General features: G+C 40.2%; 1 protein-coding gene and 1 long non-coding RNA gene across 9 annotated transcripts; both read right to left on the bottom strand.

Moving 5' to 3' along the window:
• Nucleotides 1-7230: 7230 nt before the first annotated feature.
• LOC131275447 (uncharacterized) lies at nt 7231-10981 on the bottom strand. The gene is made up of 3 exons (XR_009182880.2): nt 10859-10981; nt 10598-10704; nt 7231-10272 (listed from the first exon to the last, which is right to left on the bottom strand). It is a non-coding gene; the product is annotated as an uncharacterized lncRNA (long non-coding RNA).
• Nucleotides 10982-35206: 24225 nt separating this feature from the next.
• LOC101416637 (zinc finger protein 596-like) lies at nt 35207-59881 on the bottom strand. Of its 8 annotated transcripts, none has more exons than XM_071211124.1 (8): nt 59748-59858; nt 57789-57860; nt 54974-55144; nt 47408-47493; nt 45219-45345; nt 44374-44466; nt 43759-43850; nt 35207-40927 (listed from the first exon to the last, which is right to left on the bottom strand). In XM_071211124.1, exons 4-8 carry the CDS (start codon nt 47438-47440, stop codon nt 40895-40897), a joined length of 378 nt encoding a protein of 125 aa, XP_071067225.1. In that variant the 5' UTR covers nt 47441-47493; nt 54974-55144; nt 57789-57860; nt 59748-59858; the 3' UTR covers nt 35207-40894. The 8 variants fall into 8 exon arrangements, with proteins under 8 accessions (XP_071067225.1, XP_071067226.1, XP_058141634.1 ...); XM_058285652.2 differs by having other exon boundaries at nt 37329-43262; nt 59748-59861; XM_058285654.2 differs by lacking the exon at nt 35207-40927 and adding an exon at nt 41446-42977.
• Between the last annotated feature and the right edge of the window lie 12208 nt (nt 59882-72089).

Raw genomic sequence — 72089 nt, forward strand, 5'->3', positions numbered from 1 at the left:
TTATTTTTATTCACAGGATAATATAAAGAATGTAAAACTTATATGAATATTAAAAAGGTTAAAAGTTTGTAAAAATGCTAACTGAAATGTAATAAGTTTTGCAAAAAGACGTATTTTGTCCTAAAGTAGGATGGCTAATTTTTCATAAACTCTTAAAACTTAATTTGCATGCGGCAAGTGTAAAAGGTATTGTGATAACTTTACGTAAGGGAATGTGTTCTGTAAAGATAAAATTTATCTTCAATAGTTTACATTAAGGTATTAAATGGCTAATTCCAAAAGGTCATTCTTAAATATACATATATAAAACTGAATTGATGATAATAATGATAAAAGGTAATTTTATAACAGGAAAGACTAACAGCAACCAAGCTCCCCTGCCAACTTGCTTCTAGGAAACGGTTTCTAATATTGCATGCTACTAAGTATTTAAAGAAAAGTTATTCTTAAGGAAACAGAAGATGATTTTGTCTTTGCAGCCATTGTCTATTTAGCAACACCCCTCGCTATCGGCCTAGCCACTGTTGCGCCAGACGATTGGAACCTTAAACAAAGACTCCTCCTCACTGTCATCTTCCTATCTATCGTTACTATATTTACTGCCCTCATTCTCTTTTTATATAAAGCAGTCTCCTACAAACCACAAAGCTTCTGTCTTAAACACACCATTCTCAACCCTATCCTCTAAATGATCTTCTCACTTCCCCCACAGCCTTTAATACTTTATTTCTTCCTCATAACCTTTGCTTTCTTGATAATATTTTCCGCCATCTGTCTAGCCGCTACCGCCCCAGAAGATTGGAACCTCGGCCAACGAATTCTACTCTCCATCGCCTTTCTGTTTATTATCCTCTTTTATGCTTTACTCCTTATCTTCCTCCCATGACTTCACCAAGCCTCCTCTTGTCCAAAACCATCACCCTTCTTTTCCTCACACTCCCCATTGCACTCACCAACCCCAGCCATCAGCCTTTTAATTGGACAGTAGGCCTCTGGCAGGAAAAAGTAATCCTCTCCTACAATGTCTTCGCTGCCAAGGAGAGATCAACTACCTGCAACGCGCTGTCATCCTGGACTTTTAACAACAGATGGATCTTATAGCCGCCGAAATCAACAAGAATTGGACATTGGCCACCCTTGCTTGCAACGGCAAGATACCACCCCCTAAATTGTACATTTATATCCCCGTCATACTCACCTCCCTCTTCAGCCCCGCTTCCCTCATTGCTTACTGCCTCTTGGGCCTCAGCTACTTGTTGCTGCTGCCATCCTGGTCCTTATTTGAAAAGAAGGGGGAAATGCGGTCACCCCTCGGGCTGAAGTGTGGTTTGCTGGCCTGGCGGGGGAGCAGCCGCGGCAGGCCAAGCCGCTGCCCCCATAATAGGGTGGCTGGTCGGACTCACCGCCACCCCTGAAGGGAGCTCGGCATGGGCGCAGAGTGCCCTCGGGTCTCCCCTTCTCGGCAGCCATGCTTCCGCGGCTGCCCCTCCTCCCGGGTGGCGCCACACGATGCCTGTGGGGCGGCACCCTTCTTCTTCTTTCTCCCAGCGCAGGCGCAGGGCGGAAAATTCCAGTCTGCCCTTTTCCCCTCCCCTGACAGCAGCAACAGCCAGGCATGGGCAGAAAATTCCAGTCTGCCCTTTTCCCCTCCCCCGACAGCAGCAACAGCCAGGCGTGGGCGGAGAAATCCAGTCTACCCTTTTCCCCTCCCCTGACAGCAGCAACAGCCAGGCGTGGGCGGGAAACTCCAGTCTGCCCTCCACCCCAGCAACAGCAGCCACCAATCCCTAAACCCTGCCCCTTCCCCCAGAAACAGCGGCAGCCAATCCCTAACCACCACCCCTCCCCCGTCCGGTACCGCCCACTGACCTTTCGCTGGCAACCAATCAGAACAGGGCGTGGCTTCAACCAATCAGCCTTCCCCAGCCCCTATAAAACTGTTGCCTCTCCCTCAATAAAGTGGACTTGCGTGTTTGCCTTGTCTCCGCGGTAGTTCTTCTGCCGTGCGCCCTCCAGTCCTGAGAGCCCCCGACAAGGGCCTGGCCTCCCTTGTCCCCAGTTCGTCGCCTGCTTCTCCGGGCGACCCCTTCGTCGCCTGCTTCTCCGGGCGACCCCTTCATCGCCGGCTTCGCCGGGCGACCCCGTCAGCTGAACCGCGCAACCCCTTGTGAGACCGATCCCTCGTCTGCTGCCGGACGACCCCTCGTCCCAAGTGGGACTGACCCCTCGTCCCAAGCGGGACCGACCCCTCGTCCAGAGCTGGACCGACCCCTCGTCCGCAGCCAGACCCCACCTCTACCGACCGAGGAAGCCGCCGCACTGTATATAAAAAGAACTCCTATATCTTGAAAATAAAAAGATAAACAACCCATTTAAAAAATGGGAAAAAGATTTAAACAGACACTTCTCCAAAGAAGAAATACAAATGGCTAAAAAGCACATGAAAAAATGCTCCAAATCTCTAGCTATCAGGGAAATGCAAATCAAAACTACAACGAGATACCATCTTACTCCCATGAGACTGGCAGCTATGAAAAAAACAGAAGAATACAAATGCGGGAGAGGATGTGGACGAATGGGAACACTCGTCCACTGCTGGTGGGAATGCAGAAGGATCCAACCATTCTGGAGGACAGTTTGGCGGTTTCTCAAAAAACTAGCCATAGATTTGCCATATGACCCAGCAATTCCACTGCTGGGTATATACCCATTAGTACTCAAAACAAGGACACAAAACGATATATGCACACCAGTGTTCATAGTAGCATTGTTTACTATTGCCAAAAGTTGGAATCAACACAAATGCCCATCAACAGATGAATGAATAAAATGTGATATATACATACAATGGAATACTACTCATCTTTCAGAACAAATACACTACAAACACATGTGATAACTTGGATGAATCTTGAGAACCTTATGTTGAGTGAAGCAACCCAGGCATTGAAGGACAAATACTACATGACATCAATGATATGAAATAAGTAAACCAAGCTGCCTCAGGGAGCTAGAGACTGGATGATAGGCTTACAGGAAATTGGGGGGTAGAGGAAGGATGTAAGCTGACACCTACATGGGTGAAATCTATGATAAGCTGGAGGTATTTGTACAAGGAAGGGATAAAATGGGGGCATAGGGTCACCTTTGGGTGGGGCTTTGCGGGCTTGAGGGGGGCTAGGGATGGGAGGATGGGTAATATTGCCCAAGAAATTGGGGGAGGGTGTGGCTATATACGAACATAGGAGATTGTCAGGTATTTGGTTGAGAGCATAATGCTGAGAAAACCTTTTCAAAAATATAATAAGGAAAGTTATCTGTTTAAGATGCTTAAAGGGGATAATCTCATGCAGGACAGGCTCCTAGGGAATACATGAATGTTCATTTTGCCATAGTGGGTTATATCGTTGGATAGAGAACCATATAATGAGAGTGAAGGTATACCCACATCCTGGGGAGGGCTGCTGCCATCAAATAGAGGGAACTGTATCTCCCAAGAGAAATGGGGACTCCCAGTGCATTAGGGCAGTTGAGCATGTCAAGACCTCAACACTGTTGCAAGCATCTCTGAACATGGCCCTTCAAGCAAAGAAGTTGACTGTCACTGTGGGCCCTAAGGGGAGGGGGAAAGAGGTATTGAATAGATGGAACCAATGTAACTATGTAGGCAATAGAAGTGTTTCACAAGAGTATGCAAGGATGGATATAAGACATGTAAAATTACACCAAAAATATATAGGGGCTGATAGGCTAAAATGTAAATCATAATGTGAAACATAAGATAACTAAAAATTTAGAAAATTGTATAGTCTAAAATATAAACCACAACGTAAACACAAATGTTACCTGGTTTGAAAGCTCTTGTCTCAATATCTGTACATCAGTTTCAGTAAATATAGTATGAATTTGTAAAAAGATTATTGCTGTGAAAGGGAAAAGGATTTATGTTGGATATGTGGGAGTACTATATATTGTATATATGAATTACTGTGATCTAAAACTCTTGTGAAGATAAGCTTAATAATTAGAAAAAAGAAAAGATAGGTCATAGACAATTTTTTGATACCCCAATTTATTTTTATCATAATTTTTCCAAATGAATATGTATTCTATATCTAACCTTTAAACACATCACTATATTCCATTTTACTATTAAGGGAACCTGGCAATATATTGGGCTTCACTTTTCAGGAAGTTTTGGATCACAGAGTGTTTCAACAATGGCAGTGGAGGAATACTGGTGTGGGATGTTAATGACAGGGGACACATGGTTGGCAGGGAGTTCTACAGAGCATATATCCAGGGTACATAAGAATGTTTGGATACTTTCATAGTGAATACAATTAAAAACAACAACTGAGGGAATGCTGAGTCCCTAGCCAGGGGAGCTCTATCACAGTCCCTAAAGGAACAGCAACAATCCCCCAAGTGCAATGGCAAAGATAAAAAAAAGAATGAAGGTCCACCAGTGAGCCCTTGAATCTAATGACTATGCATGTGAGCCTGTGCACCTGAAATAAGAACAAGGCCTAGAGCTTCAGGGTGCCTAACAGTTACCTCCTGAGAGACTCCGTGTTGTTCAAATGTGGCCAGTCTCGAAGCCAAACTCAGCATGTAAATGTGTTGCCTTCCCCCCTGGGTGGGACATGACTCCCAGGGATGAGCCTCCCAGGCGCCAAGGGATTACTACCAAGTACCAGCTGATGATGTAACTAGAGAATGACCTTGAATAAAAGGGGCAACTCAAACCAGCAGAATATCTCATTCTACATATAATAACAGGAGTTAAAAATGCTTTTTGACCTGAATAAAAGGGGGAAATGGAAAGGACAAATGAGTTTATATGGCCATGAGTCTCCAAAAAGAGCCGGGAGGTTATCAAAGGGGTTGCCCTTATGCACACCTGAGCAGAGTCTCAGAGACAGATGAAGTAGATACAACCCCAGGTATTGGTTCTTCTGAGGGCTACAGAGACCCACAGGTTCTATGGTCATGGCAGATGGAGTTCCATGCCATGTCAGTTGGCCCTACTTTGGAGTTTGTGTTTCTGTGTGATGGAGCTGGACTCAAATGTGATCTTTTTTCATAAGCCTCTCCTGTTACTTTTATCAGAACTGTAGTTGGTGCTGGGGTTTAATATATACCCAGGGGATCTGAATCTCTGGACTGACCATATGATAGCCAGGCCCTGAGCCTCAACAGGCTTCAGCTCTTACACTCTGGTTTATTGGACTTACCCCACTCAGCTAACATGGAGGTGAAGAAGGTCAACCACCACACAAGGGAGCCAAGAGTGCCTACAACTGAAAGCAGGAGGATTGCATCCAGCATCCATGTGGTATCTAAGCCCCCTCTTGATATAGATGTGAAGTGGACACAACCATTCCAAGGTCCACAGAATGGAGGAATAGAATATGGATTAGAGTGGACTTAGTAATATTCTATTCATAAACTATTGTGATTAGTAATCGAAGAAAATGTGGCATTGGTGTGGAGAAAGTGGCCATGGTGGCTGCTGGGGGTGGGGAATGGGAGGAAGAGATGAGATGTGGAGGTGTTTTCAGGACTTGGAGTTGTCCTGGGTATTGCTGCAGGGACAGTTACCAGACATTGTATGTCCTCCCATGCCCACTGGATGGAATGTGGGAGAGTGTGGGCTATGATGTGGACCATTGACCATGAGGTGCAGCGGTGCTCAGAGATGTATTCACCAAATGCAATGAATGTCTCATGATAATGGAGAAGATTGTTGCTATGGGGGGAAGAGTGGGGTAAGGGGGGTGGGAGGTATATAGGGACCTCATATTTTTTTAATGTAATACTAAAAAATAAAGCCAAAAATAAAGATAAGAGGTTCCCATATATCCCACACCCCCACCGCATCATTTTTAATTGTATTTTTTGAAGATGCATAGATCCCAAAATATGTTACATTAAAAAATATAAGAGGTTCTCATATATCTGCCCCCCCACCCTACTCCTCCCACATCAACAACCTCTTTCATCATTGTGGCATATTAATTTCATCTGGTCAATATATTTTGGAGCACTGCTGTACCACATGGATAATAGTTAACATTGTAGTTTACCTCTCCCCCAATACATTCAGTGGGTTATGGCAGGTTATATAATGTCCAGCATCTATCCCTGCAATATCATTTAGGACAATGCCAAGTCCTGAAAATGCCCACACATCACACCTCTTTTTCCTTCTCCCTCCTCTCAGCAACTACTGTGGCCACTTTCTCCACATCAATTCCTTCCATTACTAGTCTCTTTAGTCATATCTTCTTTAAATTATTTGAATTGACTTAGGAGAGCTGTGAGATTATCACTGGTGAATTGTCCTAAATCCTGTATCTCTTCAGAATATTTAGTTTCATCCTTCATGGGGCCATCTCTTTCGGTTTCCTGATATGACTTGTAAATTTTTGCTGATATCGAGGCATCTGAATATGTCCGTTAATTTCTCTGTTGGTGAATTTCTCTCTCTTGCCTATTTTGTTTCACAGCACTCCTTTAATATATCATTCAATTTATTCTAAATCTTTATTGCCCAGTTTAAATTACGAAAATCAGTCCAGGGACTCACTAATAGGGCACAGATTTTTCCTCATGTGTTAGGATAGAGAGAAAACCAAAAACAGTTTTTGTCTATGCATTTTCCAGACTAGTGAGCAAGTGTTGCTCATCAGTGCACATTTCCACAGAGCTGTTTCAGTCTGAGCTTTCCTGTGTTCCTTTGTTAAATCTCCAGAGCAGAGATTTAAAGCAGGCTCTGCTGGTCAAATTCACCGAAGGAAATCTTTCCAACTCTTCCTCCAGTTTCCCTTGAAAGAGCAGACATGGAGGAAGATTTCTGTCCCCCTCTCTGTCAGCTTCAGTGAGCCAAGGGTTTTATCCAACTTAATATCTTGGGGGTGGCAGACAAACCCTCCCCAGCCACTTCAGGGAGTTGGTAACTCATGTCTGTTGCTTTGAGGTTTTTTCCTCTGTCCATCTCCCTCCTGGGAGTTCTGTAGCACTGTCCTCTCTGCTGACCCCAAAAGGTGTTCCCGCAGGCATCTTCTGGCTATTTCTCCATTGTTTTTGTGAGAATTTAGCCCTGCCTGCTAGTACACTCTCATCTTCCCACAAACCCTAAAACTGCTTTTTAAAAATATATGTGCTACAGCATGGATGACCTTGAAGACACCATGCTAAGTGAAATAAGCCAGATACAAAAAGAAAAACATTGCATGATTTTTTATATGAAATACACAGAATAAGCAAATTTAAATAAAGATTGCAGGCAGATGAGTGGTGACCAGTGGGTGGTGGGTGGGGAGGATTTTCCTTAATGTGTGTTTCTGTTTGGGATATTGAGTTTCTGGAAAAAAAAGTGGCAAATATTATACAAAATTGTCAGTGTACTTAATGTCACATAATTATGAACTTATACATGGTTAAAATAATTTTGTTATGTTTATTTTACCACAATTAAAACATTTCTAGAGAGAGAAATGTGAAGGCATCAGAACCCAGAAATTAGGGAGAACTGGAAGAGAAAAAAGGACATAGTCATGAGAAGGGAAAGCTTTGCTGACTTCAGTGATACCACATGGCAGATTGACAGTAGGTGGGAGAGGAGGAGAGTGACACATGAGAACCAGAAGAAGTCAAGTCGGCATGCCAGGCAGAACCTGTGCCCTGATTCCTCTGAAGGGGTGGCATCCCCGCCACCATGGATCAGCAACTAGGGTGTGTATTGACCATATCATGGCCTCTCAGGTCTGAGGACACTGTGGCACACTGCAAAGAGTGGGACCCAGGCAAAGTGACAGGATAAAGACCTCAAATACAAATCTGAGTGTGGGGCAGGACAGAATCTAAAAACATTCTTTACCATGACTCACAGTTCACCAGGAGACAGGTATGTGCTAAAAATTGTGGCTATAAAAAAAAAGCACAATTTAAAATAAATTACCTATTTCTTTCTTAAATAACAGGAATTTATGCCAGACATCCAAGCTGCTGTGGTAGACTTCCAGTCTTGCTAGTGCTGATACACCAAGTGCAAGTGCAGTGGCCACAAGGCTCAAGGTGAGCAGGCCCAGCAGTGTCCATCTCCCTCTCAGGTAGACCAGAGGCTTAGGCCCCTACCCTGAGTCCCACACAATCACCATAAGGGTTCCAAGGAGGCATGGCTCCCCTTAACTTCCAACACACCACCAGGTCAGGTATTCAGGGTCTTGTGAGTTCAGTCCTGCAGCACTACCCGACCCTGCCTAGCCCTGCTCAGTCTCTGGAAGGTGCCCTAATTCCATCAAAATACCATGTACAACCCCATCACCAGCCTATGCTGGTCCCTGCCTGGACCCAGATTTCTTAAACTTCTCAAGTAGAGCTGCCTTCACCCTTGCCATCTCACCCAGCAGTGAGGTGTCCGGCCTTCCTTTGGATACTGTCTACCACCAAGTCTGGTCAGGGCCCCATCTACTCAGCATGCTTGAACCAGCAGACAAGGGAGGAACCTAGAGGCTTTATTTTCCATCCATACACAGGAACTTCTGTTCTCTAGTGAGCCTGATCTGGACATCTAGGGAGCCCCAACTAGGCTTCCCCCTACTCTCCCCTCCCATCATGTCCACCCATCCCACCCATCATCCTCCCACCAGTGTGGCTGCAGCATTCCTGCTATTGGCCACCCTTGATTGAGCACAGCACCTGTCACTTGCCAGGCTCCATCCTAGGCCCTCAGAGCCCAATTGGGAACCACCCAAGGCAGAAAGCTGATATTTGCCCTGAGAACTGGGCCTGCAAGAGCTGTGGGCACCAAGGTCCCACCTGGCCCAACTTTCTGCCTTCATGCAGGACACACTCACTGTCACTGGGAATCCCTCTCAACTCAGCAGTCAGAACCAAACTGGGGCTCAGATCAGATATGCTATCATAGGAAACCCCAGCCATACCCCAATGTAGACTGGGAGACCATGGGCTTGGAGATAGGCATCTTCACCTGGGAGAAGATTCCCTCTGAGATGGGAACTGTGAGTGTCCTTGTTCCTAGAGATCACAGGGACTCAAGGATGAGAGGTGGGGCTCTGGAGACTCCCTGCAATTCCCCAAGTGGCTGAGGCCACCTGGGCAGTGGAAAAATCTTCCAATCCCTCCTCCTGTTTCTTTGCCATCTGAGGGCAGTCTTCTTCTGTGGGCCCCTGGGGCTTAGAGCTAAGGCCTTAATCAAAAAGTCCTACTTGCCTACCATGGCAATTTCTCTAAATAAGGGAGGAAATCATTGCCAGAAAAAGCACACCTGTCACAAATTACTGCAATACAATAATAGCACCTTTTATACCCCTGTTAATTGGAGATGCTCAAACCTAATATCAACCTTGCCAAAAAGCAAACTTTTCACTGACCTTTTCTATCTGACTATTTGAGAGTCAGACAAGAAAACACCATACATGGATGACAAGACACACGAGTATTCCAAGTCTTTCCTTTGGGGAAACCAGCATGGCTATGTGAGATTTGGTGGTCTGAGTAACCAATCTCAGAACCCCCAACCTGTCTGTGATGTTGCGCATATGGGCTTTACTGTTTCAAATTTCTTGCAATCTGTGAGATGCACCCTAAACACAGGACATCTGGGTCACTAGGAAGAGGCACCCCTCACGGTAAGTACAAATATCCCCACTTATACTATAACGTGCATTGAACTGTGTGTGTGACATGTAATGGGGCACCAGAACAAAAGAATTTTTAGTTGGGAATACTAGTCAAACACCATCCCTTGCAGACAGTGATCTCTTCCAGAGATCATGACAGAAACTTCATCAAGAATATTCAACTTTGTTTGCTCCAAATGCATGCTTAGAGTAAGTTCAGAGCTGTCTTTTGGGCCTTTAAGTGGACTTGATACCAGGTAGTAATGACCTGAACGTAAGCGAGACCTCCCTTCTTCACAAATGGAATTATCTGCACTTTAGTTTACAGGTCTATCTCTTAGGAGGTTGATTGAGCTGGGAACACTCTTCTAAATCTGCTCTATTTGAGATAGTAAAGACAGATATATACAAACTTTTAGATAAGTGATTGGCTTTTTTTTCTGTAAAGGTCAGATAGAAAATAGTCTAGACTTTTTTGGTGTGGTTAGTCTCTGTGCCATTCTTTCTTTTTATAGCAAGTCTTTAAAAATACATAAATAATTCTTAGCTTGTGGCTTGTTAAAAAGAAAATCAAAAAGTATGATGCAGGAAACTGTGATGCAGGGTGACACTTGGTGAGGCCCTGAAAGAGAAAATAAAATGCCCATTGTCTTCCTTTCTGTACTTCTCCCTAAAAGCAAAAGTGTGCTCTATCAAATCTTATATTTAAAAGACAAGATATGATAATCTAGAAATGTCTGAATGAAATCCTGAAGCTGACCTGGTTGAGGTTGGCTCCCTCTGACAGCCCTCTGTCTTCTTCTCAGGATCAAAGTCCATGGTGTCTTTATCTGAGTTAGGGCTCCTGTTTCTATTTTCCTATGAGGCAGCCTCTAGGTAATGAGGGCCATGGAGCTGCTGGATTCTCACCCCAGAATGGTAAAAGCTAGGAATTTAAATACACCTACCTCAGTTTCTAAGTGGCAAAATGAAGTTATGAGACAAAAATCCTCTTCCAGAGAATTTTCTTACTCCAGGTTTCTGAAACTTACAAGTTACCTCATAAGGGGCTGGCCTAGAAAAGAAAATTAATAAACTCAGACTGGAAACAATTAACATGCTTGTTTACTTTTTGCTACATTCCAGGTTTTCCTATGGAAAAAGCAGACCCATACTTGGGGTTCTCCCCAGTGGTGGCGGGGCCAAGAAACCAGACCCCTGCTCTTTACCTTTCACTTCTTCCTTTCATCAAGATCCTTTCTCTTCTCTTGAATTTTTCTTTTTTTTCTTTTCTTTAGGCCTCTCTTACTCATGGTCTGACCTGTCATTGTAGTACCAGGAGTCATGGGCAGAGCCAGAGAGTTTAGTCACTTCACTCCCTCCAACACTGAGGACTTAATTCTAGGGCTTCTCCAAGGGCAGCTCTGCATAATCTGTATCAAATTCCAAGACACTGAATGTCACTGCTCTATTCCCAGGGTGGAGCCTGGGAAGATGGAGCTGACACCCAAGGCCTTGGTGTCCCTGTCCTGGATTGCCAAGGACCTGCCAAGTGGTGCAGACCCCCAGGCTTCCTTGTCCCTAGTGCTTCCCATTCCCATACTGCCATCTCCCCAGGCCCAGACACCTACCTGCAAGGCCTGAGTCACCCTCAGGCATTCTGTAACCCCACCAAGGGAGGGGTTACTTGTATTGACCCAAACCTCAACACCCAGATAGCCTCAAGTAACCTGATGAGAGCACATGAAGAACCTGACCCTGTGCACTGACCTAGGTACCATTTACACTGGGTCATGTGAGTTTGAATCCATGTAGCACCTAGTGTGAACCTCTGACTTAAGCCAAAAGGGGAACAGCCTCATTGGACAAGAGGACCAGAAGTGCTGGTTCCATGATTGGGGCTCAACCTAGAGTGGGGGCAAAAGGAAGGGGCTGGAGACTTGGGTAGGGAGGCCAGGGTGTGCCCAACTGTGGCCAGGTCATCAGTCACAGGTCCAGGCCTGAGATCTGAGATCTGTGGCCATGGGGTCCACAAAAGCCACAAAGGGAGCAGGACAAGCAGAGGCAGGGGTTTGACTCTTGCAAAGGGATTCAGGCCAAGGTAAAGGATGGAGCCACCTGAACAGTCCACAAATGTTCCAGTATCTACCAGTGACAGCAAGAGCACGTGGGAAGTGCCAGGAGATGGGGACATCATGCATGGGCCCAAACAGAAGGCAGATCTGGCCTGGGCAATTTGCCTAGTGCTCCCACAGCTTGACCAGACCCAGGGAGGCTGTGCCTTGCCCACCACACCACAGAAGCTGAAAGATCCCTGCCTCACTTCAGACAAACAGTGACCACCCCCCTCCAGTACCAGCAGGACCCCTTCCTGACTTCCACCCTGGCTGAGGTCCTTTATTCTTCCAGCCCATTGTCACTTGCATGGAAAGCCATAGTCCTGATGTTTCTTCAGATTGTCACTTTCCTTCTTTCTCAGGACACCTGCTCACCTCCAGACTCTCCTGATCTGAGATGGGCATGGGGACGGGTCATGTTCAGAGGGAGTGGGTGGATCTCAGCCTTCAGCCTCAGCAAAAGTTGGAGAGGTGGCTGGAGATAGTAGTATGCCAACCCACTGAGCTGTGCTGGGGATGGGACTGCAGGGGTCTCCTGAGGGACAATAAATCAAACAAATCTAGCCCCTTCATCCAGACACCCTTCTCCTAGGAGGTTTCCTGGGACTTCTGAGAGGCACAGCCCCTAAGAGGAAGGGTGGGCCTTTAGGATGCTTCCAGGCCCCCTTCTGTGGTTCAGTGGAGCTCATCCATGACCCCTCCACACACACACATCTCCAAACCACACACATAACTCCAGGCTTTACTCTTAACCTGAGGCTGCATCTCATCTTAGAGATGTAGGCAGGACTCCCAGCCTGTGAGGGTGACCTCAGCTGAAAATGGCACACCAGCTGTGAACAGGAGCCCTTCAAGACTGCCTGGAAGATGGAAGCTGAGCCAGAGGAGCAATGAGTGATGGATGGGAAAAACCACCAGCCGATGTGGGCCACTGGGCCCCTTGGAGTATCTTAAATCCTACCTCATATCCATGCAGGTCTGTGCCTGCCCACCTTCAGTGCCCACCAAATATCCATGTTGTCCTAGATCTGCCCTCCTTCTCAGCACTTTGCTTTCTACTTCCTCTCAAATTCAGGGAATATTTTACTTTTTTCAATATTTCTTTCACTAAAAAGTCTCCTACTCCAAACACTAACAACTGTGAAAATTTTGAGTCAAGGAGATGAATGGGGGAAATAAGCAGGGATTTTGATCCGTGAGGTCAAATTCTTCCAAGGTTCACATTTATGTTTCATTTAGTTTGAAGCTTGGACTGTGCTTGCTTTATGTTGTATCTAGTAATAAGAACTGTCATGTGGGAATTATTAATGATAAAATAATAGAATAATGAAAAACATTACTCATTATTGGGCCCTTATTATATTATTAGCTAAATGTAGACTGTTTAGGCCATTTTTCAAAACACATATAAAACTTTTGGCATAAATGCAATGAGTTAAGCAATTGAAAAATTGCAGTGGGGGAATGAGCATCATCTTCCAATGCATAAATATGTCAGAAATATAGAGTCACTGGGATTCAGAGGCTGAGGAGTCGAATGGGAAGATTGGAATAACACTCACGAGGCCATGTGAAAATCCTGTGCACATATTCCCTGAAGACCCGAGAACTAGAGTGGAATGGTCAGGTCATCCCATGTGAGCAGAAAGAGCCATGGGGTAAAGGGAGACCATGCCTATACTCAGGGCAGCTGGGTGCTCTGCTGGACACACCAGTTAGGGAATACCCTGTCCTAGCATCAGGAATCACTCCATTCATAGAGAATAGTACTAGGTGTCTATGAACAAATTTTGGTTTTTATTTCTCAGTTGTGCTATTGCACAACAGGGAGTCAGTTCAGGAACCACTTAATTATAAAACTCCCTGCAACTCGGGCAGAGAATTTAGTCACTACACTTGTACTTAAGCTGGCAAAGTTTATACATCATGGTGGAATTACATGCTAGCTTTTGGTGTAGGAATCAGTGGGTCCTTCATTCACAGACAACAGGTCAATGAGCCCTGTGTTAGGGTGACCCTGATCCTCAGCTCTTGGTGCATTTAAGAGACCTGGGGGAAGCAGATTTGTCTCAACCAATAGAGCATCTACCTACCATATAGGAGGTCCAGGTTTTGAAGGCAGGGCCTCCTGGCCCATGTGGTGAGCTGGCCCATGCTCTGTGCTGAAGTGCGCAGGGGGAGCTGTGCCACACAGGGGTGACCCCATGTAAGGGAGCTCCACACTCTGGGGGTGTACCACACAAGAAGAGCTACCCTGAATGAGAAGGGCACAGCATGCCCAGGAGTGGTGCCATGCACACAGACCTGACGCAGCGAGATGATGCAACAAAAAGAGACAAAGATTCCCAGTGCCACTGACAAGAATGCAAGAGGACACAGAAGAACACACAGTGAATGGACACAGAGAGCAGACATTGGTGGGGGGGGGGGCAGAAGGGGAGAAAAGGAAATAAAAATAGATTAGATAGATAGATAGATAGATAGATAGATAGATAGATAGATAGATAGATAGATAGATAGATAGATAGATAGATTGACAGATCTTAAAAAAGTTCTGGCTATTGACAACCTACTTAATAGAATAAGGACTACACAAAGCTTTGCCCTGTGAAATGTACCCATTTACTTTCTGGAGGATGACTTTCCCAACTGACACATCAGTATTTCCATCTGTCCCAGACGCCTTCCTGCTCCTTCTGCCTCCACTTCTCAGAGGGTCCTCTGCCTGGCTATATATATATATATATATTAGCAATTTATTTTATTTCTTAAAGATAGAATTGATCACACAAAATGTTACATTAAAAAATATAAGAGGTTTCCATATATCCACTCCCCACCCCACCCCAATTTCTCCCACATCAACAACCTCTTTCATCAGTGTGGCACATTCATTCCATTTGGTGAATACGTTTTGGAGTAGTGCTACACTGCATAGATTATAGTTTAAATTTTAGTTTACATTCTCCCACGTTCCATTCAGTGGCTTATGGCAGGATATATAATGTTCTGCATCTGTCCCTGTGATATCATTCAGGACAACTCCACATCCCAAAAATGCCCCCATATCACACCTCTTCTTCCCTCTCCCTGACCTCAGCAACTCCTGTGGCTCTTTGAACACACTTTGTGCATCAGAAGGATAAAGCACATGGCACACATCATACAGAGGAAGGTGCAGCTTGCTCAGAGGCTGCGTCCACAGACTGCTGAGGACCCCTCTGCTGACACCCTTCCCTGTACATGGCTGGCATCATTGTTTCCCTCCCACCTTGACACTGCCTGGTTATTTGAGACTACCAACTCTTATTATAATGAGTCCAGCCTTGCCCTCCTGATTTTGACCCAATTCTGCCCTTTTTCACTCCAAGGACAACATGACCAAGAGGCAGAGGGAAGCTGTGGGTAGGAAGGATGGAGTCACATTACAGGACCAGATGCTACTGAAACAGGGAAAGGAGACAGTGGGAGACATGGGGAAGGCATTGGTGGCCCAGCACCCCTGAAAAAGCAGAGATGTCCTTGAACTTCTTCCAGAGTCTTGGGAGGAGAAGCAGGTTTGGAGAGCCTGGTTTGGAGTTAAGGTTCTGTGAGGAGGGGCTGCTGTTGAAATAGAAGCCTTAGCAGCCACTTCCCCAGAGCGGATCCTAGACCCAACCCTCTCAACCCCTCGGAGCCTGCCTTGCAGCTGTACTTCCGCTTCTGTTTTCTGATATTCTTTTTTTTTAAGATTTATTTTTTATTTATTTCTCTCCCCTCCCCCCATTGTCTGCTTTCTGTGTCCATTTGTTGTGTGTATTCTTCTTTGTCTACTTGCATTCCTGTCAGCAGCACCAGGAATCTGTGTCTTTTTGTTGCATCATCTTGCTGTGTCAGCTCTCTGTGTATATGGCACCACTCCTGGGCAGGCTGTGCTTTTTTCACATGGGTTGGCTCTCCTTGAGGGGTGCACTCCTTGTGCATGGGGTTCCCCTATGTGGGGGCCACCCCTGCATGGCATGGCACTCCTTGTGTACATCAGCACTGCATGAGGGCCAGCTCACCACACAGATCAGGAGGCCCTAGGATTGAACCCTGGACCTCTTATGTGGTAGGTGGACACTTTTTTGGTTGAGCCAAATCCACTTCCCTTCTGATATTCTTATTTCCTGGCACTTTTCCTTCCTGTGAATGTCCTTGGAAAACCCATCAAAGTTCTTACTCTGGTGCTTAAGATCCATGGGAGCCATGAAAAGTATAGCCATGGTTCCAGGGAGTGGGTGGGGACTGGAACCTAAAGGTGTTAGCTAACCAGGACAATCACATGTGGTGGGTGCACTGTGGGCCGCTTTGATATCTTGTGAAGGGTGCACTGCTGATTCACGGCTCACCTTGCCCTTGGAAATTCACACTTTGACCACATCAGAGCCTCCTTTTTGAGTTTCCAACCCTGCTCCTGAGAGCAGGAAACTGTGCTTACTGAAAATTTCTTCACTTGAGCAACTCTGAAAATTCTAATACACTAATTAAGCCAGTTCTTTTTTTATTTTATTTATTCATTTTTTTTAAAAAATATTACATTAAAAAAATATGAGGTCCCCATTCACCCCCACCGCCCCCACCCCACCACTCCCCCCACAGTAACACTCTCCCCCATCATCATGACATATCCATTGCATCTGGTGAGTACATTTCTGGGCATCGCTGCACCCCATGGCCTGTGGTCCACACCATAGCCCACACTCTCCCACGTTCCATCCAGTGGGCCATGGGAGGACATACAATGTCCAGCAATTGTCCCTGCAGCACCACTCAGGACATCTCCAAGTCCCAAAAATGCCTCCACATCTCATCTCTTCCTCCCATTCCCCGCACCCAGCAGCCACCATGGCCACTTTTTCCACACCAATGCCACATTTTCTCGATTATTAACCACAATAGTTCATGAATAGAATATCATTAAGTCCACTCTAATCCTTACTGTATTCCTCCTTCCTGTGGACCTTGGCTTGGTTGTGTCCATTCCACATCTATATCAAGAGGGGTTTTAGATTCCACATGGATACTGGATGCAATCTTCCTGCTTTCAGTTGTAGGCACTCTAGGCTCCATGGTGTGGTGGTTGACAGTCTTCAACTCCATGTTAGCTGAGTGGGGTAAGTCCAATAAATCAGAGTGTAGGAGCTGAAGTCTGTTGAAGCTCAGGGCCTGGCTATCATATTGTCAGTCCAGAGATTCAAATCCCCTAGATATATCTTAAGCCCCAGCACCAATTACAATTTCAGTAAAGTAGCATGAAAGGCTTGTGAAAAGAGATCACATCTGAGTCCAGCTCCATCATGCAGAAACACCAACTCCAAAGAAGGGCCAACTGACATGGCAGTGAACTCCATCTGCCATGACCATAGAACCTGTGGGTCTCTTTAGCCCTCAAAAGAACCAGTACCTGGGGTTGTATCTACTTTATCTGTCTCTGAGACCCTGCTCAGGTGTGCATAAGGGCAATCCTTCTGACAACCTCGACTCTTTTTTAGAGACTCATAGCCATAAACTCATTTGTCCTTTGCATTTCCCCCTTACTTCAGGTCAAACAGCATTTTTAACTCCTCTTATTATATGTAGACGGGGATATTCTGCTGGTCCGCGTTGAACCTTTAATTCAGGGTCATTTTCTAGTTATGTCATCAGCTGGTACTTGGTAGTGATCCCTCGGTGCCAGGGAGGCTCATCCCCGGGTGTCATGTCCCACGCTGGGGGGAAGGCATTGCATTTACATGCTGAGCTTGGCTTTGAGACTGGCCACATTTGAGTAACACGGAGGCTGTCAGGAGGGAACTCTTAGGCACAGTGCTGCTCTAGGGTTCTTATTTCAGGCTTATAGGCTCACAAGCATAGTCATTAGTATCAGGGGCTCACTGTTGGACCCTCATTCCTTCCTGGTCCTTGCTGTTGCCCATGGGGGGACTGCTGCTGCTCCCCTAGGGACCACGACAGAGCCCCCCTCCCCAAGTTAGTTTTTTATTCATCTATTTTTAGAAATTTTCTCTTTGTTCTTCATTCTCTGAAAGATATAAACCAAACCTTCTCAGTTTTGCTACAGGAATAAGATAATGTCTCAAAGCAAAGTCAGGCAGACTGATGTCAGGAGCATCTTAAGACCCAGTGAATCTCTTAACTTTTCTCAGAGACAAAAAGCTTGATATCCTTGAGAGGTTTGGCACAATATCTAAACTGTAGTTTATTAGCTACTTAAACCAAGGACAAGTTGTGCATGCTTGACACAATGCAGGACTGACAAATTGCATGTACTCTCCTCACAAAACCCCTGGTATCAATTTTTTTTTAACTTGTACTTCTTCTGCCCTACTCCTTTTCTCCTTTTTCCCTATAAATATGCTAGCTTCCATTTTCACTTTGACCTGGTTTGGGGAAGATTCTTCCAATTCCTTACTTGTGCACTCACAATCAATCACCGTTTCGCTGAGAGACATGTTTCTTCTTTGTGCTGCTGGATCAGGTTGGCCCTTTATTATAAATGAGTGATGCTTATGAGAACAATTTGGTGAGCCAGCCAGGAGCCACACTAGTCTGTGGTGCAGGCCCTGGAGTAGGCTGATGCATGTGTCATCAATCATGGGGCTTCCCTGAATCCTTCATGTCTGTGCCTAAGAGCTGCCTGGGGATTTCCTGGGAGGACTGAGGCTGGAGATTCTGGGTGAAGTTTCTGCCTGGGCACTCACTGGGTGCTTTTTGTGAAGGTGATTCTAAAGCTGGATTTTCCCCTGTGCTAGGTAAGTGTGTAAAATTCTCTCATCCTGATCTGCATTTACTTTCACTTTTTCAGTCTGCTCATACCTAGGACCTCATTAATCAGATTTAGGATTTGCCTGTTGATTTTGTACTGTGAAGTTGGGAAACTTGTTGACTTTGAGGAGCTCCTGTTCTTCATGTTCTATCATGTTCATTTCTGTTGGTGTTGCCTAGACATGGGAATCTTAACAGAATGTGCCAGCTACATCTCCTGTGCATTGTAAGTTGGAAAGTTGGTCTAAATCTACAGGAGACAATCTTAGGAAAAGGAAAATGATTTTTTTTCAATGTTGTCTGGACACAGTATAAATTAGATGACAGTGAAAAGTAACCTAAAAATGAGTCTTGGCAATATGATCTTGCAATTAGATTTGTTTTGTAAAAGAAACCACAAATGGAATGCGTTTACTTACTGCAGAAGTGGAAAAACTTAGTAACATTAATGTTCTCTGTCCTGTTTCCATGTTAATTCTAATGAGATCTGTAAGGTCACATTAAGGAAACTGGTGCAGGACAGTGGGTGTAGCTCAGTGATTGAGTCCTGCTTCACATATGAGGTACTTTTAAAATAAAATAAAACAAAATAAAATAAATTGGTGTTGTTAAAGTTGTATAACTCTTGAACTGGGTGGCACTGTAAAAGAAAAAGAGAAAAAAATAGAAAAATGCTACCTGCTTTTTAAGCCTGCAGATCAATCATGGTTTAGCCATGAAATCCTCCAGAGAACTGTTTCAGAAATGTGTTCTTATAAATGTTTCGTAATATAGCTCTCTGAAATAGTGATAAAATAATAAACTAAAGAAAGTGTATATTTCTGAAAACTATCCCTTGTGGACTACCAATGTTCCAGTATTGCTTACTATTGTGTATTTGAAATGAAGAGAAATTATGTTTGCATACAACCAAATTAAATCATTATTCTGACACATTTGTTTAATTTCAGTGGTAATGAAAGTTGTAAGAGATTTCTTTGGAGACAGTTTCCAAAATCACTTGGGTAACTTAAGCATATTGGGTATATAAAATGAGCTTTGTTTCATTTTTTTTACTGTGGAAAAATAAAGTAATTTTGTCCTATGAAAATGGTTATTAAGAAAGAGGAAAATGTGGGACAAAACCTGAATGAAGAGAAAGGAGGCAGGGCAAGATAGCATCTGAGTGAGTGCACTTTATTGTCTCTCCTGCAAAGAGGCAGGGAAGTAGGGTTGGAGTCTTGCCAGAGTGGGCTGTCTTGGGGTCTTGCAGGGTGGAGGGTGTATGGACGTTGATTTGGAGAGACATTGATGGAGGTGGTGCTTGCTAAAGGTAGAATTGTGGGTTATAAGTACAGCGGTCGGAAGCTGTGGGATGGCGGGACCCTTCCCCCTGGGGCTGGCAGCCACGGTGTTCCTTGAGAACTGTCTGGTGTGTGGCGGTGTTCCTGTGCCCCAAGGTCCACAGACGTGTGGTCTCCAGGTCCGTGTCCCCTGAGCCCCCATAGCCCTTGTTCCATGGACATAGTTCCTTGTTCCATGTACCCTGGATCTGCAGTGTCCTGGACTTCCCTTTCCTGAGTCCAGCACTCCCAGAGGACTGGGATTGCCCTAGCCCTCCAGTTTTGTACTGATTACATGGGTGAGAGGGATTTGGCAGGTGATACAGCAGGGGGGCCTGGATAATACAGGTTCGATTTTATGGTGCCCCCCTTTTTCTTTTTTCTTTTCTTTTTCTTTTTCTTTTTTTTTTTTTTTTTTTTTGCTTGGAGGAGCATACGGGCTGGCCTGGGAAGAAAGGAGTGGCGAATCTGCTGAGAAAGCCCAATTAACCTAAATACCCTGGGATAGGAAACTTGGTCTGGGAGAAAGTGGAGTCAGAAAATCAACTAGCCCTCTCATAGCACACCTAAAGGAGAGGGACTATAGGAAGTGCTTTCCAAGCTTCCAATACCATACTTGGGGTTCCCAGTGAAGTGTGGGTGCTCTCTCTCTGGAAATTAATAAGAGTCACTGTTTTCTGTGCAGAGTTGGTTCAACAAGTACCCACTTGAATCTCCTACCAGACCTCTCACACAGCTTTCCTGCTGACCTGGGAAAGAAAGAAGTGAGGAAGGAAGAAAGGGGGAATGTCAGATCCCTAAGCATTTTATTTAACTGCAAAGAGGATGCCTTGCTTGAAACTTTGTCTGGTATTTTGCTGGTTTGTGTTCTTGTTTTTCCTTCCTCTTTATTAGCCCAAAGCCCTTTTTCTTTTTTTTTCTCTTTTTCTTGCTTCCTTCCCACTACCTTTTCTTCCTTTTTTCTTTTCTTTTCTTTTCTTTCTTTCTCCTCTTTTTTATTCTTTTTATATTAGGTGCTGCAGGGAGTGCTTCACATTTGCTGTATTTCCTCATCTTCCATTTGTTCTTTTCTGTGTGTATTGATTTTGGGCACCAACAGTATCCCCTGTCCTCTACATCTTTCTATCCTCCATCATTTATTGTTTCTCTTACATTACACCTTTCTTTGTTTGCTCCCTTATTTTTCTGACTTTTTATTTCTAATACCTTTGTTCTGTTTTCTGTCTTATATTCACTCTTTATATTATTGTTCTTTCTTTTCTCTTTCCCTCTCTCCTGAACATACTGGCCTTTTAATTCATACTATATTCATCCCCATATGCAGTTGACTGTCTCATTATACATACTCTACTTTTTTTGCTTTTTATCACTATACATACCTTACATGAGTCTAATATCCATTCTCCTAGATCTCACATGGTCCCTCTGTTAATATTTACTATCAATACTACTATTATTCATTTTCTTTTCTTACTCCTTTTGCTTTCTCTGGCCCTAATATTTTCCTTCAAGTGAAACTAGACAACAACAAAGAAATAGAATAAGAAGAATGAAGTGACAAAGAAAACACTTAAAACACACACAAAGTAAACAACTAATTAAACCCCAAATTAGACAAAGAAGCTAAGCAACTGATTAAAACTGTCAAGATAAAATGATGACCACACAGCAACAAAAACACTACAAACCAATAATCAGGAAAACATGCCCCATTCCAATGAACAAACTAAAAACCAGGAAGAGGAGCAGAACATCGGACAATTAAAGTTCTCAAAACATATATTACTGACCAGTTTAATGAAGTAAAGGAAGAGATTAACAATATGAAGAGAACACTTGGAGAGAATACAGAAGAAATTGCAGTCATACACAAAAAATTAATGAATATGATGATTATGAACACAACAATTCAAGAAATCAAAAATACATTCTCAGGAAATAACAGCAGATTAGAAGAGGCAGAGGAGAATTAGTGATGTGGAAGACAGTACATCTGAAATCAAACAGATAGTAGAATTGATTGATAAAAAGATAGGAAAAAACCAGCAGGGACTTAGGGACCTGAATGACAATGCGAAATGAGCAAACATGCATTATAGGCATCCCAGAAGGAGAAGAGAAGGGAAAGGGAACAAAATGGGTGTTGGAGGAAATAATGGCTGAAAACTTCAAATCTACTGAGGGAGATGGATGTACATGTCCAGGAAACACAACACACCCTAAACGGCATAAATCCGAACAGGCCTACCACAAGACATATATTTCTTAAATTATCCAATGCTCAAGACAAAGAGAAAATACTAAAAGCAGCAAGAGACTAGAGAACCATCATACACAAAGGAGGCTCCATAAGATTAAGTGCTGATTTCTCAGCTGAAATCATGGAGACAAGAAAGCAGTGGTTATTACATAGTCAAGGTACTAAAAGAAAAAAAATTTCAACCAAGAACACTCTATCCAACTAAGCGAGCATTCAAAAATGATGGAGAGTTCAAAATATTCACAGATAAACAGAAACTAAGAGAGTATGCCCACAAGAATCCTGCTCTTCAAAAAATAATACAGGGAGTTCTGCAGGAAGAAAGAAAAAAACAAGAGAGACAGAGTTGGAGTAGAGTGTAAGAGCAACTCAAAAGACAAAAAAAAAAAAGAGAAAATCAAAATATGACAAACAAAAATTTAAAAAAATATGGCTCATAAAAGTAATTCTTTTCTTTTAAACTAATAACACTGAATGTCAATGGATTAAACTCACCTATCAACAGACCCAGACTAAAGATTGGATAAGGAATTATGACCCATCTATATGCTGTTTAAAAGAAACACATCTTAGACCCTGGAATACAAGAAAGTTGAAAGTGAATGGCTACAAAACAATCTTACAAGCAAACATAACCAAAAAATGGTAGGAGTAGCTATATTAGTATCAGACAAAATAGACTTTAAATGCAAAACAATTGTGAGAAACAAAGATGGACACTACATATTAGTGAAAGGGATAATCTTTCAAGAAGAAAGAATAATCATAAACATTTATGTTCCTAACAAGGATGCCTCCAAATACATGAGGCAAACACTGGAAAAACTAACTGAAAGAAAAGATGCCTCTACAATTATAGTGGGGGACTTTAATACACCACTATCAACTTTGGACAGAACATCTCAAAAGAGAATCAATAAAGAAACAAAGACTTCGAACAATATATTAGAGGAGCTGGACCTAATGGACATATACAGAACATCACACCCAAATACAGCAGGATATACATTCTTCTCAAGTGTACATTGATCATTCTCCAAGACAGACCACATGCTAGGCCACACAAAAAGGCTCAATGAAATCAGAAAAGTTGAAATCATAAAAAATAACTTCTCTGACCACAGTGGAATGAAGCTGGAAATTTGCAAGGGCCAGAGACCCAGATTTGGCAACTAGATTTGGAAGGTAAACAACACACTCTTGGAAAAACAATGGGTCAAGGAGGAAATCTCAAAAGAAATTAATAACTACCTTGAAACTAATGAAAATGATAACACAACATATCCAAACTTATGGGATGCTGCAAAAGCCATACAGAAAGGGAAATTTATAGCCATAAATACATACATCAGAAAAGAAAGAGTTAAAACTGAAGAACTAATTGCACTCTTGGAGGAATTAGTAAAAAAAAATAACAAACTAACCCAAAGAAAGAAGAAAGAAAGAAATAACAAAGATCAGAGCAGAACTAAATGAAATAGAAAATAAGAAAGCACTTGAAAAATAAACAAAACCAAGAGCTGGTTCTTTGAGAAGATCAAGAAAATTGACAAACCCTTAGCTGGAATAAAAAAGAAAAAAAGAGAGAAGATGCAAATACACAAAATAAGAAATGAGAAAGGAGATATCAACACTAATCCCATAGAAATAAAGATTATAATAAGAGGATACTTGGAAAAACTATATTCCAACAAAAATGCAAATTTAGAGGAAATGGACAAATTTCTAGAAACACATAAGCAACCTACATTGAGAAAAGAAGAAGTTGATGATCTCAACAACCCAAACACAAGAAAAGAGATAAAATCAGTCATTAAAAAGGTCCCAACTAAAAGTGCCCTGGGCCAGACATTTTCACAGTTAAATGCTACCAAGCATTCCAGAAAGAACACCAGTCTTGCTTGAACCCTTCCAAAAACTCAAAACAGAAGGAACACTGCCTAACTCATTCTACTAAGCCAACATTACTCTAGTACCAAAGCCAAAGAAAGACACCACAAGAAAGGAAAATTGCAGACCAATCTCTCCAATGAACCTTGATGTGAAAATCCTCAACAAAATACTTGCTAATCATATTCAACAACACATTAAACAAATTATACACCACGACCAATTGGGATTCATTCCGGATATGCAAGGATGGTTCAACATAAGAGAATCAATTAATGTAATACACCACATAAACAGATTGAAGAAAAAGAAATCACATGATCCTATCTATAGATGCAGAAAAAGCATTTGACAAAATACAGCACCCTTTCTTAACAAAAACACTACAAAAGATCAGAATAGAAAGAAACTTTCTGAACATGATAAAGAGTGTATGTGAAAAACCCACAGCTAACATCATTCACAATGGTGAAATCCTAAAATCTTTCCTTCTAAGATCAGGAACAAGACAAGGATGACCACTATCACCCCTTCTATTTAGCATACTCTTAGAAGTACTTGCTCGAGCACTGAGGCAAAAACCAGACATAAAAGGTATCCAAATTGGAAAGGAAGAAGTCAAAATTTCACTACTTGCAGATGATATGATTTATATATAGAAAACCCTGAGAAGTCTACAACAAAGCTTCTCTAACTTATGAGTTCAGTAAAGTCACAGGATATAAGATCAATGCGCAAAAGTCAGTAGCATTTCTGTACACCAATAATGAGCAATCTGAGGAGGAAATCAGGAAAGAAATACCATTCACAATAGTAAATAAGAAAATCAGATACCTAAGAATAAATTTAACTAAAGATGTAAAAGACTTATACACAGAAGAGTACATAACACTTTTCAAGGAAATCAAAGAAAATCTAAATAAATGGAAGAATAGTTCCTGTTCATGGATAGGAAAACTAAATATTATTAAGATATCATACCAAAACTGATCTACACGTTCAATGCAATCCCAATAAAATCAACACAACATTCTTTAAGGAACTAGAAAAACTAACTATGAAATTTACTTGGAAAGGAAAGAGGCCCCAAATAGCCAAAGACATAATTGAAAAAGAAAAATGAAATTGGAGATATCACACTACCTGACTTCAAAACATACTACAAAGCTACATTAATGAAAACAGCATGGTATTGGCACAAGAATAAACACACTGACAAATGGAACTGAATTGAGAGTTCTAATATAGAGCCTCATATATACAGCCATATGGTATGTGACAAGGCCACCAAACCTTCTCAACTGGGAAAGAATGGCTTCTTCAACAAATGATGCCTAGATAACTGGATATCCATATGTAAAAGAACGAAAAGGGATTACCAACTCACACCTTATACAAAAATTAACTCAAGATGGATCAAAGACCTAAATATAAGAGCCAAAACCATAAAGACCTTGGAAAATAATGTAGGGAAGCATTTACAGGATCTTGTAATAGGAAACAGCTTCATGAATTTCACACCAAAAGCATGAGCAGCAAAAGAACAAATAGACAAATGGGACTTCCTCAAAATTAAAGTCTTCTGCACCTCAAAGGAGTTTGTCAAGAAAGTAAAAAAGAGAGGTTACACAATGGGAAAAAGTATTTAGTAAATATATATCTGATAGGAGACTTATATCTTTCACATGTAAAGAAATCCTATATCTTGAAAATAAAAAGACAAACAGCCCATTTAAAAAATGGAAAAAAGATTTGAACAGACACTTCTCCAAAGAAGATATACAAATGGCTAAAAAACACATGAAAAAAAAAATGCTCAAAATCACTAGCTATTAGGGAAATGCAAATCAAAACAATGAGATATAATCTTACTCCCATAAGACTGGCAGCTATCAAAAAATCAGAAGTCTACAATTGTTGGAGAGGATGTGAAGGAATGGAAACACTCATCCACTGCTGGTGGGAATATAGAAGGATCTGGCCATTCTGCAGGACAGTTTGGCAGTTTTGCAAAAAACTAGCCATAGATTTGCCATATGTATATACCCAGAAGAACTGAAAACAAGGACACAAACCGACATATGCACACCAATGTTCATAGTGGTATTATTCACTTTTGCCAAAAGTGGGAATCAACCCAAATGCCCATCTACAGCTGAATGGATAAATAAAATGTGGTATATACATACAATGGAATACTACTCAGCTATAAGAACAAATACAGTACAAATACATGTGAAAACATGGATGAATCTTGAGAACCTTATGTTGAGTGAAGCAACACAGGCATTGTAGGAAAAATACACTACATGACTTCTCCTATATGAAATAAGTAAACCAATCTGTCTCAGAGAGCTAGAGACTGGATGATAAACTTAAAGGAAGTTGGGGGGTAGAGGAAGGTTGCAAGCTGACACCTACTTGGGTGAAATCTATGATAAACCGGAGGTAAGTATTTGTAAAGGGAAGGCATAAAATGAGAGCATAGGGATAACTTTGGGTGGGGCTGTGTGGGCTTGATGGGGCTAGGGATGGGAGGATGGGTCAGATGGCCCAAGATATTGAGGGGAGGTTGGCGGGAACATTTGAACATAGGAGAATGTCACGTATGTCACTGAAATTATAATTCAGAGAAAACTCTTTTAAAAATATAATACAGAAGGTTACATGTTTAAGATGCTTAAGGGGGGCATCTGAAACAGGTCAAGTTTCTAGGGAATGTGTGAGTGCTCATTTTGTGATAGTGTACGGGTGGAGACCCACACAACAAGAGTGAATAACCACATCCTGGGGAGGACTGATGTTCTCAAACAGAGGGAATTGTATCTCTCCAGAGAATTTGTGGCTCCTAAGGGGTTAGGACAGTCAGGTATGTCAAGCCCTTAACATTTTTGCAAGTATCTCTGAATATGGTCCTTCAAGTAATGAAGATTGATTGTCATGGTGGGCCCTGAGAGGAGGAGGAAAGAGGTGTTGAATACATGGAATCAGTGTAACTGTGGGGCAATGGAAATGTTCCACAAGATCATGCAATGATGGATATAGGACATGTTAAATTACACCAAAAATGTATAAAAGTCTATAGGCTAAAATGTAAACCATAATGTAAAACATAAGTAAAAATTTAGAAAATTGTTTATTCTAAAATATAAACCATAATGTAAACACAAATGGAACCATGTTTGAAATCTATTGTTTCAATATCTGTACATCAGCTGCAGCAAATGTAATATGAACATGGAAAAAGGTCATTGTTGGGGAAGGGACAAAGTGTTGAATGCTGGATATGTGGGAGTACCAAATATTGTATATGTGAACTGCTTTGATCTAAAACTTATGTGAAGACAAACTTAATGATTAGGAAAAAAAGAAAAACAAAGAAGGTAGACACTGAGGAAGAAATGGAAGAAATTGCCTTGCCACTCTACATGTAGGACAATACCTATAGAAGTGATGAAAGGGAAAATGTAAAAAAAAAAAAGCTTTTTCATTTTTTTGATACCCAATTTATTTTTTCTTTAATTTTTCTAAATTACTATGTATTCTACATCTAACCTTTAAACCCATCACTATATTCCATTTTACTATTAATGGAACCTGACTATATATTGGGCTTCCTTTTTGAAGGTTTGGACTACAGAGAGGTTCAACTATGGTGGGGGAGGAGCACTTGTGTAGGGTGTTATTGGTGGGGGCACACGGTTGGGAAGGAGTTCTCCAGGGCATGTATACAGGGTACATAAAAATGTTTGGATATTTTCATAGTGGTTTCAGTTGGAAACGACAGATGAGACAGTGCTGAGTTCCTGGCCAGGGGAATTCTATCACAATCCCCAAGGAAAAAGCAACAATCCCCGAAGTGCAATGGCAAAGACCAACAAAACAAATGGTCCAATGATGAACGCTTGATACTGATGGCTCCGATTATGAGCCTGTGTGCCTGAAATATGAACTAGGCCTAGAGGTGTGGGGTGCCTAAGTGTTACCTCCTGAGAGCCTCCATGGTCATCAGAAGTGGCTACTCTCTAAGCCCAACTCAGCATGTAGATGCACTGACTTCCCACCAGCATGAGACATGACTCCCAGGGATGAGCCTCCCTGGCACTGAGGGATTACTACCAAGTACCAGCTGATGATGTAACTAGAAAAAGACCTTGAATAAAAAGGTCAACTCAGACTGGCAGAATATATCAGGCTACATGTAATATCAGGTGTTAAAAAATGTTTTTTGACTTTGGATAAAAGGGGGAAATGGAAAGGACAAGTGAGTTCATATATCTTTGAGTCTCCGAAAAGTTGGGAGGTCATTAGACGGGTGATGCTTATGCACGCCTCAGCAGGGTACCAGACAGTCAAGGTAGACGGAAATCTAGATGCTGGTTCTCCTGAGGGCTGCAGAGACCCAAAGGTTCTATGGTCATGGCAGATGGCTCTGGAGCTCAGGGCTATGTCAGTTGGCCGTACTTTAGAGTTTGTGTTCCTGAGTAATAGAGTTGGACTCAGATATAACCTTTCTACACATAGCTCTTCTGTTACTATTACCAGACCTGTGGCTGGCATTTGGGTTGGTGTATACTCAGGAGACCTGAATATCTGAACTGTCCATGTGACAGCCAGGCCCTGGGCCTCAGCAGACTTGCAGCTCCTACTCTCTGATTTCTTGGTCTTACCCTGGCCAGCTGACAGGGCGGTGAAGAGGGTCAACCACCACACCAGGGAGCCAAGAGTGCCGATAGCTGCAAGCAGGAGAATTGCAACCATCATCCATGTGGAATCTAAGCCCCCTCTTGATGTAGAGGGGGACTGGACATTGCCAGCCCAGGGTCCACGGGATGGAGGAACAGAGTATGGATAAGAGTGGACTTACTTGTGTTCTGCTGGGGAACTACTGTGATTAGTATGGGAAAAAATTGTAGTAGTGATGTGGAGACAGTGGCCACGGTGGCTGCTGATGGTAGGGAGATGGAAGAAGAGATATGGTGTGGGGGCATTTTCAGAATTTGGAGTTGTCCTAGGTAGTGCTGCAGGGATGGATGCTGGATGTTATGTGTCCTGTCATGGCCCACTGTGTGGACTGGGGGAGAGTGTGGACTACCATGTGGACCACTGTCCATGTGGTACAGCATTGGTCCAGAATGTATTCACCAGGTGCAGTGGATGTGCCGCAACGATGGAAGAGGTTGTTGCTGTGGGAGGGGTGGGTTGGGTGTGGTGGGGGGTATATTGCGACCTCATATTTTTTTAATGTAACATTTAAAACAAAATAAAGAAGAAAAAAAAATTAAATCCTTACCAAAAACAAAAAAAAGAAGGAACACACATTTCTGTTTAGTGACGAAAAGTCAGTTTGTGTATTTTTAAACAAATAAAGAGTAATATGAACTCAGCATATATTTAAATGACAGTGGACTCATTTAAAAGAATGATACAGAAGTTTTATTTTAAAAATTGCAGTAAATGTCGTGTTATTAGATTTATCATTTGGAGCTACGTAAATTTATGAAAAAAATGTTAGGAAGTCAAGGTAAAAATGTGCCAGAGTTATATAACTTTTAAAATGTCTTTTGTAAGTACAGAAGCAAAATTTTTGGAAATCATTTATATAGGTTATGAAGGATTATTGCCTCCAATTGTCTCCAAGATAAACTTTCTGAAACTATTCTAAACTTTTTATTCTTTGTTTCATTAAATTTCATCTCTGTATTCATACTTGCCTGAGTCATTGGGGGATGTTGAATGACATATTTCATTCTAGACTCATCAATACTATATTAGTTTTCAAGGGATGCTTTAAGAGTACCATATGCTGGATGGCTTAAGCAATAAGAATATGCTATCTCAGTTTTGGAGGCTAGAGTATTAAACCAAGTTACCAGTAAGCCATCCTTTTTCCAAAATCTGCAGTGTTCTTGTGGTGGTTTGCTGGTAATAAATCTTTGCCTCAATTACATGGTGATCTGCTTACTTATGTCTCCTCCTATTCTAATACTACTGTGTGATAGTATTAAGATCAAGATGAAGATGCTCACTTGCAATATCTGTTATAACTAATTCTAATAACACAGAACTCACCCTTTCCTTTATAACCTTTTCATTCTTAGATACCTCAGATTTATTTTTTTAACTTTTTTTATTAAAGTTAATCAACCACAAAGAAAGTTACATTAAAAAACATTAAAAAAACCATGAGGTTCCCATATACCCCACTCCTCACCCCCACTCCATCATTTTTGCAAATTGCATTTTTTGAAGATATATGCATCACACAAAAAAATGTTACATTAAAAAATATGAGTTTCCCATATATATACTCCCACACCACTCCTCCCATACCAACAACCTCCACCATCACTGTGGCACACTCATCACACTTGGTGAACACATTTTGGAGCGCTGCTGGACTGCATGGATAATAGTCTACCCTGTAGTTCACACTCTCCCCCAGTACATTCAGTGGGTTATGGAAGGATATGTAAAGTCCAGCATCTGATCCCGAAATACTATTTAGGACAACTCAAGGTCCCCAAAATGCCCCCACATAACATCTCTTCTTCCCTCTTCCTGCCCTCAGCAACTACTGTGGCCACTTTATCCACATCAATGCTACAATTTCTTCTATTACTAGTCACAATAGTTTTACAGTAGAATATCAGTAAGTCCACTCTAATCCATATTTTATTCCTCCATTCTGTGAACCCTGGGATGGTGATGTCCACTCCACCTCTAGATCAAGAGGGGGCTTAGATTCCATATGGATGATGGACGTAATTCCTTTGCTTGCAGTTGTTAGAACTCTTGATTCCTTGGTTGACCTGGTTCACCTCCCTGTTTGCTGACCTGGGTAAGTCCAATGAACCAGAGAGTAGGAGTCACAACTATGATGAGGCTCAGGGCCCAGCTGGCACATGGGCAGTCCAGAGATTCAAGTCTCCTGAGTATGCACCATCCCTAGTGCCAACCACAGGTTCAGTAGAAGTGACAGAAGAGGCATGCGTAGGAAGGTCACATCTGAGTCCAGCTCCATCACACTCAAGAGCACAAATTCGAAAGTAGGGCCCTCTGACATGGCTCAGAACTCCAAATCCATTTGCCATGACAAGATGCTCTGGATCTCTGTAGCCTTCAGGGGAACTAGCACCTAGCGTTGTATCTCCTTTGGCTCTCTCTAGGGTCCTACTGAGGTGTGCACAAGTGTGACCCCTCTGATGACCTCCTGACTCTTTTTGGAAGACTCTTAGCCATATAAACTCATTTGTCTTTGCCATTTCCCCCTTTTATTCAAGATCAAAAAGCAGTTTTTAATACTTGATCCAACATGTACACTGAGATATTCTGCTGGTATGAGTTGACCCTTTTATTCAAGGTCTCTTTCTAGGTGCATCACCAGTTAGTGACTGGTAGTAATCTCAGGGAACTTTCAATAATCTTCTTCCCATATAGACTGATGAGCAAAGGCTTGAATCCTTAGTGGTCCAATGTGGTTAACACAACCTCTGCCCATTTATTAGCTGACAGTTAATCTGCACAGAAACAGCTGCAACCCACAGGAAGGCAGCAAGAATTATGTAATATATGTTATATAAAATATATTACATATTTGTGTTTATGCATATATATGAACACACATTTATCAAGAAGAGACATATATTGCTGTATAGTACAGAAAAGAGAGAAGCCATAGATTTAGTCCAAGCAAGACCAAAATAAAAATATGAATTAAAAAATTAGCAACAGCAGCAACAGAAAGCACCATAACAATTAAAAACATGGTAAAATATTTTAAGTCATCCAGAGTGATCAGTTTTCAGAAAATGAAAGTGTTTCATGCACAGTGGGAAATGCAGTGAAGAGGATTGGTCCATAACTATCCCCGGAAGTCTTTTAAATGAAGATATCAAACAGCTATTATAAATATGTTCCAAAAACTAAAGAAGATCATATTAATGAATGAAAAGACAGTATGGCTACAATGAAGCAAGAAAAGGAATTTCTAAGAGGGAGATAAAAATTATTTTAAAAAAGAAAATTTTAGTGTTGGTGAAACAATAACTCATGAAAAATTCTGTAGAGAAATGCCAACAGATAATTCCAGATGGCAAAAGAATGGATCTTGAACTAATAAATATAACCCATTCTTTAGAATCCAACTAAAAATTACTGAGGGAAAATTAAGAGAATGCCAGTCATCTGTGAGAAACAGCAAATATACCAACTTCCATGTAATAGGACTCCTAGAAGGAGAGAATAGAAAGGGGAAGAAAAGTATTTGAAGTAATAAAGACCAAAAATGACCTAGATTTAATGATAAACAATATATCTAGGCAGTTAAAAACAAACCCTGCTAGGATGTATGCAAAGAGATCCACACATCACAGAGAAACTATGAAAAACAAATACCAGAACCCATACAAGGAACTAATGTCTAGAAGAGTCTAAGTTTCAGTGTCCTCAGCTCAGCCTATATTGAACCAACAATGGCTCATTTGAAAAGCAGGAATTACAAGTATTCTGTAAGGCATTTCACTTGTGGCTTCAGCCAGATAATCACAGCAAGGAAGAAATTATTTCTCAATTGCTCCTGGAACAGTTTATGATGAATGGATACTGCAAAAACTGGTCGACTTTGAGAGGGAACTGGGATTCAAGTGGAAGAATCCTGGAGAAAATCATGGAAGATCTGACCATTGACTGCATGAAGTCACCTGATTTTGTTCATGTCTACATGCAGGGACAAGAAATCCACTTCTCAGAGAATATGACCTTAAGGGAAGTATTGACCTCATGGAAAAAAATGTCAGCAGGAACCCCAAGAGGAGGCAGCAGGAGGACACCCTTCCATGGCCCCTAAAATATTCCCCTTCAAACAGGACAAGCAGAGGAATATCAACAGTTCTGTGATATTCCAATCAAGTAAATGACGGTATTACTAATTGAGTCAATCAATTACCTACCCTGGTTATTATTCAGGAATATAATAGCCCTAAGCCTGAAGAAGGATGTGGAACCTGGTAGAACCTGCATAACTCCAGAAGAGCAGAGCTTGGCTCCTCCATATCCCAGAAAGGATCCCTAGGAGGACCATCTTCTCAAGATGTCCCTATGTAGGTGGAACCACAGTTTCTCCCCAGGATAGATCTAGCCAATTCTAAGCCTGTCCCTACCAACCAAAGCAATGATGGAATATACAGATGTGGAATAAACCAAGAAAGTGTCCATAGTTCCCCAAAATCACACAAGTGTGAGAACTGTCCCAGGATCTTTAGGTACCAGCTCAGCTAGATACCTACCAGAGAAAACACAGGAATGTAAGATTATTTGTTAGTGCCATGTGTCAGAAAGGTTTCTTCCAGACATAAGACCTCAATGTGTACCAGAAGATTCACAAAGTGGAGGAACCCTTCAAGTGCAGCATATGTGAAAAGTCCTTCAGCCAATAAACAAATTTATGAGCTCCTGAGAGTATCAGAGAAACTACTGCCAGTCTTCTACATATCACTGCCATGTGAGGATCCATGAGAAGATTCATCCCAAACCAGATTCTGCCACATCAAAAGCCTTCCCTGCTACTGTCCCCATATAAGATATATTTTTTTAATTATCCAGTATGCCTAATCATTCCTACAAAATGTTAACTATTTTAGTAGGTAGATCATTTAAATATTGGTTACTTGGGTAGAATTATTGTCTTCTCCCTTCCTTTATTATGTGACACACTTACTCAAAATCTAATTCAGAAGAAAAAGAAAATTAAACAAAATCAAATACAATGAGAAAATCATGAAAGCAACGAGAAAAATGATGCATTACATAAAGTGAAATATCAGTAAAATTAATGGACAGTGGCCACAAAGCAGTGGAATGACATTGTCGAAGCATTGCAAGAAAAACACTGTCAAGCATGAATTCTCTAGCAAAATGAAAGTCAAAAAAAACATGATCCAAGATAAACAAATAACAAATATATAAGTTGTTGGCTTAAATAACAATAATTATTGACTCACAATTTCAGAAACTAGCTATCAAAAATGAAGATGTCAGCAAGGCTATGTTTTCTCAAGTCAGTCATTCTGGTCTAGCAGAGCTCTATCACATGATGATGTCTTATATCTATGCCTCTGACTTTCGCCTGCTGGTGTTTGCCAAATTAACTCTGCTTATAAAGGATCCAGTAGTAAGATTCTATTTACTGACAGGTTCATACACAAATTAATTGAGATTAAGAGTAAGAACTTGGCAATTCTGGGGACAAATCATTTCATCTACCATACATGCCTTACAAAAAAATTGAAAGAAAATACTCCAGACTGAAAAGAACTTACTCCATTTGGGAAGCAATGAAGAGCACAAGAAATGATAAAAATGTGGGTTCATATAAAAGCTTCTATAGGTATAAATTTTCTTATTTTTTAATTTATGAAATGGGAAATGGTATAAATCAGTAATTATTACAAGGAGCACTTATAACATATAAAAAATGTATCTCATAACAACCTAAAGTGGAAAGAAATGGAGATACATTGGAGAAAAGTGTCTGTATTTCTGGATTGACCTGAAGTAGATTGTATAAAATAAGCTGTACTCCAATCTTTCAATTAGAATCTGAAAGGAATAACTAAAGGAAATGTTAAAAGTAAACAAATCAATTTAAATGGCACAAAAAATAATAACTTACACAAAACAGAAGAACAAACAAGAGAGGGGACATAGAAAATAAATAACTACTAATATAGATTTATAATTCCAGAAATGCCAACAACCCATTAAATGTGAATTGCCTAAACAGCCCAATCAAAGTTAGAGATCATCAGACTGGATGAATTTTAAGATCTAACTATGTACTGCTTACAAGAGACCCACCTTAAAAACACAAATAGAGTGAAAATAAAATGGTGAGAAAAGACATCATTCAAGCAGAAACCAATAGAGACCTAGAGTAATTATATTAATATCAGACAAAATAGACTTTACAGGAAATATTACTAGAGACAATGATGATATTTCATAACTTTAAATACATGCATACTTAATATGTATGCCTCAAAATACCTAAAATAAAGCCCTGACACCTACCTCAGAGATAGTAGCCTTGTGAAAGATGGGGCAAGGTTACTGTCTCATGATCTTCCCCAATTCATTTCCTCATACTTTATACTGCTAAGTTCATAACATAAAGCCTGTTTTTTTTTTTAATCAAATGTTTTCTAATTTGGCTTACATAGACCATTTTCTCCCTCTGAATGTCCAACCTATACTAGTTGTAGTATATACAGTTGATGCACAATGAATGTTTTTGCACTAAAAAACAAAGGAGTAAATGAATGAATGGATGGTATCCCACACAAAGATGGAGAAGCAAGGGAGCATAGCATATTCTAGGAACTGTTATAAGTTGTTCCAAATGCCTTCAGTAGCATTTTCTAAACTGAACTCCTAAGGATGTTAATGAGCTTTCAATGAAAAGCAGGAGTTCAGTACTCAAAATTTACATTCTGTTCTTTTCATGGATATTCGTAATGCCCATTACTGTGTTGAAATCAATTTCCCCACTTTCACAAATTAAAATTATTTGTTCAAAATTTTATTAATTACTTGTGAATTTCTCCTCAGAACCCTTTTTAGAATATCCTGACCTCTAGTATAATGTAACTCTGATGAGATGGTAGGGGTGAGCCTGAAGAGATGAACTGTGGCCAGATCAAGAGATTTTTGGTATAAAGTGTTGAGTAATTTGGACTTTACTGTGGAGACTACATAAAGAAGTGAAAGATTTTTGATAAGGTTGTTATATTTTTACTAGCATCAATATAGAGGATGAATTGGAGGCAGTCCCACCAAGAGGCAGAGGAACTAGTAGAAATCTTGTGATAGAAAGGCAGTCTACAAGTAATGAACACTTGGGCTAAGTCTATGGCAGGAAAGACAGGGAAGAGGAAGGAAATTAAGAAAATGTATTTAGGGAGCAGAGTTGACATATCATCACTAAGTGCAGTAATGAATAAGAGAGCAGGACATGTCAAGGAAATCTTCCATATTCTGGCTTAGAGCATTGGTGGCAACTGTACCCTGACAGGGAAGAGGGGGGAGAACATTGTATGAAGAGCTTTAGTTTGAGGTGTCCATGAGAGTTCAAATGGAAATTCAAATGTGGGGCTTAGGAGACAGTTCATTAGATGTGAAGAGTTGGGTTCACTTGTATTTTGATTCGGTTGAATCCATAATTTGGAAATGGTCACCCAAATTGTATTAGAGTGAGGGGTATATAGGCAGGAGTTACTGTAGGCATCAACAGGAAAGGGATAAATGGTAGAAGACTATACTGAGAAGGAAGAAACCAAAGGGTAGGAAGGAAATTGAAAAGGATGATATGGGTAAGCCAAGGTGGGGGTAGGGAAAAATATAATCAAACCTATAAACAATGAGGAGAAATCAGGAAGAAATGATCAAGAAGATAAAGAAAGGAATGTGTCCATTACAGTTGAGAACTTGAATGTAAATGGTCCTTAGAAGAGCAGTTTCAGTGGAGGAGTTGGCTGAAGAGTGACAAGATCAAAGCTAGTTGAATTGGAAATGTGTAAGTAGTGTCAAGTAATTACCTAAGACTCACCTAGGAACCTTAGCTCTGAGAGGAGACTGAGGGAGCAGGGCTTACAGTGGTGACGGCCTTCAGAAAAGCTGATATTTCAGTTTTGGATGAAACATAAAGAGAGGGGAGAGAATGCTTATGTGCCAAGGGAAAGCCAGAGGGAGGGAGGGGAGACATCTGAAGGAACTGAGCAAGGTTGTTGGGGCAAGATGAGAAGCAATATAGTCAAGGCCAACTGAAATAGGCCTATTAATATTTGCCCATTCAAGTATATTGTTCATCAATTGGCATATTTTCCTAAAGCCCAATATTTAGGATAGATTCACTAAGTTAGGCAGAAACATCTTCTTACCCATTTGACTATTCCTTACCATAGTAGGTTAGAATAAATAAGGGTTAACTTGCCCAGAAACATGCCATTTTCCTCCTGTTATTTCTACCTGCTCCCACCACTCTCCATACAGATTCCAAAGTCCCATATTATCTGCTTTCTTCCCAGCTCTCCAATTGCATTCCCAACCAATTTCCCCCACTCTCTATTCTGTTCCTTGAACTGGGGAACTTCTTTCCCCATTTAAAGCATTTGCCCTTCCTGTGACTGCTGCCATGAAAGCTCTTGCCTTAGCACTTTGAATGGCTGCCTTCCTTCAAATTCTTCATAACTAAGCCTGAAGCTCACTTCATCTCCTCACATGAAAGGATATGTCTGTAACCACCAATACTTTATTAGTGATCATAGTATTCTTTCTTTTTTCCTTAGTGTAATTATGTTTTAACTTTATATTTAGAGATGTTTAGATTCATATTTACAGAAAAAATTACAATAAAAATATAGGGAAGTCCCACACAATATCCTGGCACCCACACACGGTTACAACTACTGACATTGCAGATTAGTGTGGCACATTTGTTAAAACAGATGAACCAATATGGAAGCATTGCTATTAATCAAAGTCTATAGATGATAATTCTCTAATTCCTTCAAATCATTGCATGAAACAATGGCTATCTTTTCTGGAATTTAATTAGGCCTGCTGTGAATAAAGCACCATCAAGGTGACAGTGATTTACCTAATGCCATTTTTTCAGTGTATGTAAGTACACAACATGCCAAATTGTGAAATGAGTAAGATCAAATGTGTTAAGATTTATTGTCATCTCCCCTCTGAGTATATAAATACTCAACACTGAAACAGTACAGAGTCACTCTCTCCTAGTGGAGCATGTAGACCAGGCATCTACCAACTCTGGCCTGAGTAGCAGGCCTGCCTGGGAGACTGGCCATGATTGAATCTTTTCCCCTCCTTTTGGCCATGTGTCCAAACTAATAAACTGTTCATTTACTACAAGATTTATTGTGCCTGAGCCTATGTTCCCAAGATGCACTACAAAGCAACTTGTTCCACTGATTTAGGGGGCTGCAAACAGAGTACCTTGCAAATTATGGAATGGAATTCGTTGACTTTTTGGCAATTATTTTAAGCTTTCTTTCATATCTTTTGTATGGTGGTGTCTTGAGCAACACAGGACTGAAGCATTCGTGTAGTAAACTGTCTACAGCTGATCACTGATCACAGTTTTTGATTACTGAATTCAGATCACTGGGTAATGGCTCTGGGGGAAGTTATTATTTCAAACTGCTCTGCACAAAGGTGGTGGCAGCCCATGTTTCAAGCTTGTCTACAATCCTAGGGAAAGCCCCACATTTCAGGTACCTATGGCATGATGTCTACCTCATCTTGAGGAAGGGTATCAATAAATGGGACTTTAAGAACCCCCCATGAATACCAGGGAGCTGTCAAACTGGTTTAATCCTAAGATCAATGAGGTTGGGGCTACAAGTGCCTGGCCCATTGTTTCCTATATATCTTTTCATTCTGGAACCAAGATTACAATTGGGCTTCCAAGAATAATATTGTGGTATGTGTGAGGCCATTCATTGTTTAGGAGATTATGAGAATTGAAGATGGAGACCTGCAGGTGAAATCAAAATTATGAGACATATGGAAGATAACAGAATAGAGAGTTCCAGTACTCAATCCTGCCACAACTATAAAACAGGCAGACTACACCTGAAACAGCTATTTCAAATGTCCAGGTCCAGTGTACTGTACAACATCCATGGAGGAGCAGGAGGAAGAGGCCAATAAACTATCAAGAAAAACTGTAATTACAGTCTCTGAGTGGCAGCTACTGGTGCCCATCATACAATCTCACAAAAGGCCACCTCCATGGGGTACAGACCCTGGCTAGCTGCTACCAACAGAAAGGTATTTAAAAATCCTATTCCCCAAGAACAGGAGAGTAACAGCTGATCACTGACCACAGCTTTTGATTATTGAGTTCAGATCACTGGGTTATGGCTCTGGAGGAAGTTATTATTTCAACCTGCTCTGCACAAAGGTGGTGGCATCTACCAACCTTTCCTGGACAGAGGCAGAGGCAGTGGTGATTTAAAGATGCAGTAGTTCCCCAGAGTTGTGGGGGAGAGCAAGTTGAAGTGCTGCATTTACTTTCCATGCTAGAAAAGCTAGCTTTAGGAAGACATTCAAGTTTTGCTGTCCTTACTGTCCTCCTCCACAGGACACAATGGAGCAAGTCTGCAACCCTTCATTACTCCCTGGCTCTGTTATAGCTAGGAAAGAAGAACTTGGGAACTTCATCCCTGTGGTGACCTTCTACCAGAATTTGCACTCTACACAAAAGCAGAATAAGACAATGAAATGAGTGTAAAAAACTGCAGAAGTGGACAGTCTGAGACAAAGTCCTACAGCTTCAAATACTCAGGAAAGGGTAGTCTATATACTAGGAAAAGAGCAGAAAGCCAAACTCCTGTAAACAGTGAAACTCCAAAACAACTAACAAACAAAGCCACAGGACAAGAAGGAGGCCCAGAAAGACAAGGAAAACCCTGCACAGTACATTTGCCTTGACAAACCTTTTTGATAAGAGGGCTGAAGCCCAAGAAAATGTTTGTCTTTTCACCAGCAGATTACAAAATGAAAAGAATCCATCCCAGGCATAAACACAAGAATTGACACTTAAAATATTAACACACAGAACGTGCAAGAAAAAAAACAAAATACAAACTGAGAAACAGGAAATGTTGGTCCATCCAAAGGAAGCAGATAAAAATACAGATAATTCCAATGAAGATGAGAATGTGGACGTAACGAACAAAGCATTTTAAAGAAAGGTCTTAAAAACTCTAAAGAGGGTGAATGAAAGTTCAGGTAAAGAACTAAAGTATATTAGAAAAACAATAAATGAGCAATATAAAAGTTTAAGTAAAGAGAAAAATGTAAACAACTTAAATAAAAGTAACAAAACAATAGTACTGAAGTTGAAGCCCACAATAACTGGTATGAGAAATTTTCAGGAGGGATTCAAGAGTACATTGGAGCTGGCAGTAATCTTGAATAAAAACATTAGAAGTGAGTTAGGCTGAGGAGTACAAAGAGAAAAGAAATATTGAAAGTAAAAATAGCCTAAAACATCTATTGCAAACCAATTTATCTGGCTCTGCCAGATGGAGAAGAAAGATAAAAAAGGGCCAGAAGGATATTTACGAAATAATAGAAACATTCACAAACTTTTAAGAAGGTGTGAATATACAAATCCAAGAAGCTCGGTGATCACCAAATGGGATAACCATGAAAAAATACACTCTACCATATGTTGATTATACTACCAAATGCAAAGGACAATGAGAGTTCTGAAAGCTGCAAGAGAAAAGCAACATTTTACATACAAGGAATCCCAATTAGATTGAGAAGTGATTGATTTCTCATCAGAACTCAGTGGAGGCAAGAGGGCAGAGGGTTAACATACTAAAAGTTCTGAAGGAAAACAAATGCCAGACAAAAATTTATACACCGAGTTGCTCTTTCAAAAATGAGGGAGAAGGAAGCAGATGTGGCTCAAGTGATTGGGCTTCCATCTAACAAACAGGAGGACCCAGGTTTGACCCTTGGGGCCTCCTGGTAAAGACATGCCCATGTGGTGAGCCAGGCCCATGTGGCAAAGCAGTGACTGTGCAGTGACCCACATGGTGTGTCAGTGCCTGTGTGGCAACCTATGCATTGCGCCAGTTCCTGCACAGTAAGCCAGTGCCTGTACAGTGAGCCAGTGCCCATGTGGCAACCTGCATGGTAAACCATTGCCCATGTGGTGAGCAAGTGCCCACACAGTGAGCCATGCAGCAAGATAATGATGCAACAAAAAAGAGAGATGAAGGAGAGAGTCAAGGCAAGACAACAACAGAAACTAGGAACTGAGGTGGCACAAGTGACAGGGAACCTCTCTCCACATCAGGGGTCTCCTGGATCAAATCCCAATGCATCCTAGGGGAAATAATGAGAAGCAAAAACAAAAAAGAGAAATAGACACAGAAGATCACAGAGCAAATGGACACAGGCAGCAAAAAGAGCAGGGTGGAGGGGAGAGGGGAGAGAAAAATATGAGGGAGAAATTAAGACATTCTCTGTTAAACAAAACCTGAGGGAATTCATCACTACTAGACCTGCCTCGCAAGCAATGCTAATGGGAGTTTTTCAGACTGAAATGAAAATACACTGGATAGTACTTCAAAACAGCCTAAGGAAACAATGATCTGCAATACGGGTAACCATTTGGGTAATTGTAAATGCCAGCATTATTGTATTGTATTGTTTGGTGTGTAACTCCACATCTTGCTTCCTATAAGTGCCTAAATGCAAATGTAAAATAGGTAGTGATAAATAAAGCCTTTGGTACACTCAATCCATAAATATATAAAAGATAACAAGTAAAAAATGGTGGGGGTTCAGAGGCTTATAGTATACATGCAAGCTATTGAAGGAGTCTGGACGACTACAGGAAATACGGAACAGATTAAAAACACTGTTTATTCACTATGTGAGTTCTTTGGCATATTTAAAGGTTAAATCTATGGCTAAATTCTCTTTCATACCCAAAATTATTATACTATGAGTTTTTACATTTAAAATAAGAATATTGACTGATGGCTTTCTCAAATTTTTGGCATTCATAGGGATTCTGACCAGTTTAAGTAATCTGTTTTCCAAGATTAGAATAATTAATGTTTCCTCATACATAAATTATGATTTCTGTCCAGCACGAATTCTCTCATGTTTCCTGAGGTCAGAACTAAAAGCGAAAGTTTTCCCTCATAGACTACATTCATAGGGTTTCTCTCCAGTGTGAATTCTCAAAATGTTTTTGAAGACTAGCATATTGACTGAAGGCTTTCCCACAAAGATGACATCCATGGGGTTTCTCTCCAGTGTGAGTTCTCTCATGTTGTTGAAGAGTGTAAAGTCGACTGAAGGCTTTCCCACATAGAAGACATTCATGGGGTTTCTGTGCAGTGTGAATTCTCTCATGCTGTCGAAGAGAGGAATGCTGACTGAAAGCTTTCCCACACAGATGACATTCATGGGGTTTCTCTCCAGTGTGAGTTCTTTCATGTTGTTTTAGGTTAGATCGTTGAATGAAGGCCTTCCCACAAAGTTGACATTCATGGGGTTTCTCTCCAGTGTGAGTTCTTTCATGTCGTTTTAGGTTAGATAGTTGATGAAAGGTTTTCCCACAAAGATGACATTCATGGGATTTCTCACTAGTGTGAGTTCTCACATGTCGTTGAAGATTGCAATATAGACTGAAGGCTTTCCCACAAAGATGACATACATGGGGTTTCTCTCCAGTGTGAGTTCTCTCATGCTGTTGAAGATAGCTACGTTGACTGAAAGCTTTCCCACAGAGATGACATTCATGGGGTTTCTCTCCAGTGTGAGTTATTTCATGTCGTTTTAGGGTAGATATTTGAATGAAGGCTTTCCCACAAAGATGACATTCATGGGGTTTCTCTCCAGTGTGAGTTCTCACATGCCGTTGAAGAGTAACATATTGACAGAAGGCTTTTCCACAAAAATGACATTCATAGGGTTTCTCTCCAGTGTGAGTTCTCTCATGTTGTTGAAGAGAGGTATGTTGACTGAAAGCTTTCCCACAGAGATGACATTCATAGGGTTTCTCTCCAGTGTGAGTTCTTTCATGTTGTTTTAGGGTAGACAGTTTAATGAAGGCTTTCCCACAAAGATGACATTCATGTGGTTTTCCTCCAGTGTGACATCTCTCATGTTGTTTAAGGGAAGATAATGTAGTGAAGGCTTTTCTACAGAGATGGCATTCATAGGTTTTCCCTCCAGTGTGAGTTCTCTCATGTTGTTGAAGAAAAGAATGTTGACTGAAAGCTTTCTTGTATATTAGACATTCATGAGGTTTCTCTCCAGTATGAGTTCTTTCATGTTTTTTGAGGAAAGATGACTGAATGAAGGCTTTACCATAAAGATGACATCCTTGCAGTGTTTCTCCAGTGTGAAATCTCTCATGCTGTTTAAGGGAAGAGGATGTAGTGAAGGCTTTCCCACCTACGTGACATTCATGGGTTTTCTCTCCAATGGGAGTTACACTGTATTGCCTGAGGTCAGAGCATTGGATACAATTTTTATCATTTTGATAGCATTCATATGATTTACTTATATGGTAAAGATGCTTACGTTGTTTAAAATATGAATAGCCACTGAGGACTGCTGGAGGTGGTTTCCTGAAATAGGATTTCTTTGTTAAGTGAATCAGTGCATATTGGTTCACTATGGATGTGTGAGAGGACTCTTCCTGCAAAGAAATACATTTAAAGGAATTCTTTTGGGTATGAGATCTGTGCTGTGGGGAATTAGATGAGAGACTGTAAAACTTTTGTCCATTTAAATGAATTCCTGCATTCACCTATATTTGAAACCGACTAATCCACTAATGGTAGTCTCCAGTTAAAATATCTGCCATGTTGGTTTCATATAATAAGTATTCTAATCCACACACATAGATTTTCTCTATTATAACAATCTAATTGCAGAAGTATCTGATCAATTTTGAGCTTCACGATGTTTCAAAGATTACATTCATGAAACCTGCTTATACAATTTGATTTTTATGTGAACTCAGGTTAGAGTCTGTGTTTAGGTTTTTACTGAAAATTCAAACTATCACAAAGTTTTGCTGGATTAGCACTTAATTGTAACATTAATCATAATTTCTTGATTTACTGAATTCCTAATTTATTCCATCCTTTGGTAGCTATTTGGAACACTAGGGTATACAAAATTGAACTTACCAATGACATGAATTTAGAAGTGTCTTTCCTACAGGTAGGTTGACTGAATATCATTTCTATCATTTCCCATGTTTTAAAGACACATTTCCTCCCTGTAAGTAATTTTAAAAAGCAGAATAAATTGTTAGAATAGTATTAGGGGAAGAAAAATTTTAAAAGTTCCAAATATCCCTTTCAGTATGTTTCCCACATTCACAATTACCTGGGAAAGAATATCAAAGTCATAAATAAGATAATTCTAGGACATTACAGTCAGAAAGGATTTTGAGACATGGAATGTGAAAAAAAAGCTGGCATGCTGGTGAGGTAAAAAAGAGGAAAAAATATTCCAAGAATAGGAACAGGACAAGGATTATTATGTGACAGTTTAATTACAATAACAAATGAATATCCCTTTCCCAATGCCAATGACACTTATTAAACCTTGAAAATGTATGGAACAAACACATGTGACTAAAATTTCCCCAATATCTTCAGCTACATTTTAGAAATCATAACTCATATAAAGAAAACTGAAGAAATCATTACACACTTAAGGAATCCTGAAGTTAAAATATTCAAGTACATACTTTATCATGAGACCCCTCTTCTAATGCAGAGGTCTTTACAGCTCACCTGGACTCTGAGATTGAGGGAAACCTATTCCTTCTCCCGACACTTCTTCCTGTTCCAACTGGGAAAGCACATCTATTTTGCAGACTTGATATCCTGTTTGTATGGGAAAAAGTTACCTGGATTTTGAGTTATGATAGTAACAGGGCATGGTCATGATGTACATCACAAGTTACCAAAGAATAAGGTAAGCAATGAAGGTCAGCAATGCAACAATAACTTGAACTTAGATCACTGACAATATTTCAACAGAAACTGTAAATCTTGACCTTTTGCCCATTTCAATGAGGACCACTGTTTGTTGTTACCCATGTACTAGTAAAAAGAGAGATTGCAGAATTGTCTGTGTTCTAAATGGTGAGATCTCTGTTTTCAAAGTGATTGAACATTATGTTCAAAAATAATCCAATTAACATAAATTCCCAAAAAATGATCTAAATCCTATATGGAAAAGGATATATGTAATGTTTCTACTACTGTGTTCTGAAGCCTCAGCATAGCACTTGGAGGAGAATACTTATTTCAGCACAGCCCTGAGTGCTGGAAATTGAAATTCAAGAAAGACATTAAATTGTGGTCAAAAAGATTAAATTCTATTGGGGTGAACTAGATGTAAATAAAAAATGAAGAAACAAATTCATTTAGGGATTGTTAGCACAATATAAATGTTTTAAAATTATAAAATATAAAAATACAATGTAAGAAAGATTATACAATTTGGAGAAGCTGATTTAGATACCTGAATTTAAAAAGGGAAGATGATTTATGATGAATATATAGGTAGATTAGATAGATGTTAGACAGAAAAAAGATAGATATAGGTGGTAGACAAAGTTTGAGAGTCTCACCTACTGAGACCAGGTTACTGATATTCTCCAGCATCACTTCACTGAACAGCTTTCTTTGGGTTGTGTCTAACAGGTCCCACTCTTCCTGGGTGAAGTCTACAGACACATCCTTGAAGGTCACTAACTCCTAAAAAAATTACAGAAATTTGTGTTCACACAGGGCTATCCTTACCAATGTCTTGAGTGAGATGTACATAATAACAGCACTAAAGAAGCAGAAACTGTGTATATAAAACTCGAAAGGTGTTGGGGTTCCAGAAATATCATTATCAATGCTGAACTTCCATTTGCTTTTCAGATGGAAATTCACTCTCTGAACCCACAATACCCCATTGTAAAAGCAAATCACATGACATTGGGTATGACATACATCTGGAAATATCCCACTAAATTTGTAATTATGCCTCTTTCTGCTAATTATTGTTTTCCTTTGAGCATTAATAATAAATCATTTGTCAACAATTTTAAGTAAATTTACAGATATTATAAGGCAAGCAATATCCATTATATATATCATTTTAAAAAATGGGTAGGGTTAGGTTACTCCCCTATATAGATGAGCTCACTTTCATTTATAAAATCATTTAAGAATTTGTTATGCATTTTGGCAAATGCAAGTTAATGTATCAATTGCTTTCTATCTAAATTCAATTCACAGGTCTATTATTCATTAAAATGGCAGGGACCCTTGAAAACATAACCAGAATTCTGCAGAACTGAATATTTCAGATGAGTAAGTCCTGCTTTCCTCAGTGCTACATAGCACAGGTATTCATTGTAATGTATAAATACAAATGGTTCAGTGTCACAAGCCAGGGACTCCTGAGAGAGGTGAACTGATACATGGCCTTAGACTGACCATTCCTGTGGTAGAAGACCTCCCAATCTCAACTTTTTCTGGGTGTACAAAGACCAGTTTCATTGTCTCACTTCTTTCTTCATCTCATCTGTCTAAGATTAAAACAATCCTGTTCATTGCCTCTGGCCTTTACTAATCTTTAAAAATTTTCCCTGAGAGATAAATTTTATTCTACCTATTATACGGCTTCTGAAACCACAGCCACAATGAAGGAAAAAATAATTCCTATACATGGCACCCATTTATAAAATTTGAATAAATTTAATTTAGAAACTTGAAGTTGGGAAATTTGAGCAAGAGTGGTAAGAAGAATTATAGTTTTTAAAAATTATTTCAAGGAAAGTGTATGTGGCTCAAATAGTTGGGTTCCTGCCTACCACATGGGAGGCCCTGTGTTTGGTTCCTGGCGTCCCCCTAACGATAAGCAGGACAGCAAGTTGTCATTATGGACTGGCAGAGTGTGCTGACAGAACAAGATGATGCAATGAAGAGACAATGATGTGATGGCCTGGCATGGCAACATGATGCAACAAGATGATACAATGAAGAGACACAAATAGGAAACACAGTGAGATACAACCAGCAGGAGAAGAGGTGGCTCGAGTCATTGGTTGCCCCCCTCCCACAAGGGAGGTCCTGGGTTCAGTTCCTGGTTCCTTTTAAATAGAAGATGAGTATACAATGAAAGGACACAGAGAGCAGACAGTGAGTGCAAACAATGAGGGGGAGATAATAAATACATTTTTAAAATCTTTTTAAAAAGTATTTCAAAATGTACAAATACATTCCATCAAAACTTTAAGAAAATTAAAATTGGAGAAAACAAATACCTTACTCCTAATTTCATTTAATTTACAAAACTTCTCATGTGCTTCTGACAAATACATCTACCCCTACACCCCAGTACCTGTAATGTTGGGCTGACTGCATGCACAGCTGAAAACTCAGCATCCCTTCTGACTGTAAACACCTCTTCTTACTCACCTCTGTCACCATTATTCATCATATGGCCAGGCCAACCTCAAGCACTAACATGATCCATGAATTCATTATTTATTCAATGAGGCCATGGTTGGGTGAGAAAAAGAAAACTTCTGTAATCTTCTCAGAGAATACACAGCCTTAATGGTAGCTTTAACCAACTCTTGTAATTACCTTGGAAGATTACTCATTGATCCGTACCTAACTTACCATAATTAATAAAGAGTCCTATATAAACTTAAGATAAGATCCTTGAATAACTTCTGAATACACTTGGAATATTCACACCAATAGGAGAAATCTTCCCATCTGCTGGCAAGAGAGGTGCAAAGAAGAATTACCTACTCACATGTGATTGCATTGCCAAAACCTTAGCTGGCATCTATCTTCCTCTGGATTTTCACTCACAACCAGATAAGCAGAAGGAAAACAAAGCTGAGAATGGAGAAAGAAGTCTTAAGATTCAAGTCTTAACGACAATTTTCTAGTCTCCTCCCCCCCCCCATCATGAATGCCAAAACTTTCACCTAGGAGTATCCTCTGCCCAAACAAAATGGAACATAAGGTATGCTCAAGAGAAATAAGGAAAGACTCTCCTTCCCCAGGGTCAGGATATTACAGATCTTGTCTTCTCTGGCTAATAAAGATATGATTATCTTCATATTATACATGAAAAGAGGAAAATCTATGAATTGCATATATTAATTAGCCCATGAAGTTCAAAAACTTTTTTTGAAAATATAATGCCAGTTTTATTTTTTGTTTTCAACAGCTTTTCTTAAAGATACTTAGATCACATAAAATGTTACAGTAAAAAATATGAGGTTCCCAAACACTCCCACTCCCCACCACCTTCATTCCTCCAACATCAACCACCTTTTTCATCAGTGTGACACGTTCATTGCATTTGATGAATATACTTTGGAACACTGCTACACAGCATGGGTTAGAGTTTAATTGTAGTTTACACCCTCTCCCAGTCCATTCAGTGGGTTATGGCAGGATGTATAATGTCCTGCATCTGTCCTTGCAATATCATTCAGGACAACTCCAAGTCCTGAAAATGCCACCTTATCACACCTCTTCTTCCCTCTCCCTGCCCTTAACAACTCCCATAGCCAATGTCTCCACATCAGTAATAGTTTCTTCCATTGCAAGAGTCACAATTCTATAGTAGAATACCAGTAAGTGCACTCTAATCCATATTTTATTCCTCCATCCTGAGGACTCTGGGATGGATATGTCCACTCCACCTCTAAACCAAGAGGGTGCTTAGATCCCACATGGTTGTTGGAAGGGATTCCCCTGCATGCAGTTGTAGACACTCTCAGTTCCTTGGTGTGCTGGTTTACCATTCTCACCTCCCTGTTAGCTGACCTGGGTAAGTCCAACAAACCTGACAGCAGGTGTTACAACTCTGCTGAGGCCAAACTCAGCATGTAAATGCATTACCTTCCCCCAGCATGGGACATGAATCCCAGGGATGGACCTCTCTGGTGCCAATGAATTACTACCGAACACCAGCTGGTGATGCAACTAGAAAAAGGCCTTGATTAAAAGAGGGAAATGGGGGCGGCGGACTTGGCCCAATGGTTAGGGCATCTGTCTACCACATGGGAGGTCCGTGGTTCAAACCCCAGGCCTCCTTGACCCATGTCAAGGAGCTGGCCCATTCGCAGTGCTGATGCACGCAAGGAGTGCCGTGCCACACAGGGGTGTCCCCCGCGTAGGGGAGCCCCACGTGCAAGGAGTGTGCCCCATAAGGAGAGCTGCCCAGTGTTAAAGAAAGTGCAGCCTGCCCAGGAATGGCGCCGCACACACGGAGAGCTGACACAACAACATGACGCAACAAAAAGAAACACAGATTTCCGTGCCACTGACAACAGAAGTGGACAAAGAAGACACAGCAAATAGACACAGAGACAGACAACTGGGGTGGGGGGGGAAGGGGAGAGAAAAGAATAAATAAGTAAATCTTTAAAAGAAAAAAAAGAGGGAAATGGTAAAGACAAATGAGTTTATATGGTTAAGGGACTTTGGAATGAGTCAGAAGGTCATCAGAGGGATCACACTTATGCACATCTCAACAGGATCTCAGAGAAAGCCAAAGTAGAATACAACCCCAAATAGTGGTGCTCCTGAAAGCTACAGAGACACCCAGGTCCTACAGTCATGACAGATGGTGTTCAGTGCCTTGTCAGTGGGCCCTACTTTGGAACTTGTGCTCCTGAATGTGATGGAGTTGTGCTCATTGTGACCCCTCTACACATGCCTCTTCTGTCATTTACTGAACCTTTGGTATGTGCTGGGGTTGGTGTTATGCTCAGGAGACTTGAATCTATGGACTGTCCATGTGCCATCTGGGCCCTGAGCCTCCACGGAGTTGCAACACCTGCTCTCTGGTACATTGGAGACTTTTAACTCATTGTTGATTCCAAAACATAGGTATCCCTTAACAAAATTACATCTGGAATTGGGTCCTCACCATAAGATGAAGCAGACTGGAATCTCTTATTATAAATATTATTGTTTTTTGCAATAGCATTGGTTCTCTCACATGCATTTCTGATTTCTGGATTCTACCTTCCTGCTCTACCATGAACCTGACCTTCTGGATATATTTGTCCTAAAGTATCTTTATTCTTCCATATGTATAATTCAGCCCACTCAACACAAAGTTCTACATCCCACCCAAATATATTTGGAAATCAACTAAGAAACTTAAGAAACATATTATTAAAATAAAAGAAAGAAGAAAAAAAGAATATATATATATTATTATGAGGCTGATCAGACCCGATATTAGCTTAATCATTTATACCTCAATTCCAGGAAGAAAATTATTGTATTAAACATGTTTGGAGAATTACATATTTTTAAAAATTTAATCTTCTCAGTAACCCAACCGATAAAGGCTAATTTACTCATTTAACAAATGTCCTATATTAAGGTTCAGAAGGGTGAAGATTTATATGGCCACTGAAAGACACAGCTAGAGTTTGAATTTTTTTTTCCTGTATCCCAATTTCAAGTATCTTAAGGGTTACATAACACACCTAGATATTACATGGAATGTCACCTCTCATTTCAATATTCAGATCCTCATTCTGTTGTTAAAACTTCCTCTTCATAGAGTTTGTTAACTACACCCATGAACAGCAAACCTGTTCAAGGAAATCTCCTTTTCACTGAACCTGTTGTCAGATTTTCTTTATGTTCTTGGCTAAGCTGAAAGAAATTAATTTCAAGAGCAAGCTGGGTTAGTTAGGCAAGTAACTTATTAGGGAATGGTCAGAAGAGATATGGGAGAAAAGAACAGATCATGGGTCCCAAGTAAAGAGGAAGGGGAGAAGCAGACTTGGCCCAGTGATTAGGGCGTCTGTCTACCACATGGGAGGTCCACAGTTCAAACCCCAGGCCTCCTTGACCCGTGTGGAGCTGGCCAATGTGCAGTGCTGATGTGCACAAGGAGTGCCATGCCACGCAGGGGTGTCCCCCACGTAGGGGAGCCCCACACGCAAGGAGTGCACCCCGTGAGAGCAGCCCAGTACGAAAGAAAGTGCAGCCTGCCTAAGAATGGCGCCACCCACACGGAGAGCTGACACAACAAGATGACGCAACAAAAAGAAACACAGATTCCCGTGCTGATGACAACAGAAGCAGACAAAGAAGACGACACAGCAAATAGACACAGAGGACAGAGAACCGTGGCAGGGGAGGTGAGGAAGGGGAGAGAAATAAAGAAATAAATCTTAAGGGGCTGAAGAGTGATAAAGAGGGTTGACAGACTACAATTCCCCATTACAGATCATAAATCCCCAGTTTTACTTGTGTATTGATGCAGATGAGGGGTGAAGAAAGCCAGAACAGGGGACAGAAGGCAAGAACAGGGGTCAAACGGCAAGAGAGGGTCAATTGGCCTTTGCACTTGCATTTAGAAACATTAATTATCACACCCTTTTGCTGATGACAGGGGGTAGTCCCAGCTCTTTGCTGTTTTGATTGACTCCCCCACCAATCAATCCCCCAGGAGGGACCTGTGATTAAGGCCCCTGGAGAACATCCAGGGCTTCTCCTGACTTCAGAGGAAATCTCATTCAGAATGGGATTCTTGCAAGTTACCCCAGCAGCCATCTTGGGAGTACCAATTTCCACATGTTCAATGGTGCTGGTTTTTCTGCCAGGTTCCAGATCCGTCTATTGATTCCTTAACTTGCCTGCTTCAAACCTACTTTCCAAACATTACCTCCCAACTTATATAATATTTACTGCCAGATGTATTCCAAGCATGCATATTTCAACATATGTTTAATGAGAATATTTCTTTTTTTCATTTTTTCATTTTAATTCTTTAAAAGATACTTAGATCATATAAATGTTACATAAAAAATGTTAAGAGAGGAAAGCAGATTTGGCTCAACTGGTAGAGTATCCACCTACGACATGGGAGGTCCAGGGTTCAGACCCAGGGCTTCCTGACCCATGTGGTGAGTTGGACTGCATGCAGTGCTGATGTGCACAAGGAGTGCCGTGCCATGCAGGGGTGTCCCCTGTAAAGGGGAGCCCCATGTGCAAGGAGTGCGCCCCATAAGGAGAACCACCCCACGTGAAAAAAAGCACAGCCTGCCCAGGAGTGGCACCACACACACAAAGAGCTGAAGCAGCAAGATGATGCAACAAAAAGAGACACAGATTCCAGGTGCCGCTGACAAGAATACAAGCAGACACAGAAGAACACACAGCAAATGAACACAGAGAGCAGACAACTGGGGGAGGGGGAAGGGGAGAGAAATAAAACAAAAAATAAATCTTAAAAAAAAATGCAGGAGATTCCCACATGCTCCACTCCCTCCCCTCCCACACTTGCCCACATTAACAGCGTCCTTCATTACTGTGGGACATGTGCTGCACTTGATGGACACATACTGGAGCACTGCCACTAAGTGTGGGTCATAGTTTACATTACAGTTTACACTCCCACACATTTTTTAAGTTATCACAGATATATAATGGCCTGTATCCATCACTGCAACATCATTTAGGACAATTCCAATGTCCCCAAAATGCCACCATATTACACTTATTTTTTTAAAGATATTTAGATTACATAAATGTTTCATAAAAAATATAGGTGATTCTCATATGCCCTAATTCCCATACATCCCACATCTTCTCACATTAACAAAATCCTTCATGAATGTGGTACATTCATTGCAACTGAGGAACACATTTTGCAGCATTGCCAATAAGCATGGATTAAACTTTACATTGTAGTTTATTTACGCTCTCTCCCACAGAATTCTGTAGGTTATGGCGAAACAAATAATAGCTTGTTCTGTCATTATAATATCATTCAGGACAATTCCCAAATTCCAAAAATGGCCCTATATTACACCTGTTTTCCCTCTCCCATCCCTCAAAACCTCCAGTGGCCACTGCCTCCACATCAATGATCTAATTTCTTCCACTGTTAGGATCACAATAGTCTATAGTAGAACACCAGTAAGTCTACTTAAGTCCATAGTTCATTCCCCAATCCTGAGGATTCTGGGATAGTGATGTCCATTCCACTTCAAATTAAGAGAGGGCTGTGATTCATTAGGGCTGATGAGTGGAAATTTCTTGCTTGCAGTTGTAGAGTTCCTCGGTTCTTTGGTATGGAAATTGTCCATTCTCACCTCCTTGTTAGTTGTCCTGGGTGGGACCAATGGACTGGAGAGTAAATGTTGCAACTCCATTGAGATTCAGGGCCCAGCTGGCACAAGGACAGCCCAAAGATTTAAGTCTCTTGGATGTACACCTACCAACTCTAATACTAATTATAGGTTTAAATTCAAGAACAGAAGAGCTATGTGTAGGGAAAACACAACTGAGTCCAACTCTATCACCTTGGGGAGCATAAATTCCAAAGTAGGGCACACTGGCAAGGCACCAAACTACTGAACTATCTGATCCAACTATAGTGTCTGGAGGTCTTCAGAGACCTCAGGAGCCCTGCTTTTGGGAAAAGTATCTACTTTGGCAGTAAATGAGATCCTGCTGAGGCATGCATAATCATAACCTCTGGAATGACCTCCCAACCCACTTTGAAGTCTCTTGGCCATATAAACTCATTTGTCTTTCATTTTCCCCCTTTTGGTCAAGGTCTTTTTCCAAGAACATTTCTGAGGTCACTGTATTTACCCAATCTGTCAATAGATAACTTAATATTTTCCATATCTGCCCACATAGGACGTGACTTTTAATTTTCTGTCACATTTATTACTCCATGTGACACAGCACATTACTAAGCTTTCACTTTATGACTAATACAGAATCACAACTCCTAGTGCTTTCAAATATATCTGGGAAAAACACTATATCTTGATAAATGAGTCATTCTTCCATCTCCCATAATTACTTCAACTCCCATAGTTTGAATCCACTTATTCTCACATTTCATATTACTTTTACCAGATGAGATTAACCCCATAATAACTAGGTGAATGATATCATTTTAAAAAATCACCTCAACTTAGCACAACAATGTCTACAGTTATTCCTGCATTCATACCCATCAGTTACTCCTTCTCTCTCATTGAAGAGCCTTGTCACCTGTTTTAAGTTGAGTATCTCCAACTGAATTACAGGCTTCCCTGTTCCTTTTTGAAGTCATTACCAGCAACTGCTCTCTTATCACACTCAGTCACCTCATCATTTAACCTTACTGTTTCTCTTCTTTTATGAATCAAAATGCCCCTTGTGCCTATTTCTTTTCTTGTGCCTGATCTCCTTTTCCTTCTTTCATAATCAATCTACATGAGCACTTTTATGCGTTACTCACGCACTTTAAAGAAAGTTAGTAACATGACAGGCTTCCTCTTAAGTAAATCATGCTACCATCTCCAATAAGTTCTCCATGAAAAAATACAGTGTGTGTGCTTCAGTTTATAACTTGGAAGTAAAGAATTGGACCTTTTGGGAACTCTCTTTTTCCTAGACTTCTCTGACAGTTCAGTCCTGAGTGTATTCCTTTCTTGTGTTCTGCATGGCCACACTCAAACAGCATTATTAGAACATCTCAAAGCTGAACTGTATGTAGCCCCCTTTCTCTCCCACTTCTGTACACTATCATGACAATCACACATCTATTCAATTGTTTCAATTTACTCCACTGTTGGCTCAAAACTGAGAGCGTACATCTCTATTTTCATAGGTAAAGGCAAAAAATCCAACATAACTCAAGACAATACTACCTCCGTGAGCCCAGAAATCTAAAATATATTCTTTTTCTAGAGCTAACTCTCTGAATAACCTTGGTGTCACTCAAGATGAATATAATCAAGATATGCCACTTTAACAAAGTATTTCCTTCAAATTAAGTAATTTTAAGTTAGGACTTCTCCAGGCATCCAAGGATTAAATAAGAATTCATTTCTAAAAACACTCAAACACATTCATATTAGCTATTATTTCAGCATTGAACACTATAACTACCCTTCATTTCCGTGGAAATCCCCTCAAAAAACTTCCCACATCATCCTCATGTTCTTTTAGTCTTTGTTTTGTCATTTCCTCAGAGATCTATTCACTGAACCCCAACCAGAAGTATCCTTTGCCCTTCCTATAACCTATATTAAAATTCTACTATTCCTTCAGATCACTCATACAATTTTTTATTGTACTATTATTCATTTGTTTGTTCATATTTTGGTCTCTCCCCTGGTCTAAATGCATAAAGTCATTCCTTGAGTGGTAATATATTAAATGAGTTTCCCTTTGGAAATGAGCAAATAATTACAAATTCAGAAATATTATATATCCACAATAACTTTACCTGACCTCAGACAGCCTTTATCTAACTGCCTGTAGTCAAATTAAATAACACATTCTGATTAAAGTAAATCATTTACAAAATAAATGAGGACTCTCCCACCTGGTTAAAATTCTCTCCCTTATTCATGAGAATCCAAATGGACTGAGAATGCAAGGAAACCAAGTCTTAATGAGGCTGCTTTCATCGCAAGTGTAGTTCAGAGCTTCTATCTAGAAATACCACCACTTTGACGGCAAACTCTCTTTTAATGTAGTTGTAACGGCATCAGTCCTATTATTCAAAAGACAAAATCAGATTAACACGGATGTTAGCTAAGATAAATCTACTCAAGGCACACCTTGTGTCATTCACTTCCTTCTAAAACTCTCAAAACAAACCTTTCTGCTTTTTCAAAGATATGTCACACTTTTATGGATTTTGGTTATCCCGGGCAAGTACTCTAAAGCACCAATAACAAAAAGTTTCTTACTAATCTGTATATCTAAGAAGAATGGAAATCTACCAATATTTTCTGAGTCACCCATGTGGCTTATATAAGTAGAAATATTTGTGAAGAAACAAGGAAAATTTTTATTGTTCTAGAGTGTGTATACTTTGCTATCAACCACATACTGACTGAATAAGACAGCTATCCAAAATTTTCTTCCACCAAAAAGGATGAACTCTGTACCCTTACCCAACCCCGCCTTCCATCAGAAAGAAATTCAGTGAACAGGTATAACAGGGGTTCTTAACCATTTTTTTTCCCCAGGGACCCCTTTGCCAGTCAGGTGAACACCATGGACCCCTACTCAGAATGTAGCAGCACATACTTTTATGACACTGAACATCAGCATGGCTTTAAATTAAAATTTTCAATTCAAACTCACAGACCCCCTGAAAACCTGCCCCTGAAATCTCCACAGACCCTGGTTTAGAGCCCCTGATCTACAGTGATTTCCGCATGCTCTGGAAACAAAGAGGGTTCCTCACATCTGGCATGCCAGTTGAAAACTGAGGACAAGTAAATTATCTCCTTTCTGCCCTTTTGTTCCCATCTACAGTTGCTATCATTAAGATAAAGGCTTACACAAAAAGGACTGAGCGTGAATATTTTAAAAATGCATGTGCATATTTTCATGCAAAAACAGCCACTAGTAAAACAGGTATAATTATAAACTTAAATTAATACTGTCTAAATTAACTGAAGAACCTAGCCTTTACAGGCCCCAAATTTTACCTTAGGCCCTCTGTTTATTCATAGCATTTATTTTAGGAAATTCAAATTCCCCCCATATGAAATTTTTCCTGGCAGACCTATCTCTGGGAATAAATTGAGAACATTGTCACACAATGACATGACCCAATTTGCAAATCATTAATGCATTATGCCAAAGATTACCTTCAACAAGTAAAGGACACTTTTCCCGTCCCACATGACAGACACTACATTAATCATAATCTGACACCAGGATAATGGATCTACTGAAAATGACACGTACAAATACAGCCCTAGATCCTGATTAAAAGGAAACCCTGCCAAGTACTCCTAACTTTTGGTAATGCAAATTAATTACAGGGTGTGGAGCCATGGGTCCACACTTCTCAACAAAAAAAATGTTCTCTCAGACTCCTGGACTAATTATGGGGAGTTAAAAATCCAACTAGCCAGGAAGGGAAGTAGACAATGTCACAAAGTAGACTACTTATTCCCAAGGTGCCAGATCAAATCCTAATATAAACAAGTCCTCACACAGACTCTACCTTACTAATACTCATAATGTATAAAATCTTTATATTTCATTCTACTTTGCCCTTGCACTGGCTTGGAAAGACAATGTCATTGTCTGTTTCTACAAGGGCTTTCAAAGATATGTAACCTTATAGACTGTTTAAATTGTCACCATGAACCCTGATATATGCACGTTGCAAGGGACCCCACAGTTCTACCCATAACAATTTTCTTTTTTATCCCAAATGGTTCACTCTTTTCAGATCAAACTGCACACGTTGTTTCATATCAGATTTGAATACTAGAACCAAGTCTTCTTTATTCTGCTTTAAAATTTCCTGGACCTGGAACCTTGTAATAAAGAATTAAGAATTAGCTTAAGTTTATGATTACTGAATTATTATACAGATGTTTTTTCCCTTATTTTTTCACTATATTATAGAATAGTCCAAAGCTAATACCTGAAATTACTGAAACTGGCTAGGTCAACCTCACCTTTCTTTATGGTTATTTCAAATGAGGCACACCCTTGTGTACACATACTATTGTGATGGTTACTACAGTCTGATCTTACTTTTGTTTATGGTTATTTGAAAACTAGGCTTATGTATATTTATTATTGTGATTATAACCACTCCACCCTCCCCTGTTTGAAACAATAAAAACCCCAAACTCCTCAAAATCAAGGAGGCAGGTTTTTGGGCCCTTGCTAGACAATGATCTCTTTGCTTGCCTAGCAAATAAACTTTCTCACTTGGAAACCCAGTGTCTCGGGAACTGGTCTTTAAAGTGTATTGGAAGGAAAGTAACTGCTTTTGCTCAGTGTAAACCACACAATAGACACAACTGATTGAGAGAATTATAAAGGTATCATAGAAGAGTTTGGAAAACTTGCCATAATAGTCCATATACTTCCACAAACTACAAGTTACATTAACAATGTATGTCCACTTTCAGGTTTAGGTTACTGGATCTGCAAAATATTCACAACACAAATAAATTTTGGTAAGCTTTTCATTTATAGTCTCAGTAAGACAGACCCTTGTATACTAAGGACAAGAGATAGTATTCCTACTAATAAATCTACAAAAACCATCACTTTGACTGTATTTACATTGTTCTGTCAGGCAATAAATTTTAAAAATTTTTCTAAGATTTATTTTATCTATTTATTTCTCCCCCGTCCCATTGCCTTGCACTTACTGTCTGCTCTCCATGTGTTCTTCTATGTATGCTTGTCTTCTCTTTAGGTGGCACTGGGAATTGATCCTGGACCTTCCAGAGAAGGAGAGATGTGCTCAAACTCTTATGCAACCTCAGCTCCCTGGTCGCTGCATCTCTTGTCGTCTCTCCTCTGTGCCTCTTTCTGTAGCATCATCTTACTGGGCCAGCTCTCTGCATGGGCCAGTTCTCAGCACTCTAGTCAGGCCAGCTCACCATTATGGCCAGCTTGCCTTTCAACAGGCAGCTCTGGGAATCAAACCCTGGACCTCCTATATGGTAGGTGGGAGCACAATCACTTGAGCCATATCCATTTCCCCAGGCAATATTTTTGTTTTGGAAATGTTATCAGATACTTGACTGGGTTGTAAATTACCTTGACAGTTGATAAAATGCCTGGGCAATGTGCATTTGGTCACCTCACAGTCCTTTAGGAATTTATAATAAATCTGAAACTTCTCACTGGACTACTCCCCTCAAGCTACAGTCTCAGGGGAAAGAGAATTTACCCAGGGAGGTAATGATTCTGGGTTTGGGTCTTTGGGCAGATTGCTGCTATCTTGGCTTGGGGCTAACACAAATGAAAACAGGATTAGAATCACAATAGGAGAAATTACTGAATCTACAGCTAAAGCTATAGCTGCAGAACAAGTCATTAGATTTGTTACTTATTACTTGTTATTTATTAGCTGCACAAGGAGGCATTTTTGTCATTGCCAACATCACCTGTTGTATTTGGATACATACGTCTATGAAAGTTAAGGTAAAATTGAATGAAATAATTAAATGCACTACATGATTTAAACAGGTAAGGCCTTCCTTTTGATCACTTTGATTTCATTTGGGTCAAAACATGGGAACTGGGCTTAGGCATATACTATGAGGTGGGCATTTGGACCTTTTATCACTCATAGTATTCATTATAATCTCCCTGGTGGACTGTTTTTCCCAAAGATTTGAATGTGTGTCACCAATCATTTGTGACCCAGCAAATTATTTATGTCTGGGATTACCTAAAAATTATGATCATTTTAAAACTGGCATCATGACCATCTATGAGCCAAACATGAAAACAACTAGCAAATATTACCCCAAGGCCTTAGGCAGTAAATGAAAATGGATTCAACACCTTAAATTTTTATCACAACTCTCAATGGCTGACAGCCAGATCAAACTGGGGTAAGTTAAATAAATTAAGTAGACCCTAGATGGAGACCTTTATGCTAAGCCCTACGTCAGCAAACTGAAGCTTAACTTAATTCCTATCTCTTATAAGCCCTCCTTTCCCCAGTACAAGAAACACAACAGCCTGCCATAACTTGCCAGTTTCGCCTCTCTTCCTTCTTCAGGAATCTTGATCTGTTCTCTTTGTTTCTGTATAGAATTTTGTCCCCTGCTCCTATGATTTGTTTAAAGTCTCTTCCTCACTCAGTCCCCCATTTTCCTTACACTTTCCATTTCTGGAACTCTCCAGTCCCGCAGGTGTTCAGTTTAATCCTCCCTCTCCGTTTTCCTCCGTGAGGCTTTTCTGCCTAAAGTTCCTTCCCTGCTAGGTTTTCCTGCCTCGGTGAGTCAGACAGCGTCATTGCAGAAAGGCGGGACCCTCGGAAAGGTCCAGTCTGCATTTAGGGAATTCAACCGGCAGAAACTGGATGTTGTGACTGCGCCGCTCAGCCACAGCCAATCTGCTGAGGTTTTATTCCCCAACCCCCCAAAATGGGGGCCCTTTTGCTTGCAGCACCCCGCAGCAAATTGTTTTCAGCACTGGGTCTCTGTGCCTGGATACGCACGGGGCCCCAACTCACTGCTGTTAGTTCCCCGAAAATCTCTTTCCCGGGTGAGAGGGGTCCAGGCCGCCTGCTGCAGAGCCCAGAGGCTTCGCAGGGCCCCGCTGAGAGGGAAGCGAAGAGGACCACTTGGTCCCGGATAGAAGTTTCCTACCTGATACTGTTCTCTTTCTTCAATTCCGCGTCTGTGCAGCCCCTCTCCAGCCTCTACCATCCTCCAGAGGATCGCGGAGGTGTTTTCAGGGTATGGCTTCCGGCGCTGGTTGATGACGTCACCCCGCCACCACTGTTGTTTTTTTCAAGAGTTACCAGAGATTGAACTCAGGACCTCTTACAGGGGAAGCAAGAACTCGCCCACTGAGTTACATCCGCTCTCCAATGAGAGTTGGTTTATTTCATTATTTTTATTTTGTTTTTAGAAGGTACCAGGGATTGAATCCAGGGCCTCATACGTGGGAAGCAGGAAATCAACCTCTTGAGCTACATCTACTCCCTCATTGATTTTTTCAAACTTTATCTCAACTTCCAAAAATAAAATAATATACAAAGGCAGCTTAACAAATTATAAAAGCGTTAATCTAAAAATTTCTGTCCAGTCACATTTGTCATATTTAATCCTAAAAGCAAACTCAATTATTTCTCCAGTGTTCAGAAAGATACATAAATGCGAAGAGATTGGTTAAATTACATGACCTATATCTCCTTCTTAATGAAGGAAATGAAGAAAAAAAGGTTTAATCATATTCATCTCTCATAAAACTAAACTCTTTTTTTTACCTTTAGCATTGATATAGTACCTTCTTTACCTTTCCTACAAAAATATTACAATACTGTTGGTAATTATAGTCTATATTGGTTGTATTTTTCTTATATATCACCAAATTCTTAACATCTTGTCGTTGAAGAACATTCTTGTATTTATATTATTAAACAGAATCCTCATCTACCACCAAAATCACTATGTAGACTATCCTATAGCTGTCTTTCAATTAACATTAACCTCCCTAGACTACATCTTTCAACTACAATCACAAGTTATAAATAAGCAGTGTATGTAATACAGTGTATGTAATAGTCATAATAATGTGCTACTTTCAACTCTCTCCATTGCAACATATTTACAACTGACTTTATTAAACATTTTACATATATTCCATATACCTCCCCCTTCTTAGCTAGCATTTTATCTCCTACTAACCTGTACTCTATGGTGTAATTACATAAGCTTACTAATAGTATTTAGTCCATATCAGTGAGAACATACAATATTCATCCTTTTGTTTCTGCCTTCTTTCACTCAACATAGTATCCTCAAGGTTAATCCTTGTTGTCACATGCATCCTGATTTCATTTCTTCTTACATGTGAAGAGTATTATCTTGCAAGTTTATGCCACATTTTGTTTTTCCATTCATTGTTTGGTGGGCATTTAAGCTGTTTCCATCTTTTAGCAATTATGAGTAATGCCACTATGAACATGGATGTGCAAATATCTGTTAGCATTCTTTCTTTCAGTTCTTCTGTATATATTCCTAGTTGTAGGATTGCTGGATCATAGAGTAGTTCTATATTTAGCTTCCTGAGCGACCACCAAATCATCCTCCACAGAGGCAACACCATTCACATTCCCATCAACAGTGATGGAGTGTTCATATTTCTCTACATCCTCTCAAACACTTGTAATTCTCTGTCTTTTTAATAATGGCCATTCTGTATGGCATGAAACATTATCACATTGCAGTTTTGATCATTTCACTAATAGCTAGTGATGCTGAACATCTTTTCATGAGCTCTTTTGGCCATTTGTATTTCCTCTTTGGAAAAAAAAGTCTATTCAATTCCTTTGCCCATTTTTAAATTTGGTTGTTTTATGGTCATTGACTTATGTGATCTATTTATAAAAGATGGAAATAAAATCCTTGTTGGTTTTTCTCCCATTGAATATGCTTCCTTTTAACCTTCTTGAAAAATTGTTTGAAATGCAAAAATGTTTAATTTTGAGGAAGTCTTAAGTCCTTTAAATCTATTTTTTATTTCACTGCTTGTGTTTTGGGTGTAAGGGCCAAGAAAGCACCACTTAACACAATCTAAAAGTTGTCTCCCTACATTTTCTACCAGGTGATTTATGGTTCTATGGTTCTATGGTGATTTAGGTCCTTGGCCTATTTTGAGATAATTTTTATATAAGGCATAAGATATGGATCCTTTCCTTTCTTTGAGATATGAGTATCCAGTTTTCCCAGCACCATTTGTTGAATAGGCTGTTCTGATTCAGCTGGGTTTGTTTCACAGCCTTGTCAAAAATCACTTGACCATAGATATGAGGGTCTATTTTGGAACTCTTGATTTGATCCCATCAATCTATCTTTATGCCAGTACATGCTGTTTTTTACCACTTTAGGTAAATAATATGCTTTGGAGTCAGAAAGTGAGAGTCCTTCAACTTCATTCTCCTAGTTTAAGATAGTTTTGGTTACTCAGGGGCCCATATCCTTCCAGATAAATTTGATAATTGGTTTTTCTAATTTTACAAAAAAGGCTTTTGAACTTGTATCAGCATTGCATTAAATCTATAGTTCAGTTTGTGTAAAATTGACATCTTAGTGATGTTTAGTCTTCCAACACATGAACATGGAATGTTCTTCAATTTATTAAAGACTTCCTTGGTTTCTTTCAAAAATGTTTTGGGGTGGCGGACTTGGCCCAGTGGTTAGGGCATCCGTCTACCACATGGGAGGTCTGCGGTTCAAACCCCGGGCCTCCTTCACCCATGTGGAGCTGGCCCATGTGCAGTGCTGATGCGCGCAAGGAGTGCCCTGCCACGCAGGGGTGTCCCCCGTGTAGGGGAGCCCCACGCGCAAGGAGTGCGCCCCATAAGGAGAGCCGCCCAGGGCGAAAGAAAGTACAGCCTGCCCAGGAATGGTGCCGCACACACGGAGAACTTACACAAGATGACACAACAAAAAGAAACACAGATTCCTGTGCTGCTGACAACAACAGAAGCGGGCAAAAAAGACGCAGCAAATAGACACAGAGAACAGACAAGGGGGGGGGAAGGGGAGAAAAATAAATAAATAAATAAATCTTTAAAAATAAATAAATAAATTAAAATGTTTTGTAGTTCTTTAAATACAGGCCCTTTATGTCTTTGATTGATTATTCCTAAGTGTTTAATTCTTTCAGTCACTCTTGTAAATGGAATTTTTTTCCTACCTTCCTCCTCAGTTTGCTCTTTAGTAGTGTATAATATTTTTGCATACTAATCTTTTATTCTGCCACTTTGCTAAAAATGTCTATTAGTTCTAGTAATTTTGTGGTGAATTTTTCAGGATATTCTAAGATAGGACCATATCATCAGGGAATAGTGAACATTTTACTTCTTCCTTTCCTATTTGGGTGCCTTTTGTATGTTTTCTTGCATAATTGCTCTAGTTAGAACATCTAGCACGATATTGATTAACAGCAGAAATAGTGGACATCCTTGTTTTTTTCCCAGTCTCATTGGGAAAAAAATGATCTTTCACCATTCACTACCATGTTTGTCTTGGGTTTTTTCACATATGGCCTTTATCCTATTGATAAAGATTCCTTCTCTTGCTATGTTTCAGAGAGTTTTTATCAAGAAGTGATGTGTTTTGTCAAGAGTCTTTTCAGCTCAATTGAGATAATCAAGTGATTTGTTTTATCTTCAATTTATTAATGAGGTGTAATACACTGATTTTCTTACATTGAACTATCCTTGCATACCTGCTATAAAACCCATATGATCAGGGAGTGGATGTTGGTCAAATGGTGAGCCTCTGCTTCCCACACATTTAGCTCCCAGTCCCTCCTAAAAGTAATACAAACAAGCAAAAAATTTTTAAAAACTAACTCAGGGGAGCCAATGTGACTCAGGGGTTAAGTGCTGGTTTCCCACATACAAGGTCCTACATTCAATCCTTGGCACCAGTACCTCAAAAAATATATATAGATATGATTATGATGCATAATTTTAATGTGTTTTTTAATTTGGTCAGGAAGTATTTTTTTTTTTAAGATTTTTGCACCTATATTCATTAGAGTTATTTGTCTATAATTTTTTTTCCTAATATCTCTATCTGGCTTTAGTATTGAGGTGATGGCTTCACTGACAGAGTTTGGTAGTGTTCCTTCCTGCTCAACTTTTGGAAGAGGTTGAGAAATACCAGTGTTAGATCATCTTTGAATGATTAGCAGAATTCACTGTGAAGCCAACTGGTCTTGGGCCTTTCATTTTGGGGGCCGGGGGGGTTCTGAGGACTGTTACATTTGTTTTACTTGTGATTGGCTTGTCGAGGTCTTTGATTTCTTCTAGGCTCAGTGAGGGTTGCTCATGAATTTCTAGAAATTTATCCATTTCATGAACATGGTCAAATTTTGTTGGAGATTTGGGCCCAAAAGGTATTGGAAATAAAACAAAGAGAAAGAGAGAATGAAACAAAGAGAAAGAAAGAGAGAGAGAGTTGGGAACAGGGGATCTGCAAGTAGAGACTCCTTAGACAACTTTATTATCTACAAGTGGCATTACATATACTCAAGCTATTGTGATAACAAGCATTGTAGCTACACATTAACAATACTCATAAATTAAAGACCTTATCTCAGAGTACAAAGATTTAGTATTCCTTTCAAACTGCAAAGTGTGTTTGCCCATATTTCTCCTTGCCCCAGACAACTTTGTCCTGTTAATCCAAAAGGCTTAATTGCTGCATTCCTATGTTAAAAGCACAGCCATGGAAACAGCATGTCTCTTCCTGCAAGACCACCATGCCTTTGTTTCCCACAAAGTTTGTTTGCATACAGTTAATATTATCCTTCTTTGATGTTTTCATTTCTGCTCAGGTGGCATTAATGCCCCCATCTCATTTCTAATTTTATTTATTTGCATTGTCTCTTTTTCCTTTGTTTAAACTAGCTAATGTTCTCCAAGAGCCATCTTTTGGTTCAGTTGATTCTCTCTTTTGTCTACTTTTATTAGCCATTTTATTTAGTCATGCTCTAATCTTTATTGTTTCTTTTCTTTTACTTGCTTTTGGGTTGGTTTTCAGCTCTTTTTCCAGTTCCTCCAAATGTACAGTTATGTCTTTAATTTTAGCTCTTTCTTCTTTTTTAAAGTAAACATTGAAGGATATAAATTTCATTGTGAGCACTGCCATAATTGTTTTAGGAGGTACAGGGGATTGAACTCAGGGCCTCATACATGGGAAGGAGATACTCATACACTTGGGCCTCATCTGCTCCCCTGTTATAAGTTGGGGTTTTTTTAGATTTACTTTATTTACTTATTTCTCCCAAACCCCCTTGTTGTTTTTCACTTACCGTGCATGTTCATCATCCTTGATTCTATAGAAGGCACTGGGAGCCAAACCCTGGACCTCCGCTGTGGGAGGGAGGTGCTTAATTGCTAGAGCCACCTCTGCTCCCTGCATTGTTACGTTTCTTATTCTGCTTTTCCTCCCCATATTTCATGTAGCATCATCTTGTTGCATCAGCTCACCAGCCTTCCCATCACATCAGCTCACTGTCTTCTTTAGGAGGCACCAGGAACATCTGCTCATTGCATTTTTGTGTCTCTCGTCATGTATTTTATTCTTGTGTCCCTTGTTATGTCAGTTTGCCATGCCCACCTATCATTCCAGGGTCTTTGTCTTCTTCAGGAAGCATGGGGATCTGAAACAATGACCTCCCATGTGGTAGGCAGAAGCCCAGTTATATGAACCACTTCTGCTTCTCTGTCATAAGTTTTTATATGTTATGTCTCTGTTTTAACTCATCTTGAGATATTTACTGACTTTGCTTGCAATTTCTTCTTTGAATCACTGATTATTTAGGAGTGTACTTTTTTCAACTTCTTATTAATTTCCAACTTATTTCCATTATGATTAGAGACAGTTCTTGGTGGCGGACTTGGCCCAGTGGTTAGGGCGTCTGTCTACCACACGGGAGGGCCGCGGTTCAAACCCTGGGCCTCCTTGACCCGTGTGGAGCTGGCCACACACAGTGCTGATGCGCTCAAGGAGTGCCCTGCCACGCAGGGGGGTCCCCCGTGTAGGGAAGCCCCATGCACAAGGAGTGTGCCCCATAAGGAGAGCTGTCCAACACGAAAGAAAGTACAGCCTGCCCAGGAATGGTGCCACACACATGGAGAGCTGACACAGCAAGATGACGCAGCAAAAGGAAACACAGATTCCCAGTGCCTCTGACAACAACAGAAGTGGACAAAGAAGAAGATGCAGCAAATAGACACAGAGAAAAGACAACCAGGGTGGGGGAAAAGGGGAGAGAAATAAATAAATGAATAAATCTTTTTTAAAAAATAGAGACAGTTCTTTCTTTAATTTCAATCTTTTTAAATTTTTTGAGATCTGATTCATGTCCCAACAAAAAGTCTGTCCTGGAGAAAGGTTAATGAGAACTTGAGAAGAATGTACATCATGTTGCTTTGGGGTGTAATGTTCTATAAATGTATGTTAGCTCTATTTCATTTAGCATATTATTCAAGCTCTCTTTTTCCTTATTTATTCTCTATCCAGGTGTTTTATTCAATTCTGAAAGTAGAAACACCAATTTCTCCCTCCAGGTTTGCCACTGTATGCCTCATCTAATTTGGTGAACTAAGTTAGGTGCATAAATATTTATTACTGTTATTTATTCTTCTTTACTTTTCCCATTTATTAATATATAGTTACCTTCTTCATCCATTATAACAGTTTTTCATTTAGAATCTATTTTGTCTGATATTAATGTCATTACTCCAGATCTTTTTTTATTACTACTTGCATTGGAATAGCTCTTTCCAACCTTTCACTTCCAGGCTGATTGTGTCCTTGAATCTAGAGTCTTTGGAGGAGTGAGTGTAGCTCAGTGGGTGAGTGCCTGTTTCCCATGTATGAGGTTCTGGGTTCAATCCCCAGTACCTCTTTAAACAACTAAAAAAAATAAAAAATAAACTGAGCCCCTTGTATTCAATGAGCAGATAGCTCATATTTTTAATCCATTCTGTCATTCTATGTCTTTTGATTGAGGAGTTCAGTATATTAACATTCAATATTACTATAAAGCTTTGCTTATCTTGTCCATTTCATCCCTTGGAATTCTGTTGTCATATCTTACTATTTTCTGTCTTTTAACTCTTCCAGTAACCCTTATTTATTATCTTCATTACTAAACTCTTCTCCAAGTCTATCACCCTTGTTGTTTCCTTTCAGGCTGTAACATACACTGCAGTATGTTTGTAGAACCAGTCTCTTGGTGACATACTCTCAGATTTTCTTTGTCTGTGAAGGCTTTAAATATTTCTTAAGAATGGTTTTGCTGGAGACAGAATTCTTGGCTGGCAGTTTTTTCTTTCAGTACCTTAAAAATATTGTGCCACTGTTTCCTTACCTCCATTGTTTCTGAGGAGACATCAGCACTTAGACTTAATGAGGCTTCCATGTAAGTGATAAATTGCTTTTCTTTTGCTGCTCTAAGAAACCTTTCTTTATTTCTTGCATTTTCAGTTCTAAATAGAATATGTCTCAGATTAAATATATTCATATTTATTCTGTTTAAGGTATGTTGTAATTCTGAAATATTGATATTCATGTCTTGCATAAGGTTTGGAAAATTGTCAGCCATTATTTCCTTAAAAATTCTTTCTGCCCCTTTTCTGTTCTCTTCTTCTTGGAATCCTATAATGCATTTGTTGTGTGTTTCATGCTATCATACAATTCCTGGAAAACCTGTTAAATCATTTCCATTCCATTCTTTTCACTTTCTGTTCTGTCTTTTTAAGTTCAAATGCTCTGTCATCTACTTCACTAATTCTGTCCTCAACCAAATCAAATCTGCTATTATATAACAATGTATTTTTAATCTATTCTACTGTGTCTTTCATTTCTATAAGTTATGTACTTTTCTTTACAGGCTTTCAAATTGTTCTTTATGCTCACACAGTGTCACCTCTTTTTTTTTGGTTCAAAATTCCTTTCTTTTTTTAAAAGATACATGTATCACACAAAATGTTACATTAAAAAACATGAGTTTTCCATAGTCCTGACTCCCCACTCCCACTCCTCCCACATCAACAACCTCTTTCATCAGTGTACCACATTCTTTGCATTTGATGAATACATTTTGGAGCATTGCTACACCACATGGATTATAGTTTACATTGTAGTTTACACTCTCTCCAAGTCCATTCAGTGGGTTATGGCAGGATATATAATGTCCTGCATTGGACCCTGCAATACCATTCAAGACAACTCCAAGTCCCCAAAATTCCCTCATATCACACCTCTTCTTCCCTCTCCCTGCCCCCAAGCAACTCCCACAGCCACTGTCTCCACATCAATGATGCAATTTCTTCCATTGCTAGAGTCACAATAGTTCTATAAAAGAATACCAGGAAGTAAACTCTAATCCATATTTTCTTCCTCCATCCTGAGGACCCTGGGATGGTGATGTCCACTTCACCTCTAAATTGAGAGGGGATTTAGGTTCCATATGGCTGATGGATGTGATTCTCCTGCTTGGAGTTGTGGGTTCTCTTGGTTCCCTGGTGTAGTGGTTGACTATCCTCTCCTCCCTATCAGCAGACCTGGGTAAGTCCATCGAACAAGAGAGTAGGTGTGGCAACTCTGCTGAGCCTCAGGGCCCTGCTGGTACATGCACAGTCCAGAGACTCAAGTCTCCTGAGCATACACCAACTCCAGTGACAACCACAAGTCCAGTAAATGTGACAGAAGAGGCATGTGTAGAGAAGTCTCATTTCAGTCCAACTCCTTCACACTCAGGAGCACAAATTCCAAAGTAGGGCCCACTGGCAAGGCACTGAACTCCAGAGCCATCTGCCATAACTGCAGAACCTGTGTGTCTCTGTAGCCTTCAGGAGCAGTACTACTTGGATTGTATCTACTTTGGCTATCTCTGGGATCCTGCAGAGACATAAATGTGGCCCCTCTGATGACCTCCTGACTCATTTTGAAGTTTCTTAGCCAAATAAAATCATTTGTCTTTACCATTTACCCCTCCTACTCAAGGTCTTTTTCTCATTGCATTACCAGCTGGGATTGGTAGTAATCTCTCAGTGCCGAGGAGGCTCATCCCCGGGAGTCATATTACATGCAGGTGGGAAGGTAATGTATTTATATGCTGAGTTTGGCTTAGAAAGTGGCCACATTTGAGCTACATAGAGGCTCTCAGGAGGTAACTCATAGGCACACAGCAGCTCTAGGCCACATAGAAATTTTAAGTACACAGGCTCATAACGATAGGCTCATCAGCATCAAGGGATCATCACTGGACCATCCTTCTTCACTTCACTTTGCCCTTGTAATTCACTTCACTTTTGCCCTTGTACAGGGCTCCCTGGGATGGGAATTCAACACTCCCTCAGTTTTCTGTGTGTACTGATTTTGGCTAACAACACTATCTCCTTTCCTTTACATCTTTCTATCTTACATCTTCTGTTGTTGCTCTTACATTCCACCACTCTTTGTTTAGCCACCAAATTTCTGGCTTTTTATTTCTAACTCCTCTACTCTGTTTTCCATCTTTTATTCACTCTTTATGTTATTGTCCTTTCTTTTCTCTACCTCTCTCCTGACCACACTGGTCTTTTAATTCACACTGTATTCTTCTCCATATTCAGTTCCATTCTCATTGTAGGAATTCCACTTTTTATTCCTGTAACTCTACAGAGCTTACATGATTTTAATATTCATTCACTTAGGTCTTATATGGTTCTTCTACTACCATTTACTACTATTATACTTTTTCTTTTCTTATCTCCTTTGCTTTCCCTGGCCCCAATCTTTTTTGATCAGTCTAAGGAACTTAGACAACAACAAGGAAATAGAAAATAAAAAACAAAGTATCAAAAGGAAGACTTAACACGTGCACAAAAAACAATACCTAAATAAAACCCAAGACTAGACAGAGAAGATAATCAAATGAACAAACCATCAACATAAAATGATGACCAGACAGCAACAAAAAATTATAAACCATACCAATAATCAGGAAGACATAGCCCAATCTAGTGAACTAGCTAAACACCAGGAAGTGGAGCAAAACATCAAACAACTGATCAAAGCTCTCCAAACAAATATTATGGTCCAACTTAATGAAGTGAAGGAAGAGATTAGGATATTAAAACACTTGGAGAGCATACTAAAGAAATTGTAAACATACCCAAAAAGATAACAGATATGATGTTGATGAATGGCACAATCAAAGAAATAAAAAATACCCTCCCAGCAAATAACATCAGATTTGAAGAGGCAGAAGAAAGAATTAGTGATGCGGAAATTAGTACATCTGAAATCAAACAGATAGTAGAAATGATAGATGGAAAGATAGAAAAAATACATGGAGATTTGAATAACAACATAAAATGCACAAACATACACATTATAGGCACCCCAGAATGAGAAGAGAAGGGACAGAAGAGATGTTGGATGAAATAATGGCTGAAAACTTCCCAAACCTATTGAGGGAGATGGATGTACATGTCTAGGAAGCACAACACACCCCAAACAGCATAAATCCCAACAGCCCTATTCCAAGACATATGCTCAAGGCAGAGAGAAAATACTGAAGGCAGCAAAAGAAAAGAGAGCCATCACGTACAAGGGAAGGTCAATAAGATTAAGTGCTGATTTCTCATCTGAAACCATGGAGGCAAGAATACAGTCACATGACATAGTCAAGGTAATAAAAGAAAAAATTTTCAGCCAAGAATACTCTATTCAGCAAAACTGTCATTCAAAAATGTTGGAGATTTCAAAATATTCACCAATAAACAGAAACTAATAGAGTAAGCCAATTAGAAACCTGCCCTTCAAGAATTACTAAAGGGAGTTCTGCAGGAGGAAGGAATAAAACAGAAGAGACAGAGTTGGAGGAGGGTGTAAAAAAAACAACTAAAAAACAAAAAGAGAGGGAAGCGGACTTGGCCCAATGGATAGGGCATCCGCCTACCTCATGGGAAGTCTGCGGTTCAAACCCCAGGCCTCCTTGACCCATGTGGAGCTGGCCCATGTGCAGTGCTGATGCGCGCAAGGAGTGCCGTGCCACGCAGGGATGTCCCCCGCATAGAGGAGCCCCATGCGCAAGGAGTGCACCCCGTAAGGAGAGCTGCCCAGCGTGAAAGAAAGTACAGTATGCCCACGAATGGCACCGCACACACACACGGAGAGCAGACACAACAAGATGATGCAACAAAAAGAAACACAGATTCCCGGTGCCACTGATCAGGATAGAAGTGGTCACAGAAGAATACACAGTGAATGGACACAGAGAGCAGATAACTGGGGACAGGGGGGAAAGGGGAAAGAAATAAATAAAAAAATAAATCTTTTTTTAAAAGGCAAAAAGAGAAATAAGAACAAAATATGACATACAGAAATCCAAAGAAAATATAGCTAATGTAAGTAATTCCTTGGAAGTAATAACACTGAATGGCAATGGATTAAGCTCACCTGTCAAGAGACACAGATAGGCACAATGGATAAGGAAATATGACCCATCTATATGCTGCTTACAAGAAACTCACCTTAGACCCAAAGATTCAAGGAGGTTGAAAGTGAATGGCTAGAAAACAATCTTACAAGAAACAGAAACAAAAAAGGGTAATATTGGACAAAAATACAAAACTCTTGTGAGAGACAAAGATGGACACTACATATTAGTAAAAGGGATAATCTTTCAAGAAGAAAGAACAATCATAAACATTTATGCACCTAACAGTGTCATCTTAATATTTTCATCTCATTAGTCATATCTTCCTTCAACTTCTGGAATTGATTAAGGAGATTTGTGTTAACATCACTGGTTATTTTTACTCCTGTGTCTCATCTGGATTCTTGGTTTGTTTCCTTGCTTGGCCATATATTCCTCTTTCTGTGTTTTGTTATTTTGTTGTTGTTGCTATCTAGGCATCTAATCATCTTGGTGATCTTACTCTGTTCATCAATTTGTTTCTCTTGCCTAGTGTTTTCTTTTCCACAGCTCTTTTTTGATTTCTGGTTCAGTTTTTTCTAAAACTTTAAATTTTCCCAGTTTAAGTTATCAAAACAGGGTCAGGGACCCAATAATGTGTCATAGAATAGATCAAAGTGACTGGGAAAGAATCAGCGGCAACAAAGCCTGTCTGTCTTCACTTTCCTGGCTAGCCATCAGATGGTGCTCTTTGTCAAATCTTTCCACTGTGATGAATCCTTCGATTTCCTTTGTCTTCTGAACCATGGATTCAAAACAAACTTATATTGTTAAACTCCCTTAACAATAACCACGGTCATCCTCTGCCACACCCTCTCTTCCCTGGGAGGAATATGCCCATTTTCCTCTCTGCTGGCTACTTAGCTGCAGGTTTTATGGACCCTGTTCTCCTTGAGGGTGGGGGATGGGTGCCATTCCCAGCTGTGGTGTCAGCCGCTCAGTTTTCCTTTTGGGCCCTTAATTTCTCCATCCCCAGTTCTCTTCAGTGATGA

This window comes from Dasypus novemcinctus, chromosome 23 (assembly GCF_030445035.2).
Source record: "Dasypus novemcinctus isolate mDasNov1 chromosome 23, mDasNov1.1.hap2, whole genome shotgun sequence".
Classification (NCBI taxonomy): Eukaryota; Metazoa; Chordata; class Mammalia; order Cingulata; family Dasypodidae; genus Dasypus; species Dasypus novemcinctus.

Coding starts and splice junctions, on each gene's coding strand:
- LOC101416637 (XM_058285651.2), bottom strand. CDS start 47,440: ATGCCAGCTAAGGTTTTGGCAATGCAATCACAT. Junction 45,346..47,407: donor TTTTGGCAATGCAATCACAT/GTGAGTAGGTAA, acceptor TAATTTTTTTAG/GAGTTAGTGACCTTCAAGGA. Junction 43,851..44,373: donor CCCTCAATCTCAGAGTCCAG/GTGAGCTGTAAA, acceptor AATTACTTACAG/GGAGGAAATGTGTCTTTAAA.